Genomic DNA, 72089 nt, shown 5'->3' on the forward strand with positions numbered 1-72089 from the left:
ATATGATACTTGAATATTTAGTCCCATTTTAGATGGAAGCAGTTTTTCAATACTAAACACATGGCTCAAGTTCAGTAGAACTTGACGAATTGAATTCTCCTTGTAGCTTAAAGAAAGATGTGTCCATTAGATGGTCCAAGGAAGCTCAAATCAATGCTGACAGTATGTCTATTTTTCTAATAAGTAAACCATTTATAGATATAAATTCATAGCCTGACTCCTCAGAATTAGATTTCCTCAAAATAGGCAGAAAGAAAACAGCCTGTTGGCATTTTGAAAATCAGTCCAATCTAATAGTAAAAATATCCCATTCAGGGAAACAATGTTGTCTGTTAGGATATTTGCTTTGTTCATAAAAATAGCCCAGGGAAAGTGAAAATGAAAATGTTTGTGACAGGCTATAAACAATGAGCTTTTAGTTTCACTATGTAAATCAAAGACAGAAACAACATGGGGCATATAATATGGAGTTCTCTCTGGGGGCAGGGTGGCAACCACAGGTTGGATTTTTAAGCTTCTTAACCTCGTAAAATCATCCCATGCATCAATTAGGGTGTTTGGTTTTGGGGGCAGGAGTGTTCAAAAGTGCTCTGGATGGGGTTTGGGAAACTAAGCCACCGAGTGTCCAGAGAAAGAAGAATCATCCCAATCAGAATTACCTCCAGAGCCAAAAATGGCCACTAAGTAGCCATTTCTAATACTGGCTGCAGAGTAAAGAATGTTTGAAGCCACCCTGAACTGGGACAGACTGAAGTTAGATTGAAGTGATAAATGTGTTTGCTGTGCCAAATTGGTCTCTGTGACTGAGTTCCTGGTGTGTTTCTTTATTTCTGTCTTCATGTAATCTACAGTTTGAGATCCCTCATCCTATGAAATAATTTATGGTGCTAAATGTGATCAACAGAAGATTTACAATAGCAAGTGAGTGTGGTCAAAAAAAAATTTACAGAAGGGCCAAATCACATTCACAAGAATATGCTCTAGAAAGAAGGAAACTTTTAAGCCTCTGAGTAGGGAAACCAACCTCTGGTGACAGGACGCATCACTCTGAGGGCACTCTGGCCATTTTGTCAAATAAATTATCTTCAGAGAAAAGAAATTCTACATTCCCAAAGAAGGAGGAAAGGTTGGAAGAACTGAAAATGCTATCGGATAAACAAAAGGATTCATCTTATCTTGCTTAATGCTTGCATTTGCTTTAACCTTCGGTCTTGAATGAGAGCAAATAAAATATTTTTAAGACTTGTATCTTTGTTTTAAATTTTAACTACTTGGGTTATTTACTACTTAACTGTGATACACTCTAGTCCTTTCAATTCATAGTTAAATCCATAAAGAATACTCTGTGTAAAAGGCTAACTTTTTATCAACCTACTGAAGAACCTTGCTTCACCCATGAAAGGTGACATACATTACCCTTCTTCAAACGTAGATTGCTGTGTGTGCTTTACCTTGAGTGGTAGAGCAGTGACCTCCACTTGCTGAACAAAGACTTTGCAAAAGCCCAAATATTTACTGAAAGTTTTGCAAGGCAGGGCAGAGTGTAAACCACACTTTGGGTTGATAATTACTGTGCCAGTTGGTTACTGAAGGGCTAAGTAGGCCAAGCTCATCCATAAAGAAACAAAATGAGTCAAAATTCAGAACACCGAGTTTCATGTTTTATAAATAATACCGAGGAAATTCTGTTTACTCAGATCCAGGAAACAAACTGCTTAATCACACATTGCTCTGAATCAGAAAACTACCCAATATTCTCATATCAATACTTTCTCTGGATCTCACCAATATACTTTATGAGGTTGATTACTCCATTAACATTTCATTGATATTAAATACTGTATTGCTATTTAATACTTCCACACCCATCTCATTATGCAAGATTTGATATTTAATATTCCTTACACCCCTCCTCATATCTTCCTGATACAGTTAGTTGCCTCTAGCTCTGACACAGACACTGCACAGAATTGTACTAGGAATTCCTGAAATAAAGCTGAATCAGACATGCACCCCAAATTTTGGTTAAAGCTTAACTGCACACTGTCCCATGATGATCCTCCTCTGGACGCACAAACCGAATGTTTATTGAGCATGTACTATTTGCCAGGCCCTCCTCGTTCAATACAATGAACATAGTAGACAAAGTCCCTACTGTCAAGAAGTTTACACTCTGGTGGTGAGAAAAAGGCAATACATAATATATGTGAATCGGTGACAAAAGCTGTGAACAAAAATAAAGAAGTTTAAAGGACAGAGGCTGAGCCAGTCGGTGGTACAGGGTGGTCTGGGAAGGCCTGTGCCCTAACAGAGGTTTGCTGGGAGGCACACGGACTCGTCAGGAAGCTCCTGGCTGGCTCATCATCGCCACCTGCAGGCCTCCAGGTATCAATCAGCAGGGTGGGTGGTCCGCAGCCAGCATAACATATTTTTTTGATTGGTTTTGTCAGAGATTTGACAAGCCCAGGGAAGTGACAGAATAGGAATAAAGTAGAGGAATCCGGTGAAATTTAGTCCATCTACACACTCCTGCCACATTCATATCCTGTCATGGAGTGCTGATGATGTCATCCTCCTCATCAAAAACTCCCTAGGACTCCCTATCTCTTACCTAATCAAATACAAACTTCCCAGCTTAGTATTTAAGCTTCTTCACAAAAATACGCCCTATATAACTTATTAGCCAGATCTTCAAAACTGGACTGAGGTATTACAAACCCATAAAAGTTTAAAACAATATTATAATCATGAAATAATAAATTAATTAAAGGAAATTTTATGAAAGCAAGGATCTTCATTGACTATTATCTGCAGCACTTTAAACAATGCACTTGTTCAATACAGGTATTGTTGAATGAATAAAATATTCATTAAATATTACTTCATTAAAATAATTTATATAAATTTAATAAAAATTTTTTAAAAAATTTAATAAAATATTCATTAAAATACTTAAATATTGCTAAATACTAAATATTACTAAAACATTAAAATAAAATATTAAAATGCAATTTGAGCCAGAACAGATGACCATTAAGGGGCTTATAAGATAAGTGAAGAAAAGAAGACAATGTATCTCAGCCTTGAAAACAGAGCAAAATCGATTCATAAGCATAGCAAGGTGATCAGAAAGCACAGGCAGGTCAGTTATAAAACAGGCAGAGAGCAGCTGCCCCTGAACAAACCACAGTGATTCTTCTATGACCCCATCTGAGTGGCATCAGGAGGAGAGAGAGACATCACTGTGACTCTTTGACGGAAGAAGACCTCATGTGTGTTTAATTTTTGGAAAACAAAAGCAAAAGCATATGACACTTCAAAACAAATCCAAGTTTGGGTGACATCCATAAAACAGGCTGGACAAGTCCCAGTGTCATGACACTTGGAAGGATTTCCAAGAGCTGTGGTCACTGCTTCTCTGATCAGTGCTCACTGATCCACTTTATGAAGTATAAGGACAGAAGGCTGCACACACAGGCCTCTGAGTACTCCCACTTGCCTGGAACTAGGCCCTAGCCAACCGTAGAAACTTAGAAGTTAAATAAACACTAGAAGATGGGGAAATGAAGGAGCTTATAGAGCACTGTTTATTGGAGCTCTGTCAGGCATTTGTACTAACTTAAGAAAAATGTCTAGAACACACAGGACTAGGCTTAGTGGGTATGGTAAAGAAAGCCAAGGACCCCCTTAGGCTCTCTGTCCTGGTCCCATGCTTTGAAGCAGCTCAAATGTGCCTCAAGGGGACCCAAAGGGAGAGGGGTCACGGCCTACATTTGGGAACCCCACTCCATTCAAGTACTCAAAACTCCTTGCATACAGGTGTTCAAAAAATAGTTTGTAGAGAGGCAGGCACTTGACAGAAATAGACTAGAAAGGACTCAGGGGGGATTGAATTGGGAGGAAGGGGAGGGGAGGAATGGGTCAAAGATAACATTTGGCGCAATGGGAGCCACCGGACATGATTAACATAAACAGGAAAGTGAGGAGGAGGAACTGGTTTTGGGGAAAGAGGTGATGAATCCAATTTCCAGCGTTTTCAGGTGGAGCAGTGGTGCCATCCCTAAGCAGGTGGCACCAGAACGCTGGTGACAGAGCTTTGGGAGGGAGGCTTGTGTTGAGTCAACGGGAGACAGGGAGGGTTCCCCTGAAGGAAATGTGGTATGAGAATTAAAGGGACTGCGGACAGAACTTGGGCCTGAATTTAAGGCTGATGGAACAGACAGAAAACGGAAGAATGCCTCTGTCGTGCTTCAGGCCCTGATTCTATAGACATGCCAAAGAATCCAAATGAAATCTCATGGACTCGAGTTCACTTATTTATCGGGGCCTCGGAATCTTTTCAAATTAAAGAACAGTAAACAGTATTATGTAGAGAGAACCTTTGCTATTGGGTAATATGTCTGATAATACAAACTGATTCACCGAGTAGTCATTTTAGTTATTTCATGTTCTATGGAGCCAGAAGCCGGTAGATTATCTAGTAAATAGATTTGTTCATTAATTTGTTCTGTGAAATTAATCTCCCAGCTCTGAATTTCCTGAAGGGCTTGGAGGAATCTGTTGGATCACACAGTGAACGGGTTTAACATAGCGGTTGATGCCTTTCATGTATGTCACTGCAGATGCCGAAGATTAATAGGGCTTCCTGGAACTAGGAACCAGAACCTGAGGCACTTAGAAATATGCCTTGTTTTAAAGCCCATGTTGGGAAGCAGACCATCTGATATGCAATGTAACAGAGCCACCTGCTGGTGAAGTTATTGCCTATGAGACAACTGGCTGACTTGTGTGGTTACATACCAGTCCAAACTGCCCCATAGATTCTTGTAGGTAAGTTACCCTCCTACCCATTTCTTGTGTCTGCGTATAATTCATTGTCAGAAAGTTAGATTTCTCTGTTTTTGTGTTGATGAAGGCATCAACCGCCAGCAGCAGGAATGTCCATCACCAACATTCAAGGGGGTCCTTAGGTCAGAATCTGGAACTCAGAATTTGGGTGGGTGACATGCCCGAGAGAGACCTGGGCATCAGTCTGGAGCTGGCGGAGCTGTGGACTCCGGGGCATTTGGCCGAGCTTCCTAGTGGGGCTTAGGCTGTTGCATAAATAAGCCCAAGACGGCCCTTGTCCAGCGACTCCTAGGTTGTTGATTTCTTCACGACAGGCTGGAACCCATGAACTCAGAGCTTGTGGGCGCCAAACCCAAACTTTCATTCTTAAAACATTTTTGATTGTTTTAAACACAGCCTAAATAAGCAGATTTTTAGCTTTTTAGAATGGGCCTGCTTTGCATACCCTGACAAACTGCATCCAACATCTGCTAGCCATCGTAAGAGACATTCCGTAGCTATCAAACACTCCATTCTGCTGCTGCTCTTTGGAGTTCCCTGATCCAGACACCCCCGGAGGCGCTGCTGAGGGGCCTCACCTAGACATGGAAGTCCCCTCTTCCATTCTCCTCTCCCAGGGGAGCTCCCTTACCCTCTACTCTTTTGGATGGTGGTCCCTGTGCTGCCTAAACCTTTGGATAGTCCCGTGTGGTGTGGGACTCCCCTACCCCATCTCCCACATGTGAACCTGTCAAAATGTTGCCCAAATAAAGCTTGCAGTATGCTGCTCCCAAGTCACGGTCATACCTTTTTCCTTGATCAGCCCCAGAATCCCTCAGACTCGCTGCACTGGACAAGACAGGCTTTGACTCCACAGGGAGAATGGAATGACCTTCATAAACAGATAGATGAAGTTGTTCACATGATCACGGCCTTACACATCCTCTGTGTCTCCTGTTTGATGGCTCTTGTTCCCCTCCAGAAAGCAATACTCCTTCCCAAACAGCAGCAAAGAGAGTTGGGCGGCATTGGTGCCCCTGGTGTGTCAGGGGCTCAGAATTTGAGTTATGAAAAATTCACACTTTCTAGGCAATTCCTTCTGCCTCTGTGCAGTTGAATGAACAAAAAGAGCATCTCCTCTCCTTAACTAACCTTGACCAGACTATTATAATCTTGCCTGCACCACTTACCAGCTCCATTAACCTGGACAATTATTTAGCTTCTCCTAAGTTTTCTTGTCTGTGTGATGAAGACAAGTAGTACCCACCCACAGATTTTAATCCATGTGAGGATTAAATGAGATCATAGTAATTTCTTTTCTAACTGAGGCAGTATAACATGAGAGTGAGAGTATGGATACTGGAGCCAGACTGCCTGGGTTTAAATTCCAGCTTTGGGACTTCTAGCTGTGTGACCTTGAGAAGAGTAATTACTTCTCTGTGTCTCAGTTTCCTCAGCTGTAAAATAGGGATAATTATATTATCTATTTCAGATGGTTGTTTTATGTAATGTGTTGCTGAATGTAAAAAACTTAAAGTATCTTATGAACTTAATTTTATTATAAAATAAAGCTTTTTGAACTGCTTCTGGTTAACAGCAAGAACTTAATAAATGTTAAATATTTTATTATTAGTCACATAGCTGCCCAAATAATCCATAAACTTTATCAATCATCCTATGAAGAAGCAAGGCCTGGTTTCTGTTTTCTTCCTTTTAGTATAAAATTCTGCTTCCTCAAACTTAAACTCTTGCTTTGCTAAATTCAATCTAGGAAGAGAGGCAGCACCATGGGACTTAAAAGAAAGACATGAGTATTAATGAAAACAAAATGGCTCAAATATTAACTGGAAAAAGGAGAGTAGGTCCTCTTTCTTTGTCCACTAGAAATTAGCCTGTAAACTCCCTGTCCGAACTTCTTTTGCATCCTGCTCATTCCCTAGGAAAGAATATCTGCAGTGATCCTGGGTCCCCAGTAGGCCTTGCTGGGATGGTACTTATAACTATAGGAAAACCGGAATTTTCAGGGGCTTGGTTAGAGTACCAAGCTGGCCTAGGTCAATTCTCCAGCCCTTCGGAAGGGTATATGGGGATTTCCTTATCTTTATCTTGTTAGATTTTTTTTCCTTCTCAAACTCAAAAATTGGGAGGGACTTGGGGAGGGCGGTTAGGATCTTTAAATCGCTGGCCCAAACTCCAAAAACAGGAAAGTTGATGAGTCAGCAAGCGTGCACTATGCTTTGCGGGCAATGAAAACATTGAGCTCAGAGCCCCAGGACTGGGGGACCTGACTCCGGCATCGGCGCGCAGGCGGGGCCTGGCCAGCAGGAGGCGCGCGGGTGCCGCCACCCAGCGGGGCCGCGCAGCGAGTGCGCGTCTTGCCCTTGGCTCCTCGGCGCGCGGCCCTGAGCAGGCGGGGGGGGCGCTGCACCTGCGCCGAGCCACTCTCGGGCTGGGCCTCGGGCTCCGGCTGCGGCCCCCTCGGGCGCAGGGCCCCGGAGGCTGGGCGCCCGGCCGGAAGCCGGCGCGGGTGGTCCGCCGGGTTGGAGGCTGCGCTGTGCCGCGCGCCAGCCGCCGGGCTGCGTCCCCAGGTAACCGAGCGGTAACCTGCACCCCGCTCTCGCTCCCGCTGAACCCCGTACCCGCTCCACCCCGCGCGCCCAGAAAGAAAGGCGGGAAGGGAAGCGCGACGGATTAGCTGCAGCCCTGCAGGGAGACGCCAGGTGTCTGAGCGACGGCACTTGGACTCTCTCTGCAAAGTTTGGAGCCCCACGCACGGCTGGGCTTCCCTGCGCCACGCGTCCCGGCTTTGCACCGACCTGTTTCCTCTCCAGAGGTAGAGTTGGCTGGACGCCGGCCCTCGCTCCACCTCTCCCTGGAAAAATGCCTGCCAGTTCCTCCCCTTTCCTGCCCTGTGGCTGTCAGCAACCCCTGCCACCCGCCCTGTCCCAAGGAACTTTTTTGTTCTGAACCTTGTTCTCCTTTTCATCCATCCATCCCCCCGCACATCCTCCTTTTGGAAATCTTCACTTCCTAGTCTGCAAAATCGTTCAGCAGACGTTGGCAACGGAGTGGATCCCTTAACGGCCTCTTTGTGGTGGTTGGGCATCTGAGGAGCAGCGACTGTTGCTTCTGTGCCTGAATGGTGTAACCCTTTCTTGTGTCTTTGGTCCCCTAGAGCTTTGTTTGATTTATTAAAATCTAAAATAGAAATATGTCCTCCTCCTCCCTCTTTTTGAGCACCTGGTTAAAGAAATCAAGGGAAAGGGAAGAGGTTGAAGACTTCAGATCCCCATTATTTAAGCCTTGACATTCCCTATCCTAGTGACATACTGCAGTCAGGACTGGAGGTGTTTATTTATTTACATAAAAATCATCTAGAGAAATACAATTAACAGAATTCATTTTGAGAAAATGTAAACATTTCTCTTTGACACCTGGGCTGGCGCTGGTTTTGGTGTCTGCTTATTTCATTTGATTGATTTCATTGTCTCTGTCCTGAAATTCCAAACCATTGTATGACTGCCATAGTGTCCTGAAATTCTACTATTGGTGTTTATTTCATTTTGTTGATAGTTTCAGTGTTCTTTGAGAGCCTCTCTCACGAATCACAATTGCAATTGGGAGAGTGGCATGGTAATCTGTTATTGAAGAAGAGCCTGATTCAAGAAACATGGCGAACTTCTGGAGACCTGTGTTCAGTGATTGGTTCCAGGCTGGGTTCTGCTGCTAACTGGCTATATGACCTTGGTTGTTCAGTTTATTTAATTTCTCAGAACTTTGTTTTTCTCATTTTGAGACATGGGTGTAGTCAGAGTAGGATGAGGGCCTCCGGGAAAAGCAGGGCGGAATATTTACAGTCAGAGCAATGTAACAATGGGCAAAGAAGTCCCTATTGAAAGTCTGTGCTAAGCATTATGCAAGGTCAAGGTCACACTAATTCTCTAGGGTAAAGATATAGACATCTTCAATGAGATCAGTTAAAGGTCAAAAGGCCAGGAGCACCTTGTTCTGGAATGTTTGAGTGTTCTGCAAGGCTATCAGCATAACCCGTGACTCCACCGTCAGCCCTGGCAATCAGACTATGACCCAGCCCACCTGAGGACAGGGCAGGTGATGCAAGTGCACACCCCTAAGTTTTTTCATGTTCTCGAAAAATCCTCAACTGCCTATAAAACCCCCTAGACAACGCACAACTACGGGCTCTCTTGTCCCCTCCTGGCGTGAGCTGGGAGCTCTATTCCCTCACTTTATTTCTAAATAAAAGCCTGTACTTTGCTCTCCTACCTTGAGTGTTTGTGAAGCTCATTCTTTGGCTTCGTGAACAAGAACCCCAGCATTATCTTCAGGGTAGCTGAAACGAATAACCTCCATCCATTGGCCAATGACTACTAAGTTCAGAGGTCAATTTGGCCCTCATCTTCCTTAACCCATCAGTGATATTGGACCAAATTGATGACTTTCTTCTTAAAATGCGCTCTTGAAGTTTCAGGAAGTTTCCCTCCTTCCTCCCTGCCCAGCCCTTCTCAGTTTCCTTGAATGGTTTTTCTTCATCTCTAAAAGCTGAACTGTAGAATGTCCCCGGCCTCTTCTCCAGCTCACTTCCTCTTTAGGTGCTCTTGTCTATGATATTTAACATCAGCACCTTGATAGACTCCACATTTATCCCTGCACTGTGGACTGTCCTCTAAAATATGTATTAAGGTAAGCAGCTGCCTTCTTGATATTTTCTATGAAAGACATCTCAGAAGTAACACGTTTAAAGCTGAACTCCTGAACTTCCCCCCTAAATGCCTTGTCGTCTCAGTCAATGGCAGACCTGTCTCTCTGTGCTCAGGCCCAGACCCTTGCAGTCACACGTGTCTGTCACCATCAGTCTAGTCTAAACCACTGTCCGTCTAATTAGCCTTTAGCAAGAGTCTCTCACCTAGTCTTCCTGGATTTTCCCTTGCCCTTCTGCAGTTCATTCTCCTCACAGCTGCAAGCGCAATCATGCAACTCAGTCATGTCCTGCATTGGATGAAAATTGTCCAGTGGTTTATCTCCTGCAGTGTGAAATCCACAGCCCTTATGGTAACCTAAGAGACTGTGGTTTAGTGTCAGCTTCCTCTGTGGTCTTGTCTCTTCCTCGCCCTGCACTGCCCTCTCCCATTGCCTCCCTGCTTTGCTCACTGACACTGCTGGCACATTGACCTCCCAGGTATTATTCCAATATACCAAGCACATCCCTGTCCTGGGGACTTTGTACTTACTAGTCTCTCTACCTGGAGCACTCTTTCCCCAGACAACCCAGCGCTGGCTCCTTCATTGCCTTCAAGTCTCAGCTCATGCAAATATTATATCATTAAAGACACCCACCCTTGACCACTGCACATCCAATAGCTACAGTTCTACCCAATCCCTTTGGATACTTCCTAACCTTGTGTTGTCTTTCCCCACAGCAGTTGCCAGCTGACAAATCTTTGCTCAGCTTTTTTCCCCCCTCTTCCTCCTCCTTCCCCAGCCTGTAAAGGCCAAAGAGGACAGAAATTTTGACATGTTAGATCACTGCTGGGTCTCCAGTGCCGGAACAGTGCTTGGCATGTGTCTCAGTTTCTCTGGCCTGCTGTAACAATTACCAGAGACTGATGAGATTACAAACAACAGATTGTTATTTCTCACAGTTCTGGAGGCTGAAAGTCTGAGGCCAGGCTGCCAGCGTGGTTGGATGAAGGCCTTCGTCCAGGCTGCAGACTTCTTGTTGTTCTTGTCGTGTCCTCACATTTGGGAGAGGGCTAGAGAGTTCTGTCTCTTTTATAAGGGCACTAATCCCATTCTTGACCTAAGCACCTCACAAAGGACCTCTTAATACCATCCTATTGGGCGTTAGGATTTCAACGTAAGACTTTTCTTGGAGACACGACATTCAGACCAAGCAGCATGTAAGCTTATCAACACATCTTTATGGAATGAATGAATCTGTAAAGTGATATTTACGATATTTCTATCACAGAGCTAAAGTGAAGATCGCCTTGTGAACACACTTTGTATGCTAAAAATAACCCTGGTCTTAACAGTTAGACAAACCTGGTTTCAAATCCTGGTTACATACTCATTCATAGTTTGAACTCCTTAGAAGGTCTGTTTTCCATGTTTGTGGGCTGGGCATAATATAACACCTCAAAGTTTTATTGTGAGTATTAGGTGAAACATAAATATCCATAAAGCATTTAGCTATGAGGAAGCCAACAAAATAAGCAGCTTTGATAATTTATGTGTGAATGTGTTTTTATAAATTATAAAGTCAAACATATACCAATAGCACTAATACTATTACCAAGGACGACTGTATGCAGTGTACTCCACTAAACTTCACAGGGTGAATGATTTCAGTGCTCATAGCATAGTGCAAATTAGAAAATGAATAGGCGTCTATACCTCCTACCTATAAATTTTAATGGCATTGATTGTCTGACATCCCATTACTCCTTTATAATTTTCCCTTATCCTTTGACCCTGCTATGCTTAAGAAGGCAACATATATTTTTGTATCTCAGTCACTGACAGAAACGTGTGCAAACTCAGCCACTTGATTCACTCATGGGTAATCCAAGTAATCAGCTGGTGACAGCTGTCTGTTGCCATTTCTTCAGCATGGTCTTGCTGGGTGAGTTTATTTATTTTGGTTCAGCATAGCGCTAGACCCTAGAGATGCAACGGGAAATAGGACATGTCTTTATCTTCAGGAAACTCAGTCTCTTCCCATAGTCTAGGCCTGTTCTACAGGATATATACAAGTTTGAGAAGAAGGAAGTCAGCTCCTGCTGTAGTTAAAAGACAGCAGGGAGAGGGGCGGAAGATGGTGGCGTGAGTAGAGCAGCGGAAATCTCCTCCCAAAACAACATATATCTATGAAAATATAACAAAGACAACCCTTCCTAGAATAAAGACCAGAGGACACAGGACAATATCCAGACCACATCCGCACCTGAGAGAACCCAGCGCCTCGCGAAGGGGGTAAGATACAACCCCGGCCCGGCGGGAGCCGAGCGCCCCTCCCCCCAGCTCCCAGAGGGAGAAGAATAGGCAGAGCGGGAGGGAGACGGAGCCCAGGACTGCCGAACACCCAGCCCCAGCCATCCGGGCCAGAGCGCAGACACAGTACATGCCCAGGGGGCCCTGGATGCTAGGGAAACAGGGCAGCAAGAACAGTGAGCGGGCACCGGAGGCCGGGTGCTGGAGGACATAAGAAAAGCGCGTGACCATTTTTTTTTTTTTTGCTGTTTTGTTTTGGCGAGTGCTTTTTGGAAGTCTTAAAGGGATAGGGCCCCCAATACTAGGGAAACAGGGCAGCAAGACCGGTGAGCAGATGCCTGAGGCTGGCGCCGGAGAATAAAGAAAAACGAGCGGCCACTTTTTTTTTTTTAATTTAAATTTTTTTTTTTTTTGTGGTTGTTTTGGTTTGGCGGGTGCTTTTTGGAAGTCTTAAAGGGGCAGGGTGGGACACTTAATCCAGAGGTAGGGAATCCGGGGATCTCTGGGCACCCTAACCCCTGGGCTGCAGGGAGCAGGGAGGCCCCTTACGGAGATAAATAGCCTCCAGGCCGCTCCCCCTCCAACGCAACTTCACCACTTTGGAGCAGCTGCCCGAACCAGGCCACGCCCACAGCAACAGCGGAGATAAACTCCATAGCAGCCCAGCAGGAAGCAGAAACCCTGTCTGCGCCCAGCTGCCCAGCATAAGCTACTAGAGGTCGCTGTTCCTCCAGGAGAGGAGGGCCACAAACCAACAAGAAGGGAAGTTCTTCCAGCCATCACTCGTCCCAGCTCTGCAAACTATTCCTATCACCATGAAAAGGCAAAGCTACAGGCAGACAAAGATCACAGAGACAACACCAGAGAAGGAGACAGACCTAACCAGTCTTCCTGACAAAGAATTCAAAATAAGAATCATAAACATGCTGACAGAGATGCAGAGAAATACGCAAGAGAAATGGGATGAAGTCCGGAGGGAGATCGCAGATGCCAGAAAGGAGATCGCAGAAATGAAACAAACTCTGGAAGGGTTTATAAGCAGAATGGATAGGATGCAAGAGGCCATTGATGGAACTGAAACCAGAGAACAGGAACGCATAGAAGCTGACATAGAGAGAGAGAAAAGGATCTCCAGGAATGAAACAATGTTAAGAGAACTGTGTGACCAATCCAAAAGGAACAATATCCATATTATAGGGGTTCCAGAAGAAGAAGAGAGAGGAAAAGAGATGGAAAGTATCTTAGAAGAAATAATTGCTGAAAACTTCCCCAAACTGGGGGAGGAAATAATCGAACAGACCACGGAAATACACAGAACCCCCAACAGAAAGGATCCAAGGAGGACAACACCAAGACATAATAATTAAAATGGCAAAGATCAAGGACAAAGAAAGAGTCTTAAAGGCAGCTAGAGAGAAAAAGGTCACCTATAAAGGAAAACCCATCAGGCTAACATCAGACTTCTCGACAGAAACCCTTCAGGCCAGAAGAGAATGGCATGATATATTTAATACAATGAAACAGAAGGGCCTTGAACCAAGGATAGTGTATCCAGCACGACTATCATTCAAAAATGACGGTGGGATTAAACAATTCCCAGACAAACAAAAGCTGAGGGAATTTGCTTCCCACAAACCACCTCTACAGGACATCTTACAGGGACTGCTCTAGATGGGAGCACTCCTAGAAAGAGCACAGCACAAAACACCCAACATATGAAGAATCGAGGAGGAGGAATAAGAAGGGAGAGAAGAAAAGAATCTCCAGACAGTGTATATAACAGCTCAATAAGCGAGCTAAATTAGGCAGTAAGATACTAAAGAGGCTAACCTTGAACCTTTGGTAACCACAAATTTAAAGCCTGCAATGGCAATAAGTACATATCTTTCAATAGTCACCCTAAATGTTAATGGGCTGAATGCACCAATCAAAAGACATAGAGTAATAGAATGGATAAAAAAGCAAGATCCATCTATATGCTGCTTACAAGAAACTCACCTCAAACCCAAAGACATGTACAGACTAAAAGTCAAGGAATGGAAAAACATATTTCAAGCAAACAACAGCAAGAAGAAAGCAGGGATTGCAGTACTAATATCAGACAAAATAGACTTCAAAACAAAGAAAGTAACAAGAGATAAAGAAGGACACTACATAATGATAAAGGGCTCAGTCCAACAAGAGGATATAACCATTCTAAATATATATGCACCCAACACAGGAGCACCAGCATATGTGAAACAAATACTAACAGAACTAAAGGGGGAAATAGACTGCAATGCATTCATTCTAGGAGACTTCAACACACCACTCACCCCAAAGGATAGATCCACTGGGCAGAAAATAAGGACACGGAAGCACTGAACAACACAGTAAAGCAGATGGACCTAATAGACATCTATAGAACTCTACATCCAAAAGCAGCGGGATATACATTCTTCTCAAGTGCACATGGAACATTCTCCAGAATAGACCACATACTAGGCCACAAAAAGAGCCTCAGAAAATTCCAAAAGATTGAAATCCTTCCAACCAACTTTTCAGGCCACAAAGGCATAAAAGTAGAAATAAACTGTACAAATAAAGCAAAGAGGCTCACAAAACATGGAGGCTTAACAACATACTCCTAAATAATCAATGGATCAATGACCAAATCAAAATGGAGATCCAGCAATATATGGAAACAAATGACAACAACAACACTAAGCCCCAACTTCTGTGGGACGCAGCAAGAGCAGTCTTAAGAGGAAAGTATATAGCAATCCAAGCATATTTAAAAAAGGAACAACAATCCCAAATGAATGATCTAATGTCACAATTATCGAAATTGGAAAAAGAAGAACAAATGAGGCCTAAGGTTAGCAGAAGGAGGGACATAATAAAGATCAGAGAAGAAATAAAGAAAATTGAGAAGAATAAAACAATAGCAAAAATCAATGAAACCAAGAGCTGGTTCTTCAAGAAAATAAACAAAATAGATAAGCCTCTAGCCAGACTTATTAAGAGGAAAAGAGAGTCAACACAAATCAACAGTATCAGAAACGAGAAAGGAAAAATCACGACGGACCCCACAGAAATACAAAGAATTATTAGAAAATACTATGAAAACCTATATGCTAACAAGCTGGGAAACCTAGGAAATTTGGACAAATTCCTAGAAAAATACAACCTTCCACGATTGACCCAGAAAGAAACAAAATCTAAACAGACCAATTACCAGCAACGAAATTGAAGCGGTAATCAAAAAACTACCAAAGAACAAAACCCCCGGGCCAGATGGATTTACCTCGGAATTTTATCAGACGTACAGGGAAGACATAATACCCTTCTCCTTAGAGTTTTCCAAAAAATAGAGGAGGAGGGGATACTCCCAAACTCATTCTATGAAGCTAACATCACCCTAATACCAAAACCAGGCAAAGACCCCACCAAAAAAGAAAACTACAGACCAATATCCCTGATGAATGTAGATGCAAAAATACTCAACAAAATATTAGCAAACCGAATTCAAAAATACATCAAAAGGATCATACACCATGACCAAGTGGGATTCATCCCAGGGATGCAAGGATGGTACAACATTGGAAAGTCCATCAACATCACCCACCACATCAACAAAAAGAAAGACAAAAACCACATGATCATCTCCATAGATGCTGAAAAAGCATTTGACAAAGTTCAACATCCATTCATGATAAAAACTCTCAGCAAAATGGGAATAGAGGGCAAGTACCTCAACATAATAAAGGCCATCTACGATAAACCCACAGCCAACAAACATTATATTGAACAGCGAGAAGCTGAAAGCATTTCCTCTGAGATCGGGAACTAGACAGGGATGCCCACTCTCTCCACTGTTATTTAACATAGTACTGGAGGTCCTAGCCACGGCAATCAGACAAAATAAAGAAATACAAGGAATCCAGATTGGTAAAGAAGAAGTTAAACTGTCACTATTTGCAGATGACATGATACTGTACATAAAAAACCCTAAAGACTCCACCCCAAAACTACTAGAACTGATATCGGAATACAGCAAAGTTGCAGGATACAAAATCAACACACAGAAATCTGTGGCTTTCCTATATACTAACAACGAACCAACAGAAAGAGAAATCAGGAAAACAACTCCATTCACAATTGCATCCAAAAAAATAAAATACCTAGGAATAAACCTAACCAAAGAAGTGAAAGACTTATACTCTGAAAACTACAAGTCACTCTTAAGAGAAATTAAAGGGGACACTAACAGATGGAAACTCATCCCATGCTCGTGGCTAGGAAGAATTAATATCGTCAAAATGGCCATCCTGCCCAAAGCAATATACAGATTTGATGCAATCCCTATGAAACTACCAGCAACATTCTTCAATGAACTGGAACAAATAATTCAAAAATTCATATGGAAACACCAAAGACCCCGAATAGCCAAAGCAATCCTGAGAAAGAAGAATAAAGTAGGGGGGATCTCACTCCCCAACTTCAAGCTCTACTATAAAGCCATAGTAATCAAGACAATTTGGTACTGGCACAAGAGCAGAGCCACAGACCAATGGAACAGACTAGAGAATCCAGACATTAACCCAGACATATATGGTCAATTAATATTTGATAAAGGAGCCATGGACATACAATGGCGAAATGACAGTCTCTTCAACAGATGGTGCTGGCAAAACTGGACAGCTACATGTAGGAGAATGAAACTGGACCATTGACTAACCCCATATACAAAAGTAAACTCAAAATGGATCAAAGACCTGAATGTAAGTCATGAAACCATTAAACTCTTGGAAGAAAACATAGGCAAAAACCTCTTAGACATAAACATGAGTGACCTCTTCTTGAACATATCTCCCCGGGCAAGGAAAACAACAGCAAAAATGAATAAGTGGGACTATATTAAGCTGAAAAGCTTCTGTACAGCAAAAGACACCATCAATAGAACAAAAAGGAACCCTACAGTATGGGAGAATATATTTGAAAATGACACATCCGATAAAGGCTTGACGTCCAGAATATATAAAGAGCTCACATGCCTCAACAAACAGAAAACAAATAACCCAATTAAAAAATGGGCAGAGGAACTGAACAGAGAGTTCTCCAAAAAAGAAATACAGATGGCCAACAGACACATGAAAAGATGCTCCACATCGCTAATTATCAGAGAAATGCAAATTAAAACTACAATGAGGTATCACCTCACACCAGTAAGGATGGCTGCCATCCAAAAGACAGAGAACAACAAATGTTGGCAAGGCTGTGGAGAAAGGGGAACCCTCCTACACTGCTGGTGGGAGTGTAAGTTAGTTCAGCCATTGTGGAAAGCAGTATGGAGGTACATCAAAATGCTCAAAACAGACCTACCATTTGACCCAGGAATTGCACTCCTAGGAATTTACCCTAAGAATGCAGCAATCAAGTATGAGAAAGATCAGTGCACCCCTATGTTTATTGCAGCACTATTTACAATAGCCAAGAATTGGAAGCAACCTAAATGTCCATCGATAGATGAATGGATAAAGAAGATGTGGTACATATACACAATGGAATACTACTCAGCCATAAGAAAAGGGCAAATCCTACCATTTGCAGCAACATGGACGGAGCTGGAGGGTATTATGCTCAGTGAAACAAGCCAAGCAGAGAAAGACAAATACCAAATGATTTCACTTATCTTTGGAATATAAGAACAAAGGAAAAACTGAAGGAACAAAACAGCAGCAGAATCACAGAACTCAAGAATGGACTAACAAGCACCAAAGGGAAAGGGACTGGGGAGAATGGGTGGGTAGGGAGGGAAAAGGGGGGGGAGAAGTAGGGGAGTATTAAGATTAGCATGGATGGGGGGGTAGGAGAAAAGGGAGGGCTGTACAACACAGAAAAGGCAAGTAGGGATTCTACAACATTTTGCTATGCTGATAATACAGTGACTATAAAGGGGTTTATAGGGGGGACCTGGTATAGGGGAGAGCCTAGTAAACATAATATTCGTCATGTAAGTGTAGATTAGTGATACCAAAAAAAAAAAAAAAAGGGCAGTTACTGTGTGGTAACCTCCAATGAGTTCTACACAAGAGTATAAAGTGCATATAAAAGTGTAGGCAAAGGGTCTGTTTGTGTTTATACAGAGGATCAAAGCCTAATTGGGCTACCCCGAAAATGAACTAAGATACGATATGAAAAAGAACTTCCAACATCAGCACTCTCTGGAAGACTCATGCCAGAAGATGATCATCAAAAAACCCCAACAAAGATCCACGCACTGCTACAGCTGTAGATGCACTCATCCCACCAGTTCCTGGACTTGCCATGGGAATGAAGAAGGAGATATCTAAGCTGGCCTGTGCATACAGTAAAACAACAAATTTGACTGGATCTATACTGTTGGAACTCAATCAAGAATTAGGAGAAGTGCAAATTGTAGCGCTCCAAAATCTTACAACTACACACTATTTACTGTTAAAAGAACATAAGGGATGTGAAGATTCCCCAGGAATGGGTTGTTTTAATTTGTCTGATTTCTCTCAGACTGTTCAAGTTCAGTTGGACAATATCCACCATATCATAGATAAGTTTTCACAAATGCCTAAGGTGCCTAACTGGTTTTCTTGGTTTCACTGGAGATGGCTGGTAATTACAGGTATGCTTTGGTTATGTAACTATACTCCTATTACGTTAATGTGTGTGTGCAATTTAAGTAGTAGCTTAAAACCTATACAGGCTGAAGTTACTCTACAAGAAGATATGTCAAAGAAATAATCAATCTTCCCAGGTTTTCTGCTGCCTGCTACTTCTATAGCTTTTCTTCTTCCTTCCTAATTACAACCCTTAAATAGAATTCATGCCTCATATCAAATTTACCGAGTATCATAATTCTTCCAAGTGGTAAAGATACCTCAAGACAAATGCTGGGCATAGAAGGTACAGGGTATAAATATGCAAAGAAATAAAAAGCTAACCATTTCAAACAATAAGGCTTCTCTGTCACTTACCAACTTTACATTTCCCTGTATGGCCCTGGAAGATGACTGGTTAGCCAGAAACGGGTAAGATTCCTCAAGGGAGGAACAACCTAAGACAGGCACAGTCGCAGGGGGGCCATCAGGTGAGAAATTGGGGATCAACAGAGGTGAGGCTTAGAATCTCAAGCCCCCATTCTGAGAGAAATCTTCTGCATATGTGGATGTTTTATTGCCCTTGTCTAGCTTGGATTAACACATAGTCTACGGGCACACAGTTGATCATCTACATTTTCTCTCTTACAACACTAAACTATGTTTTCTACCTTTATCTTGTATCTACCTACCACTTCAGCATTTTATTAAAAATAATAATAATAAAGAGAGAAATGTGGTATCCACATATAAATCAAGTATAAAAATCAAATGAGTATTCATATTTGAACTGACTGTTTATAGTTCATAATGAGCAAAACCGAAGGTTTCTGTGATGGCTGCCCTTGTACTGTTAACCATGTAAGAACTTATTCACTATGTAAGAATTTGTTCTCCATGTAAGAACTTGTTTGTTATGCCTCAGAAGATTGGAGACTGACGAAAATTAGGCTTGGGGTGGATTAATGATTGTGCATTGAGCATTGACTCCCCTGTACAGAATTTTATTGTTGTTAACAACCATTTGATCAATAAATATGAGAGATGCCCTCACAAAAAAAAAAACAGTATACACTTCCAATGGTAAAATAATAAGTAACCGGGATGTAATGAATATAGTCAAGATATTGTAACAGCTTGGTATGGTGATAGCTGGTACCTAGAATTGTCATGTATATAAATGTTGAATCACTATGTTGTACACCTGAAACTAATGTAATGTAATACTGTGTGTCAACTACCCTTCAATAAAAAAATAATTATCTACAAAAAAAAAAAAAAAAAAGACAGCAGGAGGACAGATATCATACTGATGTGTTTTTCCACCTTCAGTTAGTTTTTCCTGGAAACTCCAAAGGTGTAGTAGCCCATATTCTTGAGAATGAGTTAGTTTAGAAGCCTCTAGACACAGAAGGTTGTGAGGTTCTCTGGCCTAGTGGAAAATATTTCCACCTGTGTAAAACCTTTATATAGACTCTTTACAGTAGGTTTTAGGAATTTTGGCATGTCAGAATAAAGGTTTCTATGGCAGTTAATAAGAAATTAGAAGCTTAAGTAATCTTTCCTTATGTCATGATAGCTCGTGAAAAATGAGAGATAGGATGTAAAGATACCTTTTGAAAGAAGAGCTGTTTTGAAATTCTTTCTTATTCATTCAAATATTAATTTCACCAACTTTTGCCCAGGGCCCATGCAGTGCAGTGCTGGAGCCTGGGAACACCACATTAAGACAAACCACTTTAAACATACGACTTGTTCAGGCGGAAAAGATGTCTTCTGACAGTATTTTTCTTTAGACTTCTGTGAAAGGGTATCTCGCCGCGACCCTCCTTACCCAGAACGACTCAGGAGACACGGGCCCACGCAAGAGATTTTATTATCTGAAAGAGAGAGTGGCTGTCCCAGAGGGAGGTGGGGAGAGTGAGAGAGAGAGAGGGAGCTGCAGAGAGACAGACAGAGACAGAGAGAGAGGACAGCAGCATGGTGCCTTTTACTGTGGCGGATCAGCTCGGCCTGTTGCTTTGGGGTAAAGGCGGGGTAAGCCCAGGCAAGCCCAGGCATAATTCTCACGGGCTTATGTACTTGGGACCATGGCGAAATGGAGGGTAAATTACTATATTCTTACATTCTGTATCTCTTGTACTTTGGGAATTGCCTTTGAATGCAGTTTTTAATAAGGAAGTAGTTGAAGACAATGAATTATTTTAGACTGATGGAAGGAGGAACCCTAGAGATATGGTAAGCATATTTTCCCTTTGACCCCCCATATTTACATCATATCAAAAACTAAAAAGCAGAGTTGATTTTTGCCTGAATTGATAATGAGCTTGGAATAGCAAACAGGATTTTACACCTGATAAATTGGAATACGTATTTTCTTTTACAAAGAGGTCCTTGCCTTTTAAGGAAATAATTTCCGGAAAGCAGTGAGAACCGAGATCTACCACTGCTATAGATATTTTTCTACTTTCTTGTCTTTTCTGCTGCTCTATAATAGTTTTCTTTTAGTCAGCTTGATTATATACCTGGCTTATCACGTCACTGTAGCAGTGCTTGAATGTAAAGTACAATGGCAAAAATCTCATTAAGATAGAGTTTGAAGGTGCATACTCCCAAAATACATGGGTATATATTCACAACTTCTGTATTTGAATATTGTACAGGAAATAAGATTTATTCATACAGTTTTCAATTTTGATTAAAATATTGTTAAACTTAAATTTTAAAAAGTAAATTACATTTTGTACTTACAATTTTTCAGCTACTATATGAAGACAAGCTGGATTATTTGGCTTTTTATTATCTCAGAGATAATCGAGGGTTTGCTAGTTGCCACAAAAGTCAAATCACCTCCAAGTCAATTATTGTAGTCATTTTAATAACAGTGTAACCATACTTTAAAGGACAGTTATACAAGATAATGTTTATGGAAGTGACTTATTAGAAAATTTTATAATGTTAGGTCTTTTTATTAGAAAAAATGTAAGTCATGTGGTTATTTACCATCACGTAAGTCAGAATTACCTTAAGGAAACACAATTCATTGTGGAAAGCTTTGTTCACAAAACGGACCATGTAGCCTTATTTATAACATGCACAAAAAACTGAAGGCTTAAATGCCCAATAATAATGAAATGTTTAAATAAATGACAAGAGATCCAAGTAATGAAATCTTGTGGAGCCACTAAAATTCTATTTATGTGAAGCTTGTTAACATGGAAAGTTGCTTGTGCTGTCATATATACTACATGATAAGCATCTTAGTCTTAAATTTGAAATATTTCTGTTAGGTCCAGTGCATTAAATTTTCTTATTTTAATATTTAAGGCCGAGAAATTGGCCAGAGGCATGGAATATCCCAGGAGAAATTCCATTCAGCAAGAAAACCATTCAAATTATTTTTCTTGTTAGAAAATATGTAGAAGTCTTAATGTAGCTATGTTGGTAACTTTGTGATATTTAGTTTATGTAAGTAACTGCTTTTACGTGGTAGAATGAATTTTTAAAACGAGCCTATAGAAACATAACTATTTATCTAATTTGTGCTTTAAACTATAGGTTGACTGACAGTGAGGTACTTTGGAATAACTACATCACCCAGGGTACTTTTACTTCAATCTACCCTTTTGGTTTCCTGCATCTATTTCTGTATTCTGCCATCTAAATGAGAAATCACTGGCTTGTCCTGAGAATTAGTGTAGAATTATAGTGGCAAATGCTCACGGCATGTTTGTCCTGGGAATTTTAGGTTTTAATAAAACTTTGGAGTTAAAACTGCTAACACATCACAAAAGAGAAATGATTAGTTTACTTTATCTCTTTGGGGATAATGAAAGTTCAGTTTATTTTAAACAATGTTAGACCTTTCCATTGATTTCAAATTCATATGGGGTTATTTTTTTTCAGACCACAAAAATATCACAATTACTTAATATTTAATGTAGCTTTGCCAGTAATTAAAAGTTTGATGAAATCTGCACTGTTGCTTTTGAGTTAACTAAATACATTTCATAGTGGATAATACATTTATTTTTATATTTTAGGACTTGGGCTACATTCCTGATTTTGTACAGACTGCCATGGCTCCATATATAAACTCACCAAAAATCCACATTCACCAAAGAGGTAATCTGAAAAATGTTTGTCATTAAATCACCTTAATTTTCTGTATTCAGAGGAATGTCAAATTGTAAGAATGAGAGGATTTATATACATAAAACTACACTAAACGGACAATATATATGAAACTAAAGGGACTACATATATAAAACTGTTTATTTCTTTTACTTATACAGTCACTAAAAGTAAGTAAGTAAATAAATCAAGAAACACTTTTATTAGCCACTTCGATGTGGTTTTGAGGAAAGAAGGTAATTGCCGTTAGATGAAAGAATATTTTTAAATACAGCCATGTTTAACCTACCAGCATATTTGGGTTAAATTCCGGTCAGAGAGCTAGAGTTGTACTGGTTGGTTGTTTTCCTTTGCTCTGGGTCTTCTGTGGCACAGGGTGGCGAATCTTACCGGGATGGTTCCCTGGAGTCAGGGTGAAATTTGTGGCTACGGGACCATAAAAGCTGCTGACCTTACTTGAACCAAATCCAAGACTCTGGCTTCATAATCATAGTGCTGTGATTTATTGGGCTAACAAAGAAAGCCTTTTGCAGTTGGATACTGAGGTAACTTCAAGTGACATTACTGAGTATCTCTTTTTGAAGTATTGAAGATGTATCTCTGATTAAGGATAAATCTCTTAGAATATATTGCTTAAGTTTTCTAAGATGAAAATCTTTAAGATGAAAAGCTTTGAATAATTAATAGTCTGAATGTAGTTATGTACCCTTAAGTTTTATTGTTGCATTTCAGAATACACTGTGGAATTGGCAGTGCCTGTTTTTAAAAAATATCATTTTCCACTAGGAGGAGCTATATCCCCTTTTAAAAAATTAAAAAATCACTTACCCAGAGAAAGTAAGGCAAAAAGAAAGCAAGGTGCCAGACTAAACCAGACTTCTTAGGAACCCCAGGTGTTTTTGATAAATATGTTATTTGTGTATTGTCTTTCATTGTGGAATCATGAAATGTCAATTAGGTCACAAAGGTTTGTATTGCTTTTGCTATGGGACAAACGTAGAGATAGACATCACAGTACAAACAGGGTCCAAGACACTAGCACTTCTTAGAAGAGAAAATGGAGAGATAAGAAAGGTTTGAGGGAGGCAGCTTCATTCATTAGGAGTAACAGTTGAAGTTATTACTGGGAAGGATTTCCGTATGAGGGAGGAGAATGCATGTGTAGGAGAATAGGGTTGGACTAGGGAACCCCTGGAAAGAGGAGAGACGGTACATGCAAAGGTTGAGCCATAAACGTGAGGAGAGGGGAAGAACCTGGATAAATCGGTGTCACCAGAACCCAGAAGGAAGGAATTTTAAGAAAGTATTGGTGGAGCTGGGGTGGGTCCACATGTCCCTGAATAGGATGAAAGGAGTGAAACAAAAAAAAGTGTTACACTTGTTTAGAAAGAGACTAGTGGGTATAAATGCTAATTATGTACACTTAGTAATCATTGTTTGGCCAGTTAGTAGGAGTGGTTTATTTAGAGCATTCAAAACTTTGAATAGATATTGTCTGATAGCCCATCATTAACCACAAACAAGGCCGTATGGAGTCTGACAGCAGCCAGGGAGTAGCTAGAGCAGAGGCTTCACCCTGCCCCTGCCACTAACAGCGTGCATGGCCCGGAGAGATCGCTCAGCCTCTCTGTACCTTATGTTCTTCATCTGTAAAGGAGGTGGTTGGAATGATTTGGTGTTCATGGATGGGCTTCCAGGAATCTGAGACACCCTGAAATGATAAGCAAATGTTTTCCCCCCTAAGGAGAGGATCATAGCTGTTATCAGATTTCCTAAAGGATAATGAGCCTTAAAAAGATATGAACTACTGGATTGGGTGATCATTAAGATCCTGTTTACTTTAGAATCTGGAATTTTGAATCTCTAGCTTCCGTCCCTCCACATGGCTTGTCTCAGCAAATCACTGTAAGAGATCAAACTAAGAGTTATTTCAAATTTAAGACTAAGACTAAGCAAGGGGATTGATTGGATCACTCTTCTCTAAAGGATTACTTAGAAAATCCAGAGAATTTTAAAGGTTAAAATAATCTATTTAATAGCTCGCATATTTTTATTAGGATCCAAATGTTACATTTCCATTCACGTCAGATACTAGCCATGAGACTGATGAACATAAACACCAGAAGTGGCTGCAGCTTCTTAAATATTGCACAGAGATGCCATTGCCTATGATGGGCTTGCTTCTGAAAGGAAAAAAAAAAAGATGGGACGAGAAAGCAGCTCATTGACTGTAAACTGGTAATTGGGCTCACGTGAGAGTGACGGCTGTGATGTTTCTCTCCTGGCAGGTGTGCACTCGGTCAGCAGTGCTGGGGCACCAATCCTCTTGAGTGTGCTGCTCCCTTTGACAAGGTGGCCAGGAAGACTGGTGTTGATTTGAAAATAGCAGTTGTCACTGGAGGTAACGTGGGAGAGGTTATGGCCATTTCTGTAGTACGCCTGTAAGAAAGAAGCTATCATATCATATGGCAAACAATTATGATAATTTAATTTGGTCTAATTATTGGATTTTGGTATAAATCTTGGGACTGAGCTCTAGAAATCTGCTTCTGGTCTGTGTTACTTTATAATATCCAGTATGTCAGCTGCCTAGATAGGTTATCCACTTACATTTATAAACCACTTTGTGTCTGTGGTATTAAAGATTTATTGATTCATTGGAAGCAGTGTTTAAAATGATTTTGGACCCTTTTTTGGACATGGAAATTTAAGCTGAAATTGTGCTTCTTAAAAAAACATGAAGTTATTTAGTACAAGTCATCATCTCCCTTTCTAATCTTGCCATTTTGGTTCCAGCTGAAGGATTTTGCTGCAGATAACATTCTGCATCCCAACAGAAAGGGGAATGAAATCAATCCATTCTTTTACTAACACTTCAATTTGAAAAGCTAGATGTTTCAGGCAAGCACCATGCTTTTCATTGGCACCATTTCCTTAGTACCACCTGGGCTTGGCTCTCTGTGAAAATGCAGATGGTGTCAAATCCCACTTGTGAAATGCAAACATTTCTTGCAGGTCCCTGGATATTTGTAATATTGGTACTCACTGTCAGACACATGCACAAAAGCAGTTGACTCATTTGTTTGAGTGTAAACAGGTCTCCTAATTAGCTTTATGTCCCTAGAGCTGTTGGCCTCCCTCAGCTATGTTAACCGTACTGTCTATTCAGGTTTAGATTTGTGATTTGTGAAAGCCACTGTGGAGATAACCTTTGAGAGCTCTCCTAGTTCTGTGTAGATGGTATATTTTTAGTCCATCTGGATCCTTCTTCTATAAAAGAGGTTCTTATTCTTACACTACCTAAAAAGTAACTGCAACGAGTGAATCTGCTGCCATAACTGTCTGCAGATATATTTTAAATACGACATAACATTAGCATGTGGCAGACTTTGCTGTTCTGATCCCAATTCGGTAACAAATGTGCTAAATCTTACCAAGAGAATTAAACTGTAGGCCTATTTTTCTCTTATGGAGACAAAAGTGCTCCTCGAGAGATTTTGTTTAGTAATAGAAAATAAATATGGAAACAGTAATACCTTGAGAAGCAGGTCCCTCCCGGGAATATCAAAGTTTGACCTTTCATAGCCTAAAACCTGCCTGCTCCCTATTTTAATAGTGGCTGAACACAATGTCAAATATGTTTGTCATAATATAAAGCACATTTTGTTATATATTATATACATATAATAAAATACCAAATTCCATATCGGCGACTTGAAAATGGAGCAGCCCCCCTTTCACTTCGGTGGTGAAGCTGCTCTGTGCCCCTGGTGCTGCTGTGGGCAGGCTTCAGGGTAACAGGAAGTGTCTCTCATGGCTCTAGAACCTCCGCAAGGCGAGGACGTGCTCCTTCTGTAGTGACAGTATCAGGCTTCCACGGGTGCTCGGGTGGTCCACACAGTTTTCAGGTGCCTTGTCCTGTTTCCCACAACTCTAGTCTGAGCCCCTCTTGGGGAGAGTATACAGATCACCCTATAACCATGTTCTCGCCTGGGCGTTGGTGCTTAGCCTGGGAAAACATGCCTGTACCAGGAGTCCCTGGACACATACAACCTCACGATTGTGGAGGTGGGCGGTGGGGTGGGGTGGTGACAGAGGGGAGGGCCAAACAAAACTCATGTCTTTCAGGTAAATGCGTTGGTGAATTTTATTCTTTATTCTTGACTTTGGCTTGATAGGAAGCATGATATTTTGCTGGAGATAAATTGCTATAGGACCTTTAAAATTTGGTAAATCACTTTGAAAGAACAAGAAGAGGTTATATATGTAATACAACAATCCTATGAGATAGATACTATCAGTGTCCTACTTAAAGATGAAGAAACTCAGAAGCCAGGTGGTTTTCCCAGGGCCCCGAGCCCATGCATTTCACCTCTAAGCTTTACTCAGCCTCCTTTTGGTTCAGGAAGGAGGGTTATAACACAGCCTTACAGGGTTGTTTGGAAACCTAAATGAAACATTCTGTGAAAGCTGCCGGAAACAGGGTGTCTTTTTCAATACATACTAATTTCTTGATTCCAATACTGAAACTTATAGGATTCTACTTATATATTATATGTTTTTATTGTTTTAGCATGTATAATAAAAAGTAAGCTCTCTATGAATAAAGGTTAAAATATTTGGGCAAAATATTTATAGAAGAAGACTGCAAGGATCAGCTATCACAGATACGGAGAGTGGGAAGAAATTTCCAGACACCCTTAAAAGCATGAATGTGTACCTTGGGTGAGGTCTTTTATGTCTTTCTTCCTCCCTCCCTTCCAGGCTTCCTTCCTTCTGAGTGTAGATGGACACCTGTGACTTCAAAGTGGTGATCATTTAAAAAGCCTCTCTCCCAAAAGGCCAGCATCCAGGTCGCCGCAGAAAGGACTTTCTTATGAACCACCATAATTTTGATCCTCTCAGACCAAATAATAGGCCTGGAGTAAAGGGAGCAGAAATTCTCAGACAGCTGTAGCTGTTGCAGTGGTGTCCACTTGGTTTATCTAAACTGACCACAGGAGAGAAAAAGGAATTCAACTTTAACCCTTGGGTTTAACCGTAAGGTTGGAAGGGTGGGGCTTCCAGGTACTTTGGGCTTCACTTGCTTTATGGAGCCACAAGGTACAGGTGTGTGCTGCAGGCTGGGGATGCGGGATGAATACAAGTCTGTTCCAGTCCAGGAGAAGCAGATAATGCAGCCAGAAGAGAGGTGTGCTGCGTCCTCTATCTGCCTCCCAGTCTACTGTGAGTGCCTAGAGTCCCAGGGCTCTACTTCCCATCGCTGAATGTCCAGTGTCTGTCGCAGAGCCTTCCCACAGAAGGCTTGCAGTAACTGTATTCTGATCAAATCAACTAACTGTCCTGATTTGGACTGAAAAGCCCAGAATAGTTTTTGGAGCAACAAAAGCTCACTTTATAAGAAAACCTGCTGCTGTTTTGCAGTGTCTTTCCATTTCACACAGCCTAACACAAATGTCCTACCTATTTCTTTCTCTGTTTAACCACAACGTTTACAAAGTCTACTGGAAATTCTACCTCCTGGTCCCCCTCTAAACTCATGTGGCACTTAGTTCGCTCCTGAGGCCCTTGGTGCCTGGCTGGGTAGCATATCCAGACATGCTCCCAATGCCTGTGTCCCCGCTCCTATCATAACATCCTTGCATCCTTGGTGCTCAGTACATGTTGAGTCTAACGAAGGATGGCTGGTGTGACGTGGAGATAAGACATCAAGAGAGGCTGTGGAAATGCACCAGGGTAGGAGCAGGCCTGAGGTGAGCACGCACTAGCAGGCGCTTATGAGAGTGACCGTTTACCGCATTTTAGATAAAATACCTTCTTCAGAGCAGTGGTGGGTGAGCTGATAAATAAAATGGCACTTGAAATAAGTGGACATGTTATTCTCAGAAACAGAGCTTTTACATTTTTTTTAAAAGAAAAATAGGAAGGAAGGAAAGAAGGAAAAGAAGGAAGGAAGGAAGAGTGCCAATTTGTTAACTTTGAAATACTAAAAACAGACAGAAATAAATAGCTTTCCTGTTGGGGGTTTAATGTGTCTAGTGTACCAACAGGAACACAGTGAATTTCAAATTTGATTTTATGGAACCATATTCCATTTAAAAATGGTTGAATTTTTTGTTGTTGTTGTTAACTAAATTACTCAGAGGTGGCAGGATGGAACTGGTTTATAAACTGACGTGTGGTTGGTATTATAACTTCTGCACCTTTATATTCAAACCTCCAGCCTTTATAGCCAATACACTGGAATCCTTTAGGATCTTAAGGTAATTTGAAAAGTCTAGAGTTAGGGCACCCTTCTGCATGTTTGGGGACTATTTTGCTTATGTTAATTTTTCAGTAGTCATTTTCCTAAAATTGGATGGATTAACCCTTTCCTGGTCAAGTTCCCAACTCTTTGTGTACCCCCATTTAATTCCTTAGGAGTTTGAGGTTCTTTGTTGTAAAATATGTTTTTTTTTTAAAATTATGGTATCATTGATACACACTCTCTCACGCCACCATCTTTAATCCTCCATCTAACCTGTTGTAAAATATTCTTAAGTCAAATCAGGCCTCTCAAGGGTAGTGGAGCCTCTTTCCCTGCGTATGCGGAGAGCATGGTGAGAATTGTGTGTCACAGACAGAAAGGAAGATCCACATGAGGCTTCTTGGACCTGCTGCTCACCCATTCAGACCCAGCCCAGTGCACGACTTTGCTCTTAGGAAGCTGTGTTCTCTCACTAAGTCTGCTTTCTCCCAAAGGAGGCTGCTTCGATAGCCAGGTCCTCAAATCTATTTCACCTTTGGGCCCAGGTATTCCTCCAGCAGACTCCAACTTCCCTTCTTTTCTAGTCAGTTTCTCTCTTGAGGGCCCAGTTCTTAGGGAAATTGATCTATCTTGTCCTCTCTTTTCTTCTCAAGAAGTAGTGGTCTTTGTAATTTTGGTTTTGCTAATATTTTGAGTAAATTGACATAAGAGGCTTATCTCTTACTGATTGCATGACTTTGTGAAGTCACATAATCTCTGGGCCTCTGCTTCCTCGTCTTCTTATCCACACAGGTTATTATTAGATTAAATAAGAGAATGCAGGGTAAAACAGTACAGTGTCTGTAAGGCCTCAGCAGACATGTTGTGACCAGGGATCTGATGAATATTCTGAAAGGGAATGTTCAGGGAGCCTCAGAGAGTTATCGTGGGGACCAGGAAAGGGCCTCCAAAGGGAAGGTCCTCCTCAACATTTAAGTTAAGACCATCAGGGTAAATATAATTTGTTCTGGAAAAAAACTAAGGTTCCAAGTGGAAGAAATTACACTACACATTCCAAGACCTGAAGGCATATACTGGAGGGATGAGAAGTCCCAAAGGTCGGATGGAGAGAAAGAGCTGGAAGGGTGGTGAATGGTGGGCCTGGGACAGGTAGACAGGAGCCAGAGGGCAGAGGACTCTGAAGGGCGTGGTTACAATTTTATAATTTATCCTGACCACAGATTAAAAATGAATAAAGGAAACAAAAGGAAGTGATATGAAGGATGTAAGTTCCAAAAACACTATTCTGGCTACCGAGTGACAAGACATTGGAATAACAGGCTCCTGCCAGAGGCCAGCTGAGAGCAAGTAGCTTGAACAAGGGAAAGTGCTAAGAGCAATATATGGATTAAAGTGTTTTAGGAGATAGCATTGGCAAGATCTGGTAGTAGAGGGGATGTGCAAGGTCAGAGAAAAGTGGATCCCAGGCTTTTAGACACAGCACCAGGCTTACTACATTAAAAAATAATAATAATAAGGAAAAGACCCATAAACACCTTAAATTATCTAATAATAAAGAAATGGTTAAGCAAACTCTTTGCTCTATTGCATAAATACACCATCATTCATTATTATGTTTATAATAATAAAACAGGAAAGGCATATGATTTAATTTCAGGAAAATAATAAATGCACAAAGATAAAAATATACAAATAGTCTGATATAAAATAAGTTGAAAAAAATAGACATTAAAATTTTATGCATAAGGAAGGATCAGGAAAGAATTTGTACCTGCTGCTGTGGTTGACAGTGGCTTAATTCTTCTCTTCCTTTTTTTAGTTTTCAAATTTTCTTTGATGACTAGGTACTACTTTTATAATAAAATATTTTGAAGGAATTTTGAAGGAAAATCATTTGTCACTTCTACTTTGTTATTTGTATAAATCAAAGTTTTTATTTGTGGCATGTTTAAAGCAAGACAAGGCTGCATCAATGTTGTCCTAGGCAAAACATTGGCATTATTCATTTTTTGTTTATGTTAAATGACATCTGCTGTTTAGAATTAGCTAATTTTAAAATGTTTGAAATGTTTTTCTGTGTTGAATACCATGTGGCACCTATTTAATCTTCATGTGAACCCACGTAGAACAGTCTTATGTGCTAGCTGTGAACACCTAGTTTACATGCCCATGTGTGGCAACCCAAAGAGATGGGAGAATCTGGTATCCCAGGTCTCCTGCATATAACATAACCAATGCTTTCTCAACACTGTATCGCTCTGGTCCTTCCATCCCAAAAGCTGGACAAGGATGGGTTTGTCTGTTGTTGGTCACTGCTGTATCCTCCAGGCCTGATACATCCTCAAAGCTCTCAAAAAACTTTGTTGAACAAATGAATGAATTTGTTATTCTGCATACAGAATTTTTTTCTTAGGTCAGCTTCAAGATTTTAAATTGATGTGTTAGAAGTTATACCTATTTTGCATTTTGGGGGTCCTTATTAGGTATTAGCAAATTACTTTGTAGAAGTCTTATACCAATTTGTATTCACTCCTACAAGAAATATAATTATGTTTGTTTAAACATATCTTTACCAGCACTAGGCATCTTCATTTTCATTTTTCAGTTTCATTTTTAAGATTTTGAATGTTTTTGATAAGGAATAATGACTTGTGTTTAATTTCTGTTTTTTAAATCTAATTTTTGTTCTGTTTGAGGCAATACATTTTGCATTTATCTTTATTAAAGTAATGCAGGTTCATTAAGAAATATGATTAATCAAAAAGTAAAAATACAATGCAGCAATAGTCCTACTCTGTATAGCTACAATGTTTTTGTAAATTGTAAAAATTTTTGTAAAAAATTGGCATAATTTCAGCCATCTATATATGGATATATACACATATATTTCATAGATAACCAATCTATATGGGTTATAAAGAGTCTGACGCCATTTTTGATGTTGGAGTGCTGACAGCTGTTAAGTCTCACCATTTCCCCTCCTCTTCTCCCCTGGGTTGGGGCAAGTTGATAAGAAAGACCTGCTGCTCGTTCCTTTGGCTGCATCAAGAAGTTGAGAACACACAAGCTCCAGCCCACATGTAGAAACCCTCATCCCAGCCCTACCCCTTAATTTCGATAAAATTCAAGCCAGCCCCCTTTCCCTGCTCTCGCTCACGTCACTTTTGGACCTCCCTGGGAGCCTTCCCTGCTCTCTCATCATGTGAGTTACAAACCTTTTCATATGCTGCTCATGTGTGTGGCATTGTCTTCAATCTCTGCATCTGAACCAAATTCAGATAATGGGAGTTGGGGTGTCCTTCACGCCTGCTCTGGTGACCACAACAATATGGATTATCAATATGAGAATTTTAACATATAAATCTCAAACAAGAATGAGCTTATACTATGAATATTGTCTAATAATCTTATTTTTTAAATAATGTATTTGGAAGAATGTCATTAAATTTTTTTTTTTGAGAGGGCATCTCTCATATTTACTGATCATATGGTTGTTAACAACAATAAAATTCTGTATAGGGGACTCAATGCACAATCATTAATCAACCCCATGCCTAATTCTCAACAGTCTCCAATCTTCTGAAGCATAACAAACAAGTTTTTACATGGTGAACAAATACTTGCATAGTGAATAAGTTCTTACATGGTGAACAGTGCAAGGGCAGTCATCACAGAAACTTTCGGTTTTGATCACGCATTATGAACTATAAACAATCAGGTCAAATATGAATATTCGTTTGATTTTTATACTTGCTTTATATGTGAATCCCACATTTCTCCCTTATTATTATTATTATTTTTAATAAAATGCTGAAGTGGTAGGTAGATGCAAGATAAAGGTAGAAAACATAGTTTAGTGCTGTAAGAAAGCAAATGTAGATGATCAGGTCTGTGCCTGTAGACTAAGTATTAATCCAAGCTAGACAAGGGCAACAAAACATCCACGGATGCAGAAGATTTCTCTCAAAACAGGGGGGGTGAGGTTCTAAGCCTCACCTCTGTTGATCCCCAATTTCTCACCTGCTGGCCCCCCTGTGACTGTGCCTGTCTTAGGTTGTTCCTCCCTTGAGGAATCTTACCCGTCTCTGGCTAACCAGTCATCTTCCGGGGCCATACAGGGAAATGTAAAGTTGGCAAGTGAGAGAGAAGCAATATTGTTTGAAAAGGTTAGCTTTTTACTTCTTTGCAGATTTATGCCCTGTGGCTTCTATGCCCAGCATTTGTCTTGAGGTATCTTTACCACTTGGAAGAATTATGATACTCGGTAATTTCGATATGAGGCACGAATTCTACTTAGGGGTTGTAATTATGAAGGAAGAAGAGAAGCTATAGAAGTAGCAGATGGAAGAAAACATGGGAAGATTGATTATTTCTTTGACATATCTTCTTGTAGTGTAACATAAGCATGTATAGGTTTTAAATTACTAATTAAATTGCGTGCACACATTAACATAATAGGAATACAGCTACATAACCAAAGCAGACCTACAATTACCAGCCACATCCAGTGAAACCAAGAAAACCAGTTAGGCACCCTAGGCATTTGTGAAAACTTATCAATGATATGTTGGATATTGTCTAACTGAATTTGAATATTTTGAGAAAAATCAGACAAATTAAAACAACACATTCCTGGGAACTGTTCACATCCCATATGTTCTTTTTAAATTTCTTAACATCATTTTTTTGGACATTATACTAATACACAGTACAAATGATCTTATCAACTTGTAATTGGATATATGTATTTTTTCCAATTATTTTTACTATTTTAAATAAGTTATAGTGGGTATCCTATACTTAAAACTGTGTGTCTTGTTTATTACTTCTTTAAGGTAAATACTTCTCATTTTAAGTATTAATGAATCATAAGCACATTCAGCTCACATTTATGGAGTACCTGCCATGTGCAGCTATTGGGGATCCTAAATACAAAAGACATTAAAATTGCTTTCAGAGAGGTCCTGATACATATAAGGTATTCAGAAGAATATTGGCAAGCTAAAAACTGATTTCTTGTTAAAGAAGACAGCTAAAACTAACTCTTTATTTGTATAAACCAGTCTCTTCATTTGTAAAATTTTATAAGGTATGAGATTTACCACAGGGTGGCACTAATAAATTTCTATTAATTTGGAACATGTTAGTGAGCACTTTTTCTCTGCTGATTTTTTTTTTTGATGAGTTAGAACTGGAAAAATATTTAGATTTAGTTTGACATTTAAAAAATTAGTTTATGCACAAAAAACACAAGATGGATTTTTATTTAAGAACCCAAATATTGTATGTGTTTTCAGAACCACAGAGTTTGACGGGTGATTTCCTTTTTTAAAAACCAAAATCACATTACTGAACATATTGTGTGTGTGTATATGTGTATATATATGCGTGTATGTGTGTGTGTGTGTGCAAATTTAGGGACACAAGAGGGTGAAATAACCAATTTACAGATGTGGGTTTATTTTTGACCTTGTATCTGACATTTCAGCTTTTATATTTTCTTAAATTAGATACTCAATAGTCCTTTTCTTCTCTTCCTTGCACCAGTAAAATTTTGGGGGCAGGGAAATTTTGCCAAGTATACTCTACTGTTTATCCCTGCTTCTTCCCATCTCTGAACATTATAAATACACTTAAGGGGCATTTCCTCCCCTCCCTCACATGTTGTGCTCTAGTGAGCTTCTGTTAATGATAATTACAATTACATAACTAATTATTATGTCTTTTTCTTTTTGCAAAACAAAGCAGCAAACAGTTTATTAGGTAGAAGCGAGAGGACACTTGGAGGGGTCCAAGTGGGCAACTCAAGAAGATTCAAGTGCCTTATTATGTTCTTCTGATGAAATGACTTCTTTGTCATTATGAAATTACCTTTTTATTCCTGGTAGTCTTTTCTCTGAAATTTATCTGTCTGATACTAATGTAGTTATGCCAACTTTCTTCTGAGTCTTGCTTTTTTATATGATCTGACAATCTCTGCCTTTTAACTGGGGTATTTAGACCATTTACTTTAATGTGACTGTTGATATAGTTAGGTTTAAATCTGTCATCTTGGTATTTGTTTTCTATTTGTCTCATTTAATTCTTTGTTCCTCTTTTTATCTACCTTGTTTGATATTGAGGTTTTTATTTTTTAATGATATTATTTTATCTCAATTACTGGCTTATTAATTGTAACTTATTTTAGTGGTGGCTTTAGCATTTGTTGTATATATCTTTAATGTGGTAGTCTACTTTCAAGTGATACTATACTGTTTCACATAGAGTATAATAACTTAACATATATTTCTATTTCTCCCCTATTTTGTGCTTTTTTTTTCTTTTTACTTCTACATTTCACTTTGTATGTTATAAACCCAACAATACACTTATTATTTGGTATTAGGTGATTAGTCATTGTTATTTATATTTACTGGCATTATAATAATAAATTATCTTTTAAAATGCTTAAAATGCCAAGAAAAACAATCTATATTTAGCCATGTAAGTAACATTTCTGGTGCTCTTCAGTCTTTTGTGTGGAATAGTATTTCCATGTTAGTTTCCTTTTTCCTCTCCCTGAGGGGTTTCCTTTAATATTTAGAGTGTTATAATAGAGATCTGCTGATGATGAATTATTTTAGCTTTTCTATGTCTGGAAAAGTCTTTATTTCACCATTGTTTTTGACAGATATTATCTGAGTATAGAATTCTAGGTTGGCAGTTGTTTTGTTTTTCTCTTAGTACTTTATAGTTGTTCTGCTGCTTTCTCAGCATTGGCTTCTGATGAGAAATCTGCTTTCATCTTTTCCTTTGTAATTCTACATGTAACATGTCTTTCTTTGTTGTCTGCTTTTGAGCAATTTTATTATGACATGCCCTTTCTTCATGTTTCTTATGCTTGGTGTCTGATCTTCTTGAATCTGTGAATTTATAGTTTTCAGCAAGTTTGGAGATATTTTAGCCTTTATTTCTTCAAATATTTTTTATGTCTCTTCTCTGGCACTCTAATTGCACATATATTATGTCACTTAAAGTTTTTCAGCATCTCAGTGATGCTCTCTTCATCTTTTAAATTTTCTTTTCTCTCCATGAAACTGCTGTGCTTCAAGTTAACTAGTCTTTTCTGCAATGTCTAATTTGCTATTCTCATGATCCGTATTTTTTTTATCTCAAACTTATAATTTTCTTCTCTAGGAGTTAAGATTTGGATCTTTTTTGTGCTTTGGTTTTTGATCTGTTTTATCTATTTCTTCAACACATAGAATATACAGTTATATAAATGGCTTTAACTTTAATGTCTTTGCTAATTTCAACATCTGCACCTGATATGAGTCTGCTTCAATTAATAGATTTTTCTCTCAATATGGGTCATATTTTCCTGCTTTTTTGCATGGCTGGTATTTTGGATTGGATGTCAGACATTACCTTGTTAGTTGCTGGATATTTTCATATTCCTGTAAATGACTTTATTGTCTTGAAATGTGATGTTACTTTGGAATTGTTTGATCCATTTTGGTCTTGCTTTTTCAGATTTGTTAAATAGGACCAGAGCAGCATTTAATCTATGTTAATTATTTCTCATAATTGATGCAAGGTTTTTCTGAATACTCTACCTATTTTCCTATGAATTATGAGATTTTCCATTGTGGCTAGTGAAAATAGGCACTATTCCCAGACTAGGATAGCTACCTCACATTCATGCATTAGCTAGTTCTTGGCTGAATACTTGACAGGCGCCCTGTGCAGATCTCTGGAGTTCCTTATCTATACAGCTCTCTCTCTCTGTGGTAAACTATCTTACAAATTATAGTCCTCGTAGTCTCACTGGACTCTCACTCCTCAAATCAGGGAATCTGCTGGCCTCCCCTTGCCGTCCCCCTCCCAGCATATGGCCCGGAAACTCAATTATAGGCCCCTCCCATTTATTTCACGTCTCTTAGGGATCATTGTTCTTTGTTGCATGATATCTCGTGTCTTGAAAACTTTTTTCATATATTTTGTCTGTTTTTTTGGTTGTTTCAGGCACTAGTGTAAATTTTTACTTGAAATTTTTATGAGAGGTTTTTATTCATTTCTCCATATAACTGTATTTGACTCTTTGTAGTAGTCTTTAATTGTACTTTAGATCAAGTAGGGAATTGTTTTATCTCTTGAAAGCATACTAAAATTCTACCTATCAATGTGTGTATTGTAAATAAAACCATTAATTGTATTTTTTTTTTCTCATAGTTTGGTTGGAAGGGCAATGACTGATTTATTAGCAACTGAAAGGTAAGTCTAATAATAATATTAGTAGTAATTTTATTCTTTTAATTATGTTACAGAAAAATTTGCTTAAGCTTTTTAGAAATTGAAGTATATGTGTCAGGTAGGTCACATTAAATGCATTTTAAACTGAACATAATTGTATTTCTTTAGTAATGCAGGTTTTAAAGCTAAAGAAATATGTCATTTAAAGATTCAAGAAATTTTATGAAACAAAGTAACCATCATTTTTTGAGTACCTACTTTGTGATAGCACTTCAGAAAATTATTTTTTATTTCACAATTCACTTATTGGGCAGATGTCCCCATTTGAGAGATGAAAAAAAATTACATATAATATGGCTATATAACTTGCCCAAAATTGCAGATCTAGTTAATTGGTAGAGAATGGATTGAAATAGGCCAAAAAACTAAAAATACTTTATTATCCCATGCTGATTAAAGCTCTCAACTCTATAAAGAGCCTCAGATCTTCCAGAGTTTTGGAGAGTGAGTTTTAATAATAGATATATTAATGTATTTTCTCCCATTAACATATGAACTGTGCCAGTAATATTTTACAGATTTTCTTTTCTATAATATAATGACAATTTAATGTCACATTTCAAGTCTGATAATGACTTACATTTTGGAGCACTTTGAAATTTTCATGGATTTTCCACATATTCTGTGATTCTTAGACCAGTGTTTTTGCTGTTATTCCAAACTAGCCTTTCTGCATCATTAGCTTACTTTATTAAAACAAAATGTCAGCCATGTAAAGTCACCAAGAGTTTTCCTACTTTTATGACAATATCTTCAAAAATAAAGTTTTATTTATAACTTATTATTTTGTATTTGGGCAGGTTTGAACATTTTGCTCACCATATTAATGGCATTGTTTTTGTTTGGTCTGCAGCCTTATAGGCCATCTCAGTGATTGTGGTCATTGAATGGTACTCAGAGTACTGGCGGAATATTCATGGATTGGCATTTGGTACCAGACTGGTAGGAAACAATATGTGTGTGTGTGTGTGTGTGTGTGTATGCATGCACACACAAATGCATACACACACACACACACATATAAAGGTTATATAGCATGGCATATAATAGCTGCATTTTAGAAATTTTAGTTCCTGTTTATTAAACCATATTTCATTTTTTATTTGTAATGGTTTTTATTTTTGCTATATATATTGTTTTTATTTGTATTGTGAAACACAAACTTTATATCCTAGCCATCATTCATTATCTTTTTGGGATCCAGAGCTAAGTTTGAAGACAATTCTTTCTGACATCTCAAAAATCATATTGCCTAAGATAATATACAATATTTTCATATTCCATTATTATAGTTCCTATTATTTAAGCTGAGCTTTGTATCTTCTTTGGGTTGAATTCTGTCTTCTAAAGATGTACTAAAGTTCTAACCCCCACTACCTTTGAATGTGACCTTATTTGGAGACAGGGTTTTTATAGAGGTAATCAAGTCAAAATGCAATCATTAGATTGGGCCCGAATCCATTAGGACTGGTGTTCTTACACAAAGTGGAAGTGTGGACAAGAGAAAGACACACGGAGGGAAGACAACATGAAGACACTCAGAAGACTGTGTGACGGGGTTGCAGGGGTACATCGGCACAACAAGGACACCAGAGATGGCCGGCAAACCCCCAGAAGCTAGGGAAGAACAAGGAAGGGCCCCCCCGAGCTGTCAGGGAGAGCGCGGCCCTCCCTGTCTGCACCTTGACTTCGAACTTCTAGCCTCCAGAACTCAGATGATACATTTCTGTTCCTTTAAGCCACCCAGATTTTGGTACTTTGTTATGGCAGCTAAGGAAACTAGGACAGTGCCTAAAATAGAAATACTCTCTTAAAGAACTACATACATTAAATACACTGGAAATGTGAAATATGGGGGCCTGCTAGTGAGTTACTTTTTCGATCACCCTTTTCCATCTAGAGCTTTGCTGTTAGAAAGCTCTGGGTCCAAATTGTTAAGTAGCTACTGTAACAGGAGCCAGCTGACTAATGTGAAGCTTAGATACATAGGCCTTCGCCTCTAGTGTAAATTAGGAACCAGACCGCTCTCAGTCCAGACAGTGGTTCTTTTCAGTCTTGTCTCCCACTTCTTCTCTGAGCCTCGTCGAGAGCCGAGCAGGTGCTGCTTACTCTTCTTCCTAACCCTTGCTCCTCCTCCTCCTCGGCTGTCGTATGGTACCAGACCAGTAGGAAACAATAAAAACACGAGAGTTACAGCACCAAGGAAATGGGTCCTCAGCCCTCTGCTCTTATAACTGTGTTCTGTCTCTCACAAGGATCATGTTTTTTAAGTGTTGACTATTACTTGGGAGCAGATGACTTCCAGCTTTACGTCTATTGCCCTGTGTCACAACTCCATTAGAAATATATGAATAAGTTTGTTTTTGTTTATAATTTTATTCTTCCTTGAACTCACCAGCCTCTAAGACTTGTACATTTCTGGCAGCAGTGTGGCCAGTCTCCCGCTGACCCAGACGCAGGTGGTCTTTGCTCTCCTGTCTGGTCTCCCTTATCTCACCCATGGTACGGTCACCAGTAAGGTCAGGTTTCAATCCACAGTGTATTTTATTTTCTTCCTTTCATATTTATCCACAGTTGTCAGTTTTTTTAATCTAGATTCTAAAAGCTATTACAAATTTTTAATTGGTTTCCATGTCTCTTGTTTCCAGTGCAACAGCTTTCCAGCTGTGAAACAGATAGTTGAAGTGCCAGAAATACAACTATCTAGTTTTTATCATCTTGATCTTATCTGTTCAACCAGACTGTAAATTCTTTGAGGCCGTGGTCTTCACATTCCTATGGATTTATCAGATGCATCCCTTACCCAGAATAGCAATTAAAGAGCATGAACTCTAGGGATATTGCCTGGAATCCTGGTTCTATCACTTAGTAGCTCTGTGAGATGGAAAAGGTTACTCAACCGTTACGTGCTTCAATTCACCCACTTGTGGAATGAGAATAATACCTACTCTCTTTGGGCTACTATGGACGGGGAGTGAATCAAGTACTTTGAACGGTGCCAAACTATATAGTAAGTTTTCAACAAAGTCTTCATTTTTATTTTATTGTTTTGTACTTCAATGTTCACCAAATATTTGTAGACTAATAAAAGATAAATTGCATTCACAAGAATAGAAGCATGCTTTGGTTTTATCTGAATGTATGTTGTGTATCTCAGTTATGGAGACACAGGTCTTTTTGAGTCCCTTGAGTATAAAATAAGGTTAATAATACCTACTCACATAGTTGTTATAAAGGTTACAATAAACAGGTTGCTGTTGGTAAGGGCTGAGTCCAATACCTGACACATAGTAAACACTTAAGTAAATGGTACCCGGCAGAGATGGTACTCATAGCGATAATAGTAATAATGGTAGTAATGGAGGTGGAAGCAGTGTTTCATTCAGATTTTTGGTATCTGTGAGACATACAAGCAATTGAAAGCTTGAGGAAATGTGAGGAAAAGACATAAAAATTCACTTGACTTTCAGTGAGAGTTGATAGGTGAAGCCCTGGGAATGGATGAGGCGGCTTGGGGTGTGCAGAGAAAGGCAGGGGGAGAATCAGGGAATCCGGAGAAGGAGAAGGTGAGGGCAAAGGTGAGGGCAGTGGAGAGAGTGTGGCTGAATGCTTATTCATTAGACCCAGAGTTAGTGACAGAGAGAGAATAAGTTCTAAGATGGGAAGCTGTGATTAGAGATTGGCAAACAGGAGGAGGAGTGGCCCAGGAAAACAGCCCGTGCTCTCCACCTGTTCTCATCACAAGCCACTTCTCAGTCATTTTCTTATCTTTCCTTTTTACTCAGAAGTATCTTTCTTTCCTTCTTTAACAGTTAAAAAAGTTATTTTTTTATACACAGCTACAATCCCATTCTTGCTGACTTCTTACCCTCAGGTATCATATTCTGTCCAGGTGGGCTTCTCATCACTCCCACCAAGAAGAACTAGAGACCAATTCCAAACCTTTTGAAAAACTGTATCTGAATTTCTATACTAAACATCCATTCCTCTCAATATGATTTATTTCTCTGGCTCCCAGACATCATCTGTATTCAGTACTTATCAAACATTAAGAAGTTATCATGTGATTTAAAAAGGTATAATATTAAGTATACAAAAAAAATATGAAAAATACACACTTAGCTTTGGATAATTATTATTCACCAAAAGTAGTGTCTAACTCAGGTTTTCTTCCTGGCTGTTCTGAACCAGAAATTTCTCTTTTTCACCTAAGCACAATGTAGGACTCCCCGTATTAGCGTGTTTTCCTGATGGACAGTTCATTTCCAAGACCCCCTGCATGGGGGGTTAGTTTCCTTTGGTACAGTAGCTGAACAGCTGTTATACAAAATTGGTGATTTCCTCAGCATTTTCTCTTACCTGATATAACTTATGACCTTTCTCAAGTCTTGATTATTGAAGTTCCTGGTCAGTAATTAATATGGTTTTGCTTTTAAATGTTATACACTCTCACCCTTTTTAGAAGTTTTTCATGTATGGAATTGTAATTGTTTCCAAATCCAATACCATCTTTTCTAAGCAAAACATGGACATGACTATTCTGTGATATGATCAATGTATATATTGGAAGGAATTGGAATGAAGTCATAAAGAGATTTTTTAAAGTTTGCTCTTAATTCATGTTTAACAATTTGGCAAAAAGCCCCCCAAGTAAATGAATTAGCATCTTGGTTAGGTATTCAGCTAGTAATTAACTCCAAGATTTGTTTGCTGACTAGACATAATGGTTTCTACAAGCTCTCAAGTCATTTTACCTGTGTCTTTCTTATGGCACTGAATGATTGCAACTGTGTGCTATTTACTTATTTATGTATTATTTTTATTTCCTACTCATTCTACTGAATTGTAAGCTTCTTGAAAACAGAATTTTTATGGTCTTTGTAATCCTTACTATTTGCAGCACCTTGAAAATACTGGATGAACATTTATGAATGACTGAATTAATGAATAAAAGCTATGATCCGGTAAAATCAATTGGCAATGTATCATAAAAAGAATATAGATATACTGGAGATAAACAAATGTGCTTGTCAATTTAAGAAGCAAATTAGAGACTTGAAGTTATGTTGTGAAGCTAAGGACATGTATTTGACAGGAGAAATTGAGAAACAGTGGAATGAACTTCTACTCAGTACATTTAGACGCCTTTGCTGAACTCTCCTATGTACCAGTACTTTATAGAAAGAAAATGTTCTTAATCTTTGAATCCAGAAGTTATGTCTTAAATTTTATATACAGGAACAGTTACTTTCCTTGAAAACTATTCTTTTATATATTTTTTAATGTATGAGGGTCTAATCCCCCTAAAATCTTAATTTTTCCTTCAATAATTCAAATAGTATTGAGTAAGGTCTTTTTGATTTAGAATTTTTTCCCAATGATTCAGTAATTTTGTTCCAAATGAAACATTTTTCTTGGCTTCTTCCTTTTGCCATAAGCAGCCCACAAATGGTGTATCTCAAAAGCATTCTTAGCAATTTCAAATTAAAAATGATTTCTATTCATCTAAATTCTATTCTTCTAGTTTATAGATGATAAGATATTAATTTATATATCTGATGCTTTTCACTTTTTCTGTATCTCTATTTTACTGTTTTGAAATATGAGTTTAAACAAAGTATTCAATACAATGTAAACATGACAATTGTTATACTTTAAATAATATCCAGAACAACCAAAATTGACAGCTTGTTCTCCAAGAACAGTCCCAAGGATACTATATTATGGATCTTCCTTATTATTGCTATTATGCATTGCACATGGCCTTTTACAATATATAATTTTTATTTATGATGCTTAAAAATGCAGTGGTCATAATGCAATATAAAATAGCTTGTTAGTATATTTATTCTTTTTCCACTTCAGTCTTTAAAAAAAAAAATAATAAACTCCCAGTGAACTTTTACCCTGCAAATGACCTGATATGACATATTTGAACTTACAATGAACTTTCACATGAACTTTCAGTTATCCTCTGGAAATATAACAGATGGAAAATAGGCAGATTTTTCAAATATTTTTAAATGCAGTACTTTGACATGTTTAACAGAGACAACAAGACCCACTATCTTTTTCCATTGTTTACTTTGCTGACTTCATTGTACTGTAGGCTGTTTAGTTACATTATATGCCTGAATTAAGAGGCTCAGTTATAGTTTTGCTTGAACAGCATCTTGATTTTATTCATTTTATTCATTGACCAGCACTTGTATATTCATTTAAAGGCAAAACTAATTGAATCATCAAATACAACAAATTCTAAGAGAACTTAATTGAGCTATTGAAGTAATATTATTTCAAATCATTTAGATACTAGGGGTTTTAAAAGACCCATTTCAGGTTTCAGAATATGAATCAGCTATGTCTCTTACTTTGAATAGTTTGCAGCTAGGAATTCAGTTCAAAATGCTCATGATATCTGAAATCACCTTCACTTGGGAAAGGAAGAGGAAAACGAATTGAGGACCAGTTATTGTATTTACTGCTATGGCATAAGATAGGGACTCTTCTGAGGTAGTTGTCATGAGCATTTTGCACAAGAGCCAAGGGAGACAGGTTAAAGTAAATTGCCTAAGACAGCTATACTGGGAATTAAAGCTAAGTCTCCCAGACTTTCAAATCCTTGCTCCTTTAACAGTTTCGTGCTCCCTGAAAAAAAAAAAAACTGTTTTGTTTAGCCAAATAGATGCTGAAGACAAAACTGTGACAAAGCTATAATACTTTTAGTTATAATTTTTGTTTTGAGAATTTAAAGAGTTTATTTCTTTGTATTTATTGCACGATATTATTAAATAAGTTAAGATTGAAAAACTCTCAGAATGAGCTCAGTGATGTGAACACACAGTAACTAAGATGTTTGCTTCTCTGGAAATTTTCCTGTTGTTTGCAAAAAATGAGACGTCTATTACATTTACCAAATAATGCTAGTGTGTGTATTATTTTGTCCACTGATATGCATCTTCTTGCTTAGAATCAATTCTTATTAACACCCACTTTAACCTCAGACCGTAATTTATTCTTCCTGAATAGTGTCCTAGATATTATTTAGTTCTAACAGAGATTATGCTTAATGGATATAGACATGCATAAAATGGAACACAACTGCATTTGTAAGATAAGAATGTCAGCTGTATTAAGTTGTAATTAACCCACCTCTTCTGACACTTCACTTAGTAATGACAGTATCATCGGTGAGGTACGTAAACATCTTTCCATTTCACACGGATGTGTTCAGAAGCTTAACAGACCTGCTGTGATCTTAGTGGTATAACTTGAATGGATAGTAAGGTAAAATAAGTTTTTTCTCACTTTAAGGGAATTTCTAATATTCTCCATTCTTTAATTTTTGAGTTAATTTTTAAAATAGGGAGAAAGTATTAATTTCCTGTAGAAAGTAGGCAGACAAGATGGTAAAGGGATAAGCCCACAGACCACATTTGGTTTCTTGATTATCGTCAAGATTAATTGGCATATATAAATTCCAAAACTTATAACTACACTTCTAATATTACACTTACTTAGATTAGGGTAATCATCATTTTTCTGATACTCTAGGTGTGTATGGTGGCACACAGATGTAAAGCATCACAGAGATGGACTGTAGAGTATATTTTGAAGTATTAATACAGAGAACATATACTTGTATATTTAAAATAGTGCTACTTTTTTAAAAGTGATATCTTCATGGCAGAAAACAAGATTTAGGCATAAATGCTTTTTTCTTTTATTCTATTGTTTTAACAAGGGCTCTGAAAGCTGCTGTTTTTAAAAATAAAGTATCAGTTTAAAAAATGAAAACTATTTTAACATAGTTTTTAAATTAATTAACAAGTGTTCCAGTTAGGACTTTTATTAGTTGTAAGTGACAAACTTAATTCTAACTAGCATAAACACAAACAGGTGGCATTCACATGCAAACAAATATCTTTATACTGTATACTGTTTTTGCATCTTTTAAAAATATGTTAGGCACATTTGCTTATGATTAAATACATATACTTTTTACTTATTTTTTGCTATTTACATTTTAACATTATTTCAGAAGTGCTCCATAGCATTCCATTATCTGCATATATCATAACGTATTTAACTATTCCATTCTTGTTGGACTCCAATAGAGTGTTTCTAAATTCTCTTCCCAAGTAGAAGAAAAAGCTTGATTAGAAGCTTAAACAGAAATAAAATTTAAAGCCACAAAAATATTTCTCTAAATTCAGAAATAGAATCTTATCCCCATACACATAATACCTCTGTGAAAATGAATATATTATGTAAGAAAAAGTAATTTCATTTACTTACACACTTAGGTAAAAAAGTTTCTGATTAATTGTTATGTGACCCATTTTAGGGCATATTGTTGGCATAGATTAATATCATTTGTGTATATTTGTAACCTATGTTATCAAGTAAGTGTTGGAACCGTGATGGATTCAGAGCAACTCCTGTCTGCACAGTGGAAGGACCTAACACAACTGAGAGGGACAGAGAACAGCATGTATTCTGAAAGCATTTTGAAAAGGTTTGTACATGAAACAAAAAGATGGTTTTTCCAATATAACTGAACTTAAAGCATATAAGCAATCATATTATTTGACAAGGATTATTCTTATGATCACTTAACATTTTTCCCTAGAGTGTTGATATTTTCACTCAGTGCATTATATATTAAGCGATGGTGCTGTTGACAATACAGATGAGCCTTGCACCAACAGTTTTATAGATTTGTATGCTCAGATACCTGCAAATAAGTAAGTAATATAAAAATTTTATGAATGCTAACTTCTACTTGAAAACCTACACATTTTTTTCTCCTTGTCTAGAGATGATATTCAGAAAGGCAACAGGCAATAGAATGAGAAACAACAGACCCTTTGACAGGTCATGGGGTACATCCAACTGTTTTTTGTGTTAGAGACCACTTAGTTTGTCCCAGAAAGTTCTCCTTTCCTTAAAAATATCCAGATAAAGAAATTTTGCATTTCTTTAACCAAACTTAATTATTGAGCAACTTTTATATAATTTCTGATACTTGAACCAAATCATTTACATCCCATCTGCAGTAGTAATGCTCCCTACCGTGTCATGTATTTAAATCATGCTATTAAGTTAATCGAGTGAATCTTGGTTAAAGAATAAAGCCCCTATTAATAAAAATAAGTAAGTGTTAGAAAAGCCTAATTAGTGCTAATTTATTTTTTAATAAGGAAGGACTCATATAAAATAATTTCATTCTTTATCTACAATGGTGATCAAAAGCATTTAAAAGTACATAAGAGTATAAACAGTAAAATGAATGAAAATAGCCTATGACCCCGTCACTAATATAGAGTCAAAGTGTTTTTAAATTAAAGACAATTACAATTTGCATTTTTAAGACTATCTACATTATTAATTGATTAATTATTTCATTCTTTTAACTAACATTTGAGTCTCTTGATACATGGTAATTACTTCTGGACCCTGGATGTATAGTTTGTAAGCAGGCCAGACAAGGTGGGTATCCTCATGAAGTTTAGTATGTGGATAGACACTAAACTAATAACCCACAAATAAAGAATTGAAAAGTACTTTGAAAATATATTAAAGAGTATCATGGGAAAGAAAAATAGGGGAATGTGATTTAAATTTAACAGTTCAAGGAAGGCTTTCCTAAGTGATGTCTAAATGGAGAAACTTGAAAGATGAGTACCTTCTTAGTCACTTAAATAAAAGCAATGAAATACAACTATATGTTACAATATCTGACATGCATTATTCAGTAAATATTACTGGATGAAAGAATGACTGTTCCAAAAATTGAGAAAAAAAGCAAACATTAAAACAAAGCATAAAGTGAGTTTTTCAAAAATTAAGTTAAAATCATAGTTGTGAAAATAAACAAATGCTATAAACTGCTCAATTAAAATAAAAGCTCTTAGACTAGATATTTAGGTATACATTAAACTAAGTGTTATGATGCACATTGAAACAATGTAAAAAAAGTCAGATATATCAGAAGAGGAAAGGAACAAGGAAAAGAGGTCAAGAAGGTGGAAAGGGAAGAAGAGGCAAAGAAGGAAAGAAAATAGAGGGAGATGACATTGATAGTAAAGTAGAATTCAGGTGGTATAAAGTATATTATTCCCAATAAAGATAATGTAGTCACGCACTTTTGTGTGCTAAATAACATAGCATTAAGTCATTTAAGTCAGAACTATTAGATACCTAAGGAAAAATGTAGAGAACGTTGCTCTTGAATCTTTTAATAGATCTTAATGTTTATCAAGTTGATTTAAAAAAACCATATAGTATTAGGATAAGATAATAGTATTGACTTAATAGTTATAAATAGAACATTTTCCCCCACAAGATAATTTTCCCCTTGTTTCCAAGCATCCTTAATGCTACCTTACTTGGATTCAGAAAGTAGAAATTTTATAGACCACATTCTTTGATCATCTATAACGGATTAATAGTAAAACTTTAAGAAACAACCAAAACCCAAAAAATTCTATAATCTCTTAGAAATATAAAACATTCTTGCACATGTACTGATTGGATCAAAGAGGAAATCTTCAATTTTAGACTGCTTAGAAAATAAAGACATTGATGCTGTAACATATCAAATGTTGTGCTTTAAAGCTGAAGTTATATTCAAGAGTGGCTTGATAACCTTAAATGTGCTAGATTGCCCTAGAACTTCAACTGTAATTGTTGACATTCACAGGGGTGATATCTATCAAGAACCAAGACTAAGGGAGTGTTGGGATTGATCTACCATAAATTCATGAGTTTTTTAAATCACATATGCTTTGCTGCAGAACTCATCTGATGTTTGAAAAAGCTGGCTTGGAAGATTATATAGTAAGGTTCACATTCTAATTTTAGGATCTTAAGAAACATACGGAACGAAGCTAAAGCAAATTTAAATGGCATAAATAGAACAGAAGATTTCTTATTCCAATGTAAATGAATGGGTTGAAATATTCTTAATCACTTATGTTTGAAAATATTTATTGTAAAGACCAACCTGGCTAAGGTTTAATGGGTTATGAATTGTGGGTTGCTCCCATTTTATAGTATTTTTTTAAAGCCATACTTCTATAACAAGCTTGTTATTTCATTCAAATTTTCTATTTGCCTGTGGCAAAGCTCACCCCATTTCATTCCCTTCCTTTCTTATTTCACCTTTACTATTTGAGTTATGTTTAGGCTCCTGGCTGTCAGGTATGTGGTTTTCTTCAAAAGTTTTTAGAGAGCTATGAGTATTTGAATTTTTAACTTCTAATTCATTTTTAATGGTCATTCTTTAACAGTAAAAGCAAATAATATTTATTCCATTTTTGCTGGACATTTTCTAGCTATTCATTAGAAAGCGATCAGAGATTCAGAATTGTTTTTCATTAACGTTAAAAAAATTCAACATATAAAGTATGTAAAAATCTATTGTGACCACCCATTAAAAATCAATTTCATTAATCTAAAGTAATCCAAACCATTTCGAGATTACTTTTTTAAATATGAATGCCAAGTTAAACAAAATGCTGTATGATCAATGTCTCACTAAATTATCAATAATTAATTTGACTTTGTCTGGGTAGGTTTTTTTCCATCCATATATTTATTCCTAGCAGCATTTTTACAAGTGTGTCTCATATTATGTAAACTTTATATTCACATCTTTAACCTTTTTGAATAATTTAGAACTTTTTAATCCCAATAGTAATATTCACAGGAATTTTACTGTCTCATTTATCTGGGTTATTTGTAGATATATTGGGCTATAGTAGATTGCCTTCACTTAATAAATGTTAATCAAAGATGGGAAATGTCTGGGAAATAATAGTGCCAACAGTAACAAGAACGCCACAAATTGGGAGGCTAATGTGTGCTAGGCTGTCCTCTAAATGCTTTGCTTGTGCTGTCATGGAGCCGCCATGCAGCTGCTTTAAGTAGGTCTGTTACTAGTTCTTTTCTATAAATGAGGACACTAAGGCACAGAGAGGTTGAATAATTTGTTTACAGGCAAACAACAAATGAGGGGCCCGGCCAGGTTTTGAACCTCCTGCAGTCATTCTGGCATCTCCACTTTTAACGACTGGGGAGCAAGACCTTCATTTTTAGTGTAGAGTCAATGAAAAAGTTCTGAAACTTTTGTAACTGAGTTATTAAGGGTTGAATAACATAAAAAGAGAACTGATTAGACTTAAGGAGAGAAAAACATTACTATTTATAATCCTACATACAGTGAAGTAAAAATAACTCAAGTATTTCTGTACTAATCCTTATTGAGTCTCTTTTCTATTTAGGAGTTTTCTATATAAAATTGTAAGTTCAGTAAGATATTGGTTAAATATTTAATTTTGATAACAGTTTTTGGAGAAGGAATTCTTGGTTTCATAATTTTTGCAGTCTGTTATTCATTTAATTTTCTACAGCCTCCAGAATGCCAAGAACTCCTGTTTTTATTTTGTAGACTGGTGTGTAGTAAGGTCAGGATGTAAACTTAGGGGCTATTTAGAATTATATGAGAAATTTTAGATGCTTGATAAAACCAAGAAACAGAAACCAGGTGTCAAAGTGTCGATATTTCACTGTACATAGAAATATGTGCTCTATTAGTTGCCAGGTGGTTTGATTGCCAAATTTAATTCATTAAATTAGAATTCATGAATGTAGAACTTAAAAATGAAATGTTATTGTGGAAACCAACATTTAATTGTTTGGAAAGTGCTTTTTATTAAAGAATACTTAAAAATAGTACCTATGTCTGTTTTTCATGATGTGTCAAAGAACCTCAGTTTAGTCACATAATTAAATTATCAAATAGATTCATTAAGTTGGTTTTATACAGGGAAATTGATGGTTAACATAATGGGAAAGTAGAATTTTACTGTAAGTATTGGTCTTATTAAAATAATTATATCTAATATTTGTACTGGAAGAAGTGATTCAAATCTGATGTCAAATTGTTTCATCATAGTAGCTCTATAAAGTAGTTTGGAAGGTGATATGATCTGCAATTTACTAAAAAGGAAAATTAAGTTATGGAGAAATGAACTGACTTAATGAAGGACAAACAGATCTTTAGAATAAGTAGCAAAACTGGACCTTGAGCTTCCGTTGCTTTCTAGTGACCTTCTGAAGACCACATGTTTCAAAGAAGGTGACCAGTGAATTACTAACACTTTCAAAAACATTTTTACTTATATTCTAACATACTATAATTTTATTTCATTCTAGGATATTTGATTCATTCTATAATAAACTATCTGATGACCATATATTCTCATGTGGTAGATATGCTTTAGGAGAAATTGAGCTACAGCAATTATATACATATAATTTAAAATCACCTGTCATGAAGAAAGTAATCAGTATCAGTTAAATAAAAGGGGGAAAAATTGGGAAAAAATAATTTTACAAATAAAATTTTGGCAATTTTTCCAAGTTACCATTACCAAGTGATAAGTTGAATTCCTAATTATGGGGAGTCAAAGGGTTATCATCCATTTTTAATAAGATGTTTATTTTTGTGGACATGTGTGGCATAAACAAGAAAACTTATAATAATAGACTCCTTTTGGTAATCATGCAAAACAAAGATAATTATATGGTCCAGAAAAAAAAATCTTTCATGTATAGAAGAAATACAAGTTTGTGCCTTATTTTGAGGTATGCATTTGTTGATTTGCACTCTCTGTTAATAGTGTTCTTGAAAGGTAGTCCTTTGGCTGTTGGTGCATCATAAACAGAAGAAGGCAGTGGATACTTACTCAAGAGAAATTGCACCAGCAGGGACTGGAATGGGTAAATATGCATATTTTTACAGCTCAAAGGATCCCTTATTTTCTAATGGCCTCCATCAGTTACAATATCAGTGAGGCCTTCTAAACTTGGAAGTGTGTGCTAACCTACATGGGTCATGCTTTTTGTCTTTGAGCATTTTAATATTTTAAAATATTTGTTGTATATATACCCTTTCTTGTAATATGTATTTCAAATTTATCAAAAATTTTAAAACATTCTGATATTAAGTATGGATGTGTATGTTTGTCAAAGGTGGTTGTAGTTGATAGTCCCAGACAAAGCAAACTGGTAAAGTTCATTCGGGGTCTGCTCTGCCCGTGCACCATCCCCTCCCTGTGTTTCAGTTCCTACATGAGGACCCCATTTTCCTAGAATGGGTTCTCCTTTCCCAGTGGCTCCTGAACAGGCCCCTGGTGTCCCATGCCATGCCACTCCCAGGCATGCAGAACCCTTTCCTGCAGCATTGTTGCTTTTCCTTTGGAACTGAAATGGATGTGCCCCAATCACAGGACCGGGACTCTCAAGGCTTCATTCATTCATTCATTGGGACTTAACATTTGAAAGGCTTTGAATCCCACATTTCACATATGGAAAAATGGAGGCTTAGAAAGGTGAAGTGGTTAAATGAGAAGGGCAGTCATCCCCCCTCAGCTCCCAAGGTGGGAAGTAAAATTGTTGCAAGATGCTGGTGTCATGGGAAGATGTTCTGTTTTATTTCCCCTTCTTTCTTCTTCCTCTACCAATGATTAAAAATGGAAGGGGGATTAAATTTTGACTATGCAAGACTTATATTTTAAAATTAAAACAAAACAAAAACCAACAAATGAGAATACATCAGTCTAAAAAAATTCTTCACAGGAAAAGAAACAATAAAAATGTAAAGTCAACCAGCAGAATGGGGAAAAATATTTGCAAACCATATATCCAATAACTTTTATCAGATTATATAAGGAACTTGTACAATTCAATTAGCAAATATAATCCAAATTATATAAGGAACTTGTACAACTCAAGAGCAAAAAAAAAAAAAGATTAAAAAAATGTCTGAATAGACATTTGTCCAAAGAAAACATACAAATGGCCCATAAGTGCATGAAAAGGTATACTCCACCCACATCAGGGAAATACAAATCAAAACTACAATGAGATATCACCTCATACCTACTTAGAATGGCTAGTATCAAAAAAACAAGGCAGAACAAATGCTGGTGAGAATGTGGTGAAAAGAGACCCTGATGCACTGCTGGTGGGAATGAAAACTGGTGCAGCTACTATAGAAAATAGTGAGGAAGAGAAGGGAAAGGGGAGGCTGAGGAAAGGGTTTTTATTTCTCATGGCTCAGTCTCTCTCCCAGCCAGGGCCCTCTCCCTCTGAACCTGGCTGCTCTGCAGCCTCTCTCTCCTTGCTCCTCGTTTGGCTAGCTAGCCAGTCCTTCTGGCTGTGGCACTTACCCTGCTTCCCCCAACCCCATCAGCCCCTTCCTCCAGAAGGAACTCTGTGGGCAGGTCCCTGGTGAATGGCAGGCACCTGATCAATTAGGTACCAGGGACAGAGGGGAGGAGAGAACCACGGTTACCCTCTACCCCTTATCCCCAGTCTGACCAGGGCTCTGCTGTGGTAAACATCCCATTGATATGCAAACAGGCCCTTATATGCATATCACCATCAGGGCCATCTGAGAAATTCTGGCTGAAAACTTCCATTTATCCCACTTAGGTACAATAACCAAGATATGGAAACAACTTAAGCGTCCATCAATAGGGAAGATGTGGTACATAAACGAGATGGAATATCTATCATTCAATCATAAAAAGTAAGGAAATCCTGCCATTTGTAACAACATAGATGAAACTTGAGAGCATTATCCTAAGTAAAATAGGTCACAGACAAATATTATATGATTTTACTTATATGTAGAATAACTGAAAAACGTTGAACTCACAGAAACAGTAAAATGGTCAGGGACTGAGAGGTGGGAGAAACGGGGAGATATTGGTCAAAGGGTACAAGTGTTCAGTTATAATATGAGTGAGTTCCAGGGATCCAATGCACAGCATGGTAACTGTATTATATATTTGGAAGTTGCTGTGAGAGTAGAGCTTTAATATCTCACCATAACAACAAAATGTTGATTATGTGAGATGAAGGATGTGTTAACTAACCTTATTGTGGTAAATATTTTGCAATATATACATGTATCACATAATCACGTTGTATACCTTAAGCTTACGCAATGTTATAGGTCAATTACACTTCCATAAAGCTAGGAAAAATTAAATAAGAACCACATGGAAAGAGCAAGGGCCTGGTCACTGTAAAGCTATTGAAGTTTAAACTCCAGGACCCCTCACTTGCATGGGCCACTTCCAAGGTCCTGCCATTGTGCTCACAGTCATATGTTCTTGTAAATTTTCTAAGAGAATATATTTTATCTGCAAGATTCATCTCTTTCCACTTTAATTATCCTTTTGTCAAACTTTTCAATGTACATTTATGTGTGCTCCAGGCTGTTCTGTATGTGCTTTTGTGAACCTTCTTGGTGGAATCTGTACTCCCACAGAAATATTCCTACTTCAACTACTAAACTCACCTAAATTCACGATATTGAAGGTCAGGCCAGAAGTTTAGCTGCTATATGAATGACCTTTAGCTCCCACTACCAGACATATATGGGCAATGGAGGAGAAACAGGTTGGAAAGCTGTACAGTTAGAAGGTAATTCATATGTGGAATATTCTTTCATTTGTTAGCTGTGTAAATTCATTAAATGTGTAAAATTCATAGGCATGTAAGCAGATATTTCAATTCTCATTGCCACCTAGTCAAAATTAGACATTCTACCCTGACAGGAATATACTCGTTTATGCAGCACATTTAATTTATGAAACACCCCAAAGTGAAATTATTTTTCATGTGTTTTTATATGAGACCAATAGATATTTTTCTGTCAAGAAGTAAATTATAACACATTATCAGGCTGTATCAAAATAAGAAAATTGTTAAGAGAGAGGTAAATTTCAAATAGAAAAGGATGAATTTCAAATTGAACCCAGTTGATGAAGAGTAATGAATTATATGAACACACTGGTAAAAGATTTAACTTTTTTGCTAATTTGACAAAAAATGGTGATATTGTGGGTGAAACTGCAGTATTTTCAGAATCTCTTGCCTGGCCTTAGTCCATCTCCATATCAATAGGTAATTACAAGGGCGAGCAAGGGCATATCTGGGCCAGAGAGGGTGAGTGGGATCCTTTCTTCTGCAGCCACGTCGTGAGAGACGTGGGAGGGCAGAAGTGGATGACTGTAGGAAATAAATGGGTTTCTTCCACTTTATTTATCTCTTTAACTGATTTTGGTTTCAAAGGTATTTTGCCCTGAGATTTTCCCCTTGGAGTTACCCCTCTGGCCGTAGTTGGCTGGACATCTGAACCTGAAATCTGTCTACGTGGGTGTGACCCTTGGGTGCGTTGCCCCTAGAGATGGTGGGGAGATGACCTGAACCCCCTGCTGTGGATGGTGGGGAGGCCCCGGTGGCTGCAGTGTTAGAGGGTTGCAGCTTCACCTGGGAGTCCCCTATCTGTGGGACTCCCAATTGGGGAGCCCCTAATGGGGAATTGGTCTAGGGTAAAGCACCTACTAGAGGGGTATGGCTGTCCCCAGAACTGGGGAAGGGTGGAGAGACTGGAAACTGTGGAATTATCCCTCTGTGAGATAGAAGACTGCTTAGAGGCCCTGAGTGGCTGTGTATCAGTAGGGATTGTGGGATATCTTTTACTAGAGATAGTGGAAAGGGTTATCAAGGAGAGAGAGAGGGTTATCAAGGAGAAAGAGAGACTTAGGCGGGAGAGAGACACACTTCAGCATCACTTGGAGGAGCTGGACGATGACCTATGGGATGCCCTCAAGAAAGAGACACAGTTATTGATAAGGCAGGTCACGCTCTTGCAAGTTCCTTAGCAGCAGCGAGGAAGGAGGCAGCAGAGAAAACTGCATTGCAGAAGGCTGTCGGGGAGGGGGAGGAAAGAGCAGGAGCTTGAGCCCTGAAGATGGTGGAGGAGATGTTGGGAGAAGAAGAAGGGGTGGGGCTGAGGGCCAATCTGATGCCGAGGCCACACCGCCTGAGGCACCAGCCTCTCCCATATTAAAGGCCCGCCCTGTTGTAATTAAGAAAATAAAAACAGAACAACTGTGGGCTCCTCAGGGGCAGGAGCTGCCCCTTACCCAGGTTGTGGAGCACTCCCTGCTCTGCCCCTATGCCCAGGATGAGCTGGTGGACATGAGCACCCGGCTTCAGCAGAAGCTGTCGGAACCTCTGCCTACATAGCTTTTGAGTGTCTGGGATATGGGGGTGGAAAACGTTGTTATGTCGGGTACTGAGATGAGTAGACTGGCTTCCCTGACAACTCACCCTTTCCTCTAGCAGCCGTTGCAAAGTGCTTGTCACACCTCTGGGAATTGGGCACTTCTGGTTCGGCTGACAGCAGCCATCAGGGCAGTTTGGCCTAATCAGGGTGATTTACCATACTTACCCACTAGCTGGAAAATGTATGCAGAGCTCCAGCAGGTGTTACGGGAGTTGAGCATGAAAAATGTCATCTATGATTTGGACCGCCAGGGCCCCAATCAGGAGTTGTTCAACATAGGAATGAGAAATCTGGTGCTGTATACAGCATCCCCATCTCTCTTTGGGTCCTTAGTGACCTCTCTTGCCCCCCACATCCGGCAACTCATAAGTGAGGCTACTCATACTTTAGCAGACCTGGGGGAGGTTGAAACAATTAAGAGCACAGAAGGAAGTATGGGCTATGACTGAAAGGGGAGGTGCAAAGGGCCCCTTGAAGATCTTGAGGATGTACATGTGGGTTGATTTGATAAAGGTGGAAGTAGTAAAAGAAAAACTTGATGGGGAGCCTGATAGGATCTTGTTAGAATGGTGGTACCGATTGAAGACAGAGCAGCAGTTCCAGCCACTGAGGTCCGGGACACGGAAGCCAGAGTCAAAGCCCTGGGTCTTACCTGTGTCCCTGCAAGACTTCTTGGGGGATGGCACTCAGGCTCCACCTGGGCCCTCACCCCCACGGGAGGACGATTGGGCATCATGGTTTGGGGGAGGGGTCAAGGTCCCCACCTTGGGGGACGTGGTGGGGACCGGAGGCTACATGTAGAATTAGCAATTCATTGGTCATCCGAGAATGTACATGTCCTGTTGCTGGTGAACACAGGAGCTGAATGTTCTCTAATTTATGGCAACCCTGACTGTTTCCCTGAGACCCCTGCCCTGATGGTATGGAGGTAAGGCAATTAGAGTGAAGAAAGGCCAGATCCCATTGGGGATAGGGCATCTACCCCCAAAGGAGTATACTGTGTACATTTCTCCTATCCCAGAATATATTTTGGGAGTTGAAATTCGGCAGGGCCTGTGGTTACAGACCCCTGCAGGTGAGTTCAGACTGAAGGAACATGTGGTAAAGGTAGTTCTGAGGGGATATGCTCAGTACCTGCCTGTAGCTCTGCCTGTACCTCAGCAAGTGACAAATACTAAGCAGCATAAATTGTCTGGGGACATAAGGAAATTGGAGAAGCTCTACAGGAGTTGGAGAAGGTGGGCATCATAAAACCCACTCATAGTTCTTTTAATTTCTTGGTGTGGCCAGTGAAAAGGCTGGATGGCTCTTGGCATATGACCGCGCATTACAGGGAATTGAATAAAATCACACCCCCTTTGCATGCTGCTGTCCCCTCTATTGTAGGCCTGATGGATACCCTCAGTAATGTACTAGGGATGTATCATTATGTCGTGGACCTTGCTAATCCTTTCTTCTCTATTGATACAGCACAGGAAAGCCAGGAGCAGTTTGCCTTCACGTGGGAAGGCTACCAGTGGACAATCACTACCCTTCCACAGGGATACTGCCACAGTCCCAACATTTGTCATGGACTTGTAGACCAGGACTTGGCCACATGGAAGAAACTGCAAATGGCACAGCTATATCATTACATTGTTGATATTATGCTCATGTCTGATTGTCTTGTAGATTTAGAAGGGGCAGTTCCTAGACTGCCGCAACATCTACAGGAGAAAGGATGGGCTGTGAACAGCACCAAGGTTCAGGGACCTAGTTTGTCAGTAAAGTTCTTGAGGGTTGTCTGGTCAGGTAAAAGTAAAGTTATCCCAGATTTACAGATAGCGTTAAAACTGCATAAAACTCCCAGCGCCCCACTAAACTGAATTTTCAGTGACAAACTGATTAAGTGTTGTCATAATGTATTTAAGATTAACTTGTATAAGAAAATTGAAATGCCCTGAAATCTTTAGTTCATGCATGAAAGTTCTTTCCCCAACTTCAGCTTGCATGATATTAAACAAGTGGCAAAGCTATTTTTTTTCAAAATTGTCAATAATTCAGAATTCACTTAACCTGCTATGCTAAAGAAATAACTGAAAGTTTTTTACTATTCCCATAGAATATCCCCAAAGAATAATTTTAAAAATTATTTGCATTTGAAGAGATGATGAGAGTATGCAGCCTAAAAAGGTAGGAAAATATATCAGAGTAGGGTATTGGACAGTTAATTAAAATAGATGCTGTTTTTCTAGCTCCTGTGATAAATTAGTGATATTTATCAGCTTATAAAATTTATAATTCGTTGTGATTTTTTTTCCTTATTCACTTTCATATCTGATTTTGTATTTAAAATTTTGCATTATTTTTCTTAAAAAGGCTTCTGCAAATTGCATTTGCTTCAGGCCTCACTAAACCTGCATCTGCCCCACTTCTAGTTAATACTGAGTCTGCTACTTGATTTTTAATGTTGAGGAAGTTACAAAACTTTTTAAATCTAATTACTTATAGACTCCTTATAGATAACCTATGGGGTTATAGAACTATAAAAGAAAGATGAGGGAAAATGGGAGGGGTAGGGAAAGGGGCTGAGAGAGAGAAAGAATATATGGAAGTATGTTCTAGGCTGCAAGGCAACTCACATTAGCAAGATACAAAGTTATCCCAATGAAATATTTCTATAGTATATGACCTACTCTTATCTCTTCTTAAACAGCATATTGCTCAGCATTTTACTGTTTTATTGATGATTTGTGATTGCCATTTTGAACACAGGAACTTCATAGACTGATTCTCCTTTCAGTGTCCATTAATCTTCAGGTGTGAGAAAAATAAAATTCTCAATGTGTTTAAGTCACTCTTTTTATACTTTCTGATGCCACTGAAAACAATTTTCTAACTAACATTACATTTGGGAGGAAGATTAGAAATTCTGGGTGCTCCTATTGAATGTCCTCATTCCAGGCCAAATTTTTCTTAGCCTACATTCCAAGATATAGCAGAGGCTAGTTTGACAAAATTTTGTATCTCTGCATCATAAAAGAGTTCCCAGCTTTCCGCTCTTAGTATCTGTGTCTTTGCTGCTCCAAGTCTACCACCTGTGATCCAGTTCCACATGTGAGTACGCAGTGCCCCATTTCCAGGTACCAAACCCTGTATGGAATTCTATGTAAGGTTCTTGGTCTCAAATAATTGCAGCTAGATTAAGCAGACAGAGATTGACTGAGTGTTATCAGGTGGCTCCCACAATCTTGGGAGAGCAGTAGAACCAGTTTTGGATACTGTAGTCAAAACCAAGCCAAAGCCAACCAAATCAAGCAGAACAATCAGTGTTTGAGGGAGCTGCTCTTCTACCAGGAAGATGGATACTGTGTGCTGGAGAGGCCACCTCAGTTGGCTCAGAGGAGCTGCTTGGCTCCACCACACTCCCCAGAAGACGCAGACTCCCTGGAGGCAGCGGCCACTTCTCATCACTCACTTCTTTTCCAAATTCTGGCTGGATGCTTTCCAGGAACTGAGGCCACATGCCTGCACCCCAGCTTCAAGAAGACTGGGAAATGGTATTAGAATGAGTGGGACTGAGCCAACCTGCAGAATCTGCTTCCTGCTTCCTTACAAATTCATTGTGAGACTTTAGGCCAGCTACTTAACTTCTCTAACTAATCCATTTTCCTAATACTTAACATGAGGATTTTGGACTCCATGAATTCCAAGAATTCTTACAGTAATACAAATCTGTGTCTGTGCTAGTTAGAATGCTGGCCTCCAGTGATGGGATCCTTGTGTGAACTAGTGAAAGTAAATCAGTGGAATGCATTGGCTTGTATAACCTAGTTGTGGCAAGAGCAGGGGGCAGGTGGTTCTGGGGTGTCTGAACTTTCACCTGGCCTCTCACTTTCCCTCATCTCTGCTTTCACCACGTGTTGGCTGAAGACCAGCTTCTCCCTGAAACTGGAGAAGTAGCTCCTGACAGATCCAAGGTTCATTTCCCAACAACCCCGAGATCACAGAAAAATTCCAGTTTCTAAGGTGCAGAAGAAGGACTCTTATTGGCCAAGCTTGGTTTGTGTGCTGACTCTTGCAGCTAAAGGAATAGAGTCTCTACAGAAAGGTGTCCCCCAGGCATGGCCACCAGAGAATTGTTTTGAGACAGTCAGGCACCCCAGTCTGTGAACAATACAGATTCTAAGAGCTAGTATGTCGCAATACGTGATGTGGGGTTTATTCATTTATTTTCAAGCTTTTATTTTTGTGAATCTCAGTATGTGGGGCTTAATAGGACATACAAACACTGAAACAACCAGCACCTGCATTCAGGGAGCTTAAAGTTTAATTATAGAATAAAAGCAAATGGAGGTGTATGATATCCTAACTGTAAACCAAAAATATAAGAGTTTTAGGAAAATATCTGAAACCCTAAAGCAGATAAGTATGGAACTTGAAGGCATTGATTTAGCAGTTTTTGCCAGGCATTTTGCTCCAAATCATATTCCCAAGCCAAGTCATATTCAGCCTGAAAGATCATTGGTAAAATATAAAATTGATACTTTTTCTTAAACTTTTGGCCCTAATCTTTCTTTCTTGAATGTTGACTATGTTGGTATGTAGACAGCCTTTTTCTTTGGAAAATTATATTATTGCACTGAAATGTATTTTGCCTTTAGCAATAAATATGACAATGTGGTCCTTTGGTTTTATACTTTCTAAACATAGCATGCAAAATTTTTTAAAAATCTGCTATTTTCTCCTTAGAATAAGGAAAAGTGCCTCAACCTAAAATTTATCTGAATTGTAAATAGCATTTTGCATGTTAAGTTATATTGTGTTGGCTATGAAAAGTTTCAGCCAATCAGTGGGTCAGCTTTTGGTTCATCATGTAAGTGAACTTCTTGGTTTTATAATCTGAAGCACATGTGTATTTATTAGAGAAAACTAATTGTGGTAAATCCTGGTAATAATCGGATATTTTAATAATGTCACATTGTTATTTCTGAATTTACTTATAACACCATTACATAAGGGTCCTATTTTTAAATTGTTTTAGCCTTTTCGGCCTCTGCTTCACTGATGATTCAATTAGATTGAATTAATTAGATTTTATTCAATTGGATTATACTTACATGTCATGTTGAAGCTCTTGAATGCATTTTGCAGCCTTTTCCTCCATGTGGGCGATCCATATGGATGTAGTTAGTGATTTATACATACTCTGTGTATTTCTTTCTTGGGATTTCTATTGCAATATGCAATAACCAATTTACATACTTTCAAGATGATAGAGGATTGCTCCTTGCTTTTAAAAGTAGGATATACCCATTCCAATAAGAGGGATATAACAATTTTTAATCACTATCATAAATAACTACTTATTCTAGCATTTATGTCCCTTTTTCTTTGTAGGGTAAATGGCTCTTAAACTAAATGGGAATCCTTAATATTTCAGAGATTCAATGCACAATCTTTGATGAATGCCAATGCCATAAAGAGAATTGTTGTCTTAGTGCAAATAAAACAAAAATCCTGGCATTATGATCTAATTGAGAAATCTATTTGGAAAGGCAGTTTGTTGGAGAACAAATGTATCCTCATGGAGCAAAATAAAACAAAAACAATCTTAGTGTGGGTGTGGATGTTATGGAAACATACTGAAGGAGTGCTCAATCCAGCCTAAGGTTATTAGGGCATTGGTAACACAAACATCTCATTGGTGAGTTTTAGGTTTGCAAAAAGTATTCTAGTCAGAGGAAACAGCATGCATGAAAGCCCAGAGGTGAAAGAGAGGTTGGCAGTTTTGGAGAAACTGAAAGTTCCTTTTAGGTGCAGCATGGAGTTGGTGTCAGCTGAAGGAGAGGTGTTAGGAAAGTGATGGCCCCAGAGGCCTGACTGAGAATGAAATCAGCAAGACTAAAAGGAATAGGCAGATCACGGAGCTTGAAGCTGAATCTGTGAGGCTTACTGATTAACTAGATTTGAGAAACAAGGGAGAGAGAGGGACATTAAGGATCATCGTAGAAGCTAGGTTGGGCCACTTAGTGGATGGTGGTACCCCTTATGGAGAAAGAGAACATGGGGGAAAAAAAACAGGTTTGGGGCAGTCCGTAGGACATTTCCAACTTGATACGGACAGATACTAAAAAGTATTCATAAACATTTCAAGATTTTCAGTAGAGAGCTGCTGAGGAGATAAGGACTGAGGAGACATCAATATATAGGATTAATTTCACAGCAACATGTGAAGGACTTGCAAAGGGGGATCCTTTAAAATAGGCTTAGAAGGATCTGTTAGAAGAGGGAGGAAAAACTAGGGCAGAATGCTCTTAACAATTCAGGGATACAGTTCCAAAAGGGATTGAATAGTCATGGTGTCAAATGCTACAAAGAGGTCAAAAAAGATAAAAACCATAAAATTCCCATTGGATTTTGCAATAAGGATGTTGCTGGTGACCTTACAAAAAAAAAAAAGCCTTCAGTCAAGTGGCTGTGGCTGAATCCAGATGCAGCGAGTTGAGGAATGAATAAGAAACAAGTAGACGGCTTTCTTAAGAACGTTAGTGAAAAGGAGGATAAAGATAAGGTAGAAGCTACAGGAAGATGGGAGGTTGAGGGACAGTTTAATTTTTATTTAATATGTGAGAGACTTGAGTGGGTTAAACACTGATGATGTGAAATAATTGGTGGAGACAGAATGGCTGAAGATCCTGAAGGGGAGAGATTGCAGTCAGTAGAGGGAGATCTCGGAGAAGGGGGAAGAAGATGGCATCTGGGGTAGTGCAGGAAGCCTCTCTTTTTAACTGTAAAATGGGGGGAGGCATGGGTTCAGTGTCAGGAATGCTTCCAATTGCAAATAACAGAAACCCAGCTACTGAAAGTGCCTCACTCAAGCAGAAGTTTATTTTTCTCACACAACAAATTTAAGGTAACTACTTGTGGGCAGAAGCAATGGCTGCTGAAGTCAATGATATCAGCACTAAGGGGTTGACATCACTGCATTTGTCTTGGCCTTTTCCTCTCAGGCTGTGGTCAAGGCAGGACAAAGGGGGAAGGGATGGTGTTGGCTACACTTGGTCCTTTAATCAGGAAAGAGTTTCCTGAGGATGCCAGGAGACCTCTGCTTACTCATTGGTCAGCACTGGTGGCACAGCCAAGCCTATTTAAAAGGGAGCATTCTTTTTAAAGGGAAGGAAAGCAGGAAAGCATTCTCACCCTCATGGTGGAAGAAGTCAAGGGAGACAGGACTTGGGAATGACACTTAGATCAGCCAAATGGCAGCGTCTACCACAGAGCAGCTGCAGATTTCATAGGTTTGGTAAAATGCAGGTGAAGGACTTCCATTCAGATATTTCTGTATTCTCTGAAGTTGGGACTGAGATCGTCTGCTAGGAAAATAATGAAACAGTTCAGAGTGGTAAAAGTAGGAAATGCTGTCTTTGGAGAATTGGAGGAACTGGGTGTCCATGAACTACAGTGATTTCTGAGCAACACAGATGTTCAGCTGAGATTAGAGACCATGGATTCACAGAGCATGTGACTCGAGGAATGTGACTTGAGGAGTGACAATGGGACAGTGAGAATGCTGTACAGTAGACAGTGAGTACACTTTTCATGCACGAAAATGATTATACTATTTAATCATCTCCATTTTGAATTCTGTTTATATGAAATTTGTATTATTCTTTAAAAAATTTTTCATTTATTCCATGTAAATCATTATCTACTTGTTTTAGGTACATCTGTTATAGATTTATATACTGATGTCATAGGAGATTGATAATATATTTATTTCTGTACAATTTTTTCCACAGCTTTTTTTGAAAAGATCTATAGAAAAATGGAAAGAATAGTGGAATGGACGCCTTTCATTCACTGACATTCACTAATTAACATTTTCCTGCATTATCTGTCTCCTTTCTCTCTCCCTCTCTACACAAACACACACACTTTTTTCTCCTGAATTACTTGAAACTTTAAGTTGTAGTCAGTAAGGCACGTTAGCCCTAAATACATCACATGCATCTCTTAGTTTATATTGTTCTATGTAACCACAACAACATCGTATTTTGCACCTTAAATAATTAATGTTAAGTCATCATCTAATCTTCAGTATGTATTTGCTTCCCACTTGTTTCCAAAGTGTCTTTAAATACAGGTAGTGTAAAGGAGAATATTTGAAAACTATATTTTTAAAATTAATTTAACAGATTTTTGAAGTGCCCTGTAGCAGTAGGCTTAATGTTGAAATTTGGTTGCCATTGGTCAGGGCTTTTCCAGTCTTTGTAGATTTTCATTTTAGATCTGCACAATACATAGCATCTTATATGTGTGTATATGTCTAAAGCTTACTTTTGTATTGGCTTTTATCTTTGCAATATACATTAGCAGTGCCCTCCTACTTCCCAGTGTAATGGCCAACTTGTCCATCCTCTACTTTTGACTATGGATGAGTGTGTGTGTGATAGGTATAAAGTCTCTGCGTTATTTTGTCAACACACCAATGAAAGCCCATATTGGAGTATATATTATAAACTCTTACTTTCATTGTTCAGATGGTAAATGTGACTTAATATTTGCCCAGGTGGAGAGAGTAGCTACTTTATGGGTACATTAGAACTGTTAATTAATAAAATCTAACTCAGTGACCAAGGAGGTAATTCATATAGAAATTCAGCTTACTTTATGTAGAATTGAAAATACTAATGACTAATATCCCCTGGATGAAGGATGCAGTAGGAAGCACTTAGTTTTCCTAAATATAATATAAACATAACTCCTTACCAAGGAACTAGAATTCTTACACAACATGTAAGTGCAAGAATTGACAAAGAACTGGAACGTGTACATTCAGGCTTTTGCCAAATACAGGAATAGGTTTGGGGATATTTAAACAGGAACAAGTTCTTCGATTTATATTGTCTCCTTTTAATTTTCATGCTGATTTAATCTGTTAATAAATAAAACTAGGGTGATTGCAACTTGAGTTGTTTTATGGGCATTTTAACTGTCACACAGAGGCATATGGTATTGTGTTTCTTCCCAGTTGACAACGTTGATTCTGGTGTGTGGCCCCGGAGGGTCACAGGCATGTGGGCCCACGAGGCTCCCCGCTAGTACCTTAACTTCCCTGGTCACACCCACCCCTGGCAGATCACCTGCTGAAGCCCAAGATGCTCAACCCCACCACAGACATAGGCCGCAGCTACTAGCCCTGACTTCAGGGTTCCCGGTACCCCTAGGGTTGCAGTGTTTGAATTGTTTATAACTAGAAAAACTGTATACATAAAACTATATTGAAACAGGTATGTCTTATCTTTTGCTCAGGGCCTTTTGTGATGAAAGTACTGTTAATTAACTCTGGTTGGACCCAAATTGTCTGCCAATTGCACCTGCAACTGAGCAGCCAAACCTGGCTGAACAAAAACATGACTGCACTGACACGCCTTATTTTAATTCACGACCACTAAACCACATGTGGGCCTAGCAGGCCTGAGTCCATTTCTCTAGTCCATTCATTCATCTGCAGAACTAGATCACTATTTCTTACCTTCTCTCCATACCCCACTCCACTCATTCTCAGCTGGGTGTTTTTGATAATTTCACTGAGACAATGGAAGCAAAGAAGAGAATTTCCACATTCTCCCACCATCGTACTTACAAACCTACCTGGATCAAAACCTGTGTAACTAAATCCTTTCCTTCCTTTGTAAGTCCAGCCTGACCTGTCCAGGCTCTGCCTGAGGGCAGCCGTTCCTCCTGGACAATACAGTCCATCCCCTGTCACCTATTCAAGGTCACTAGGTCAGGAATTGTCCCTTTTCTCTTGCATGATCAATTTCCCCATCTCCTGGATCTTTCCGACAGCCTATCAACATGTTATAATACCTCCGATTCTAAAAACAACTTAAGTCTCCCTTGACCCTTCTTTTATTTACTGCCTCATATTCAACAAATTCATGTTATGGCAACACTCCTTTAATACATTGTGGAACTTCACTTCCTGTTCTCCCATTTGCTCTTGAGTTCACTGCCATCAGGCCTTTGTTTCAACCACTGTGCAGAAACCGCTCTTCTCAAGCTCGTGAGTTCTCAGCCTTCGTCTTACTCAACCCGCCAGCAACACTTGTTAACAGCTGATCACTCAGTCCTCCTTCTACTTGATCTTCTCTCCTTTCTCTTTGAAAGCTTTCCTTTTCTCCCTGCCTCTTAATGTTGGGGAGGCCGAGATTACACTCCTGTGGCCCACCCCTCTTCTCTAGCCACATTCACCCCTGCATCAGGGACTCTTAACCTGGAGTCCACAGACATGGTTTCTGTAACCTCGCAAGAGAAACATTTCTTCTCTATTTTCATTAAACTCTAAATGGAACTTGAAATTTCCTGTGAGTGTGAATTAAACAAACCACTGTAATATGAACTGTATCTGTCACTTTATCTCTAATAAAATATTATCAATATTTTCATCTCATTACAGTTGTTACAAATATCTTAAAAAGCTTGTGCACATGACTTGCTAAGTTACCATAATTATTATGCTCACTGTTAGATCTCATTATTAGTGTGTTAATGAATGTTCCATGTCACAAAAATTTAAGAGCCCATACTCTAAATCATCTCTACTCTTACAGATTTAAACACTGTTAGAAGTTTATGCCGACCACAAGCTCCCTTTTTAGCCATTAAACTCCTATGTTCAGTTGCCTACTCAACATTTCCTCTTGCATGTCTAATTATAACCTCAAATCTACAATGCCAAAACTAAGATCCTGAATTTCACCCACTCCTAAAACCGATGCCTCTTAGGATAACTCCATTTTTCTAGTTATTCAGATCACAAACCATGGAATCACCCCCAACTCCTCTCTTTCACAAGGCACATGTTCTGTAATGGCAGAGGCATTGACTGCACTTTTCAGCAGACATAGGGTCTAACTACCTCTCATCAGTTCCACATTGTCCACCCTGATCCAAGTTATTTTCTTCTATTGCCTGGATTTTTGCACTAATCCCTAACAGCCCTCACAGCTTTCTCCCCTGCCTACCGCTGCCTCCAACATGGATGCGCACACATGCGCATACACACACACACACACACACACACACTCTCTCTCTCTGTCTCGCTCTCCAATGATCAAAACAGCAACAAGAATGGTCCTGTTAAAATATACTTAAATCAGATCATACTGCTCCTCTCCTGGGAACTCTCCAAAGGCTCCCCTACTAAAGTAAAAGCCAGAGTCTTCTCAGTGGCTTGTGAGGCATCTGTGGTTTGGCCCCTGCCTGTCTCTGTGACTTAAGTCCCAGAACACACCATTCCACTCCAACTGTTTCTTGCTATTCTTCTCATACACTGAGCAAGTTTCTACCTCATGGACTTTATACGTGCTGTTCCCTCTCCCTGGATGGAATGTCCTTTTTGTGAATGGATTTTTCTCTTATAAAATAGCAGTCCCTTCCACCACACTCCTCATCACCTTTTCCATGCTTTATTTTTCCCCATAGCACTATCACTACCTAACATGTTACAAATTAATTAATTACTTTTTGTTGTTCCTCTCCTGAAGTTAGGATAAAAGTTCTAAGCAGGCAAGAACTTTGTTTCTCTTATTGCTGCTGTATCTTCAATGACTAGAATAATGCCTGACCCCTACAGGAACTCAAATATTTGTTGAATAAATAATTTTTTGTTCCACACAGATTTTTTTTTAGTGTCTTTAGGAGATGAAGACTATAAGGTCTTTTTAAAATAAAATATTCAGGAACTTTAAACCATAGTTGCAACTATAGCATTTCCACATGTAAGGTTTATTTATTCACACCAAGTATTTTTCCAATGATTGAAGCTAGTATACAGGACCTTTTCTGGGTCTCATAAGAAAAGTCTTAGATGTTTGAATAATTTAAAATTGGTAGCCTGTAAAGGTAATCACATTTTAAGTTAGAGATACCTCTAAAAACTCAAGATGGAAGGGAAAGGTAGAGTTAGGGTCCGCCCATTCCTATTTTAGGAGTCTAGGCTTCTCACATAATTGTATCTCAAGGGAAAAAAAATTAGTGAATTCTCATACATTCTGAATTTTTTTGTGAACCTAACAAAATGATTTGCTATTTTGGCATATTAGCATTTATTGTAACTATGGCAGGAGGGATCAATGGCTACATTTGATATTCCCAACATTACATGCTTTCCCTGATTCCATCCCACTCAAGCTAGAGCAAAATCAGAGAATTAGATTCTGTTACTCTGTGGTCTCATCCAATTCTAACATTCTATGATTAAATTGTATCAATGAGTAATGTACTTTTAGAGAAATATTATTCACATTTAAGGAAAAGCAATGTGGTGCTTTCTGGTAGTTATTACTAGTTTCCTTATTAAGTGCTGAAATATAAGAAATATTAAGTCTATCTATTTAAGTTTTCAGAAGAGTCCTGTCAGTGTTACCTCTGAGGTGGGCCAGTTTTTTTCATGTCCTGTGCAAAAACTCAATCTAAATCACTGTCCTCTCTTGCCTGGATTGTTTTAAAGCCTTCTGATTTGCTACAGTCAGTATCTTTGCAACACCCTGCATCTCATCTCTGCATAGCAGCCAGAATGATCTTCCCATGGTGATTTCCCACTGCTATTACAGCAGAATATAAACTCCTTCCTTGGCCACAGACCCTCACCTGTGGGACCCTGCCTATCTCACTGACCTTACGTCCCACCTCCTAGCCCTCATCCACCACCTTCTTTCTGCTCCTTGAACATGTCAAGCCCAGTCCTCTTGTTCATGCTGCTCTATCCCAACATCTTCCCTGGAAAGCTGTATCCTGATATCTGCTCATAAGGTAGGTATCAGCTCAGATGGGACCTCCACAGAAAGGCCTGTCTTTATCACCACTAGCCTGTTACCCCTCCTTCTTTTTATCATAAAACTTACCATTCTCTGCAATTCTTTATTTGCTTTGTCTTTATTGCCTGTCTCTCCCTTCAAAAATCTAAGCTCTCAGAGGACAAGTTATTGTTACCATTCACTACCCAGTCTCTGGCATCAAGAGTAGTGCTTGGCTCCTAGTAGATGCTCAATATATTTATGTTTAATGAATGGATGAGTGAACTAGGTGCCATTCACAGCAAACACATGACCTGGTGGAAAGTATTCAGTAAGGCTAAATATCTCTTAAAGAGAACCAAATTGATACTTTCAGATACTTTTCCTCATTTGAGCTGATTTGAATGTGTAATTCTAAGCCCTTACTTTTTAATATGATGGGTAATGGGTAACTCTTATGGTAAAATAATTCTACAGAATTTATTAGCAAAAAAATTTAAGCTGAGAGTCAAAAGTCTAGAAAAAGGCCAAAAACAAATATTAGTCAAAAGATAAAATATTTTCAGGTTAAACAATAAACTGAGAGAAATAAGCTTTATAAGTAAATAATATATATTTTTAAAGGCCAACAATATAGGAAAAACTTGGAGTGATCTTTACAGTGTAGTTTCTAGACTGATCAATGAAAAACAACTATGCCATCCTATTTTAGATACAAGAAAGAATTTAATTGACATTGTGTATATATTGGACATCAGTCTTGGATATAAATGTTTCTCGAGCAGTGCTGAATTTATATAGACCATACTGGGTTGTCTATATTTTGGGTTTTTAATAATACCTTAAATGTTAATTTGACACTTTTACTTTTCTTCATTTCTATGTATTTTATTTGTGAGCAATCATAAAATCCCATGGGACCTAAATAACAGGAGTACACAATAGAGATTTCCTGTTGTAGGTTTAAGCAGAGTTCGATAACTATACAGTATTTCACTAATAGGAAAAGAATAACACAAACCCTCTCTTGACCTTTGTTTCACATTAAAATGACCTGAGTTTGACACCAAAATGACAGCTGATTAAAACAGCTTGAGATTTCAAAGTCCCTGAGTATATATAAATATTATGACTGATCTCGTAAGTGTGTTGGAAAACACTTTAAGAAAGGTCCTTGGTTTAACAGTTTGCTGCATTCTCCCCTTTTAGTTGGAGGGAAATAGTACCCCTCCAGAAAGTTTTATCTTTCGATTTAGAGGAAATAGAATAATTAAAAACGTAGTTGAACTCAACATAATTCATGTTTAGAGATTAATACTCTGAATGTAAATTACTACTTTGTGCACAAACCTAGGGCTTGTATTCCTGTAGTTTGATAATAGAACAGATGCTGCTCCAAATTAACGTTATGTAATGAGATGTCAGTAGTAGTAGTATGCAGAAAATTCATCACTAAAGTTTATTTTTGCCACTACCTTTTCTACAACAGAACATGTTAGAGTAAGGTGAATCCTCAGGGATCAAAGGACATTATGGACAGATGATTCCTGTACTCTGGTCTCATAGTACTCCAAAGGGCACATCTATAATCAAGCCTCTACTCCTTAAAATGGTCTTGACTTTATTTTTAAAAATTTCATCCAAGCTATAGTTTATCCTGAACATTATATGAAAAGTCTTCTGGGCAATTTTGCACAGGCAAGGAAAAATTGGGATAACAGAGCACAAAGAGTAGGAAGCACGATTGATAAACAAGTCAGAATGATGTAGTTTGTTACTGGACAGAACAGATTAAGATTATCAGCAGTGAAGAGTTCAAGCAGAAGCTTTCCCATGAGTCTTGTAAGGTTTCTAAAAGGCATTAGCATCAATTACTAAGGAATTAATTCAGAAAAGTACAGGCTGAGTAGGGCCTTGTAGTCAGAGTGTGAGTGCAGATCTGAGGGTCAGGGAAAAGGCTATGCCAATCTACAGCAGGCCAGCGAGTGAAGAAGAGAAAGAAGGCATGGTTGGCATAGGTAGAGATGAATAATTTTATTTCTATGTTTGTTTTTTACTTTTTAAGAAGATAGAGCATGCACGTGCTGCAGAATTCAAACAATACAACAGAAAATCAAATAAGAATTAAGTCAGATTTCCATTCCAACTCCCAGTCTCCAGTTCCCTCCAGAAGGTCAACACTTTCCTGTAAATCCTTCTATGTTCTCTACATGGATGAACATTTATATACAGCTCCTTTTGTAGACACAAACAGTAACATTACTTATAATGCTTCCATTTTTCACACCGCATGCAAGTCATATTATTTTAAACCTTGCTCTTTTAATCAAACAGATTACACTGCATTCCTCATAATTTCCTCTGTTTCTTTTAGCAGCCACATTATGTTCTGTCCTATGGGTGTGACAGTCCCCTATTATGGACCTTTAAGTTCTTTCCAGTCCTTTGGTCCCATAACCAGTGCTTCAGTCATAGCCTGATATAAATGAGGTCATATTTTTTTATATTTCTGCTCAACAGTATTAGAATGGGGATGGAAAAATCAGAAAATAAACTTGTCCTATATAAAAAAATACTAACAGATATAAGAAGAAATTGACAGCAATGCAGTACTAACAGTGGACTCTAACACCCTACTTACATCAATGGATAGATCATTCAGACTGAAAATAAACAAGAAAACCGAGACTTTGAATGACATGTTAGACCAAATTGACTTAACAGATCCATATAGAACATTGCACAGCAAAACAGTGCAATACACATTCTTTTCAAGTGCACATGGAACATTCTCCAGAATAAACCACATTAGACCACAAAGCAAGTCTCAATAATTGAAGGAGACTGGTATCACATCAAGCATTTTTTCTGATCATGATGGTATAAAACTAGATATTAGTTACCAGAAAAAAATGGGAAAAAATACAAACACGTTGAAGCATGCTACTGAACAACCAAGGGGTTATCAAAGAAATCAAAGAGGAAATAAAAAAATACTTGGAGAATAATGAAAATAGAAAGGCAATGGTTCAAAAACTTATGGATACAGGAAAATCAGTCTTAAGAGAGAAGTTTATAGCACTATATAGAACTTCCTCAAGAAGCAAGAAACATTTCAAGTAAACAATCTAACACTACACCTAAATGAATTTGAAAAAGAATAGGCAAAGCCCAAAGTTAGTAGAAGGAAGGAAATAGTAGAAATTAGAGCAGAAATAAGTGAGATAGAAACTAAAAACAACACAATAGATAAATGAAACTAAGAGCTGGTTCTTTGAAAAGATAACAAAATTGCTAAACCTTTAGCTTGACTCATTAAGAAAAAAAGAGGATGGAAACACCAAAGACCCCGAATAGCTAAAGCAATCCTGAGAAGGAAGAATAAAGTTGGGGGGGGATCTCACTCCCCAACTTCAAGCTCTACTACAAAGCCACAATAATCAAGACAATTTGGTACTGGCACAAGAACAGAGCCACAGACCAATGGAACAGAATAGAGACTCCAAACATTAACCCAAACATATATGGTCAATTAATATTCGATAAAGGGGCCATTCGATAAACAGCACCATCTGTTGAAGAGACTGTCATTTCCCCATTCCATGGGGGAATACAATGGGGAAATGAAAGTCTCTTCAACAGATGGTGCTGGCAAAACTGGACAGCTACATGTAAGAGAATGAAACTGGATCACTGTCTAACCCCATACACAAAAGTAAATTCGAAATGGATCAAAGACTTGAATGTAAGTCATGAAACCATAAAACTCTCAGAAAAAAACATAGGCAAAAATCTCTTAGACATAAACATGAGTGACCTCTTCTTGAACATATCTCCCTGGGCAAGGGAAACAAATGCAAAAACGAACAAAGGGGACTATATCAAGCTGAAAAGTTCTGTACAGCAAAGGACACCATCAATAGAACAAAAAGGTATCCTACAGCATGGGAGAATATATTCGTAAATGACAGATCCGATAAAGGGTTGACATCCAAAATATATAAAGAGCTCGTGCACCTCAACAA

General features: G+C 38.5%; 1 long non-coding RNA gene across 4 annotated transcripts; it reads left to right on the forward strand.

Moving 5' to 3' along the window:
* The first annotated feature begins 4453 nt into the window (after window positions 1-4453).
* On the forward strand, window positions 4454-57815 carry LOC118913726 (uncharacterized). 4 transcript variants are annotated; one of them, XR_008995721.1, is made up of 6 exons: window positions 4454-4830; window positions 22496-22577; window positions 37045-37086; window positions 45532-45643; window positions 50814-50913; window positions 56750-57815. It is a non-coding gene; the product is annotated as an uncharacterized LOC118913726 (long non-coding RNA). The 4 variants fall into 4 exon arrangements; XR_008995719.1 differs by lacking the exon at window positions 4454-4830 and adding an exon at window positions 7100-7415; XR_008995724.1 differs by lacking the exon at window positions 4454-4830 and adding an exon at window positions 7100-7415 and having other exon boundaries at window positions 45536-45643.
* The last annotated feature ends 14274 nt before the right edge of the window (window positions 57816-72089 follow it).

The sequence above is a fragment of the Manis pentadactyla genome, chromosome 1 (assembly GCF_030020395.1).
Source record: "Manis pentadactyla isolate mManPen7 chromosome 1, mManPen7.hap1, whole genome shotgun sequence".
NCBI classification, from domain to species: domain Eukaryota; kingdom Metazoa; phylum Chordata; class Mammalia; order Pholidota; family Manidae; genus Manis; species Manis pentadactyla.